The sequence below is a fragment of the Lycium barbarum genome, chromosome 6 (assembly GCF_019175385.1).
Source record: "Lycium barbarum isolate Lr01 chromosome 6, ASM1917538v2, whole genome shotgun sequence".
NCBI classification, from domain to species: Eukaryota; Viridiplantae; Streptophyta; class Magnoliopsida; order Solanales; family Solanaceae; genus Lycium; species Lycium barbarum.
Window position 1 is genome coordinate 113,189,788 of NC_083342.1, and position 72,089 is coordinate 113,261,876.

Here is a 72,089-nt window from a genome sequence, read left to right on the forward strand (position 1 = left end):
AACTGGCGACAATCCTCGGTTCTATGGCCATGGGTTCCGTGGCATTCACACACCATGCTCCGATCCCGTTGGCCCGGATCCGACCTTAGGGGTTTCGGCCATCTTACATCCGGGACGCGGCCGATGGCCGAGACGAGGCCCGAAGTACTAACGTTGAAGTTGTACTCCGAAATCTTTGGCGGACCCGTATTACAGGCAGAACTTCCGGCATCGCTCCTGAACGAGAGCCCCCGGCTGTTTGATGGCTTGCTACCCCGACCTGAAAAACGGCTTGGGCTCTCGCTCGTCTTTTCTGACCTAAACTTCTGCCTCTCCGAATGGGAATATGGCCGAAACTTTTCTTTCGATGATTCGGCCTTTGTTTCATAACCCTTCCTTGGTTTCTCAAAACCTCTATCCATTTTTACCGGGACCGGGGGGAGCTCGAACTGATCATCCTCCACCCGAATCTTCGATTCATACCGATTATGGACATCGGCCCATGTTACAGCCTCGTATTCCAGCAAATTTTCTTTTAATTTGAACGAAGCAGTTGAACTTAGTACGTTGAGCCCCTTTGTGAAAGCTTGCGCGGCCCATTCTTCTGGAACCAAGGGGAGTTCCATCCGTTCCCTCTGGAACCGGTTGACGAACTCACGCAGTAACTCATCGTCCCTTTGGGTTATTCGGAAGATATCGGCCTTGCGGGCCTGTAGCATGAGCCTTGACGAAGGCATCAGCGAGCATTTCGAAAGAAGTGATCGAATACTCGGGCAGGTGGTCATACCACGTCAACGCTCCCTTTGACAGAGTCTCCCCAAATTTTTTCAACAACACTAACTCAATCTCATCTTCCTCCATATCATTGCCTTTTATGGCACAAGTGTATGAGGTCACGTGCTCGTGCGGGTCCGTTGTGCCGTCATATTTCTGTATATCGGGCATTTTGAACCTCTTTGGGATCAGTTTTGGGGCTGCGCTCGGAGGAAAAGGCCTTTGGATGTACCTTTTCGAATTCAGCCCCTTCAGTAAAGGCGGAGCCCCCGGGATCTAATCCACCCGAGAAATGTATGTCTCGACCCTTTTTTCGGTTGAGTCCACCCATTTTGCCAAAGTTTCGAGCATCTTTAGAACCTCGTTAGAAGATCCGGCTCCGGAGCCGTTGCTCTCAACCATTCGTGCCTCATTTCTTCCGGTTTCGGCAACACCCTTTGCCTTTTCCGCTCTGCAACCGGGCAATTGGGATTCCTTGCTCGGAAATTGCCGCTCTTTGTTCCTGTAACATTTCAAAAATTAAACGTAAGTTAACATTGTCGTTTGGTGCATCCGGCTCTCTTCGACCCTGGGTCCGAGACAATGTAACGGAATTGTGAGTATTTAGAGGATCAGTGGCCGGTAGGGCGGCATTCTCCTGGTCCATGGTATTTTACCAGTTGAGGCCCTCCCTCGAATCAACGAGGTTCGGGTCAGCGGGATTTGGCAATCCCCGTAGTCTGCTGCCTTCATTTTCCGCCACAATCTCGGTGTTGTTGACATGGCCAGATTGTTCGATATCGGCCATTTAGTCCGTTTTCGCAGAGACGGGCAGGAGATGTTTTTGATTTTGATGAATATGATAGAAATCAAGACCAAAAACCACTATTATCCTAGCCCCACGGTGGGTGCCAAACTGTTTACCCCGGTTTTGGATAATCAATTGAATTTGTAAATGAGTATAGGATATGTGTTTGAATCTCAATGTGTGTCGTTGGGAATAGGGTGTATGTAAGTTATGTGGCTATAGCAATTGATGAAGAGTATTGATACTTGTTAGATAACATGCAACACTTATTTGAAGAAGTACAATGGAAATGCAAATGAACGCTATGGACCGAATCAGATCTTAGAGAGAGAGAAATTGTATATATGTTTTGCTATTACAAATGCTTTAGGAAAAATAAAGAAGCCAACCCCCATCAAGGAGGGGGATGAGCTCTGTTTATAGTGTTGCCTCTATGGGCCTCCTACAATACAAATCATTAAAATAATAATAATAAGGACAACTCTGAACGGATTTGGTGGGATTAGGTTGGCCGTACAGTCTGACACACGCATGGTTGGTTGTTGACCATGGAAGGACGCTACTGACGCGTGGCTTGTGTGCAACGGCTGTACCGGACCAACGGCACGGATACCCGGGGTAACGACCTCGAGCAACTCGGTGATGAAGGAACCGGACCAAATGATCCCCCCGATTAGCTCCGGACAAGCGTTCCTCTGATTCAGAATGAAGGTCTTCACGTATGTTCTTGGTCCCTCCGGTTTCTCGTTTCACCGATGGTGAAAAGCGAGAGTTGTGGGTTTATACATGAAAGCACATACTCTAGCTCATAAAGAGTTAAAAAGAGTAGTCTCCCCTCGTGCCGTCTTCGTCGCTCGGCTTCGGATTTGGTCTCATTGATTGGTAATCTTTTTGGACCAAATTTACTTTTCAATCATAGTTTAATTTCCATTTCTAAAGTTATATAATAATATTTCCGCGAAAAAATTAATTTAAATTCGCAGAATATTCCCAACGGCCATTTCCTATTTTGGAAAAGGCAAATCTTTTCCGAACAGGCACCATACCTGTTCAAAACAAATATTTCCGTTCAAAATTTTGGCTATAAATTCCAGAGGCTTCGCCTCATTTTTACACACACAACGAAAAATTCTGAACACTTCTGTTATTGAAAATTCGTAACTTCTTCTCTTCACATTCAGAGCATAGTTTTCAAACAAAACCTGTAAGTGTCGTGTGATTTGCTCCAGTAATTGAGTTCGCCAGAGTTTTGTAATTTACATTGTCGCCATTGCAGAAACATTCTTCTGTTCTATCCTGGGAGAAAGTAACCCAGATCCTTGGCAACAGTGAGAGGGTTATAATCCTTAAGGACACACAAGCAACTTATGGGCTCCGAATATTTTTCTACATCTTCTACATTTCTGTTTGATTATTTTATTTCTGATTTTGATTAATAAACAGAAACTTGTTTACTAATTACTATTTCATGTTACAGAGATTAACAATCTTTCTATTATGGAAGTTTTAACTTTTATTTTTATTTTTTATTGTTGCTATTTTATGCAATTTTCACAACTTGTAAAAGTATAAATTTTGTTAAACTATTTAAGACTTAAACTTTAACGTTATATCAGGAAAATTTGTCAATCATTGACATTTACAAATTTAGTAATTAACACATGTGTTTTCGTAAGATGTCAGTAATAGTTATATCTGTTTTTGTGATTTAATTGCAATTTAGTGTACGCAATCTAAAATAATTTTATTGGAAGAAATAATTCAATTAATATTCTTGGCTAAAAAATTAAAGGCACATGAGGTAATTTAATGTACTACTCCTACTTACTAAACCAATTCAAAAGCTACTGATTCCGTTTTGTTGTGTTATATACAATTTTTTTTTTTTTGTTAATTTGAATGTAAAATGTTAGGCTAAACTTTTATAATTAAAAAAGAAGCAAAGAACGGAGAAGGTTGAAATCATTGTGTATCTGTCGAGTTAATTCCTCCAATGGTCACTCATGTTTTGGAAATTGCTTCATAAAGTCATTTTTATTTCTTTTAGGACTATAATATCATTGAAAATCACTATTTTCCGTAAAAAAATATTAAACACCACAAAAGTCTTCTCCTCTCTTAGTTGACATGTCATGACATTAAAACTCTGTTTTTTAGTAATAAACTTATTTAACTCATCAAACCCATTTAATCCAACCCAACTCATATCTAATACCCAATTTTAAATCTGATTAAAAAAAAATCCAAAGACGCGATTTTATCAAAAAATTATGCTGACTTTTCAGAGTACGCGCATTTATATAGTCTATGATGTTTCTTATTTTATTTTTATCAATTAGTTTATTATGAATTTCATCTTAATTGAAAGTATAGTGTATATTTGGAATTAAATATAAGAGAGTCTAATTCATGATTAGTATACTATACAACGCCATTTGAAAAAAAAAATTATGTAATAAACAAGAGAAAGAAACCATATTACGATATTACGAACCCAGCTTCTTCATCACTATTAACTAACAACTATTCGCTGATTGAAGAAAAAATGATATGACAACAATCAATTATAAGATCTATGGAAAAGATCTATGGAATTTAAGTTATGCATATTCAACGATTATTTAATTAGCTATATAGACAAATGGCAGAAGTCTTGTATAATTGAGAATTTAGGTGCAATAATATAAATCAAGGTCATCATCGGATTGGACGGATTGAAAAATCATCTTAGGATATAGTGAAGAAAGAGATATTCTGATTAGAGAGGGATTAAAAGGATAAAAAATAATAATTCCTAAACATTTGGTTAGTCGTATAAAGAATTCGCATAATTATAATTAGCGTTTGATTTAAGATAAGGGTAGAAAAAATATTGGGGAAACCATGCAAGACTTACAGTGTGTTTGGTACAATGGAAATGTTTTCTTGATAAATCGGTGATTTTTTTATTATATTTTTGGTGTTTGGTAATTAAATAAAAAATATCTTCTTAAGAACATTTAAATATAGAGTTTAAGTTTTATATGGCTGTTGGTGTAAATAATTTTGGATCTTTCGGGTATTAAATCACCAATATTATTTGGGTATAAAATAGCGTCTTTTCTTTTTTAACCGGATCTAAAATCGGGTATAAGACATGGGTTAGGTTGGATTAAATGAGATTGATGAGTTAAATTAGGAGTTAATTCCTTGAAGATCACCCATGTTTTGATAATTGCCTTATAATATCACTTTTGTTTCTTTTAGGACTAGAATATCACTCAAGTATCACTATTTTCCTCAAAAAATACTAATACCACAACACCCCCCCCCCCCCCCCCCCTCACCCTAATTCTCTCCTAATTGGCATGCCATGTCACATTAATTTTTTTTTAATAATAAATTTATTTAACTTATCAAACTCATTTAACCCAACTCAGCCCAAACCCATTTAACCAACCTAACCCGTATCCCACAACTTGAATACTCTCAACCAGCAGAAGCAAATTTGAAATGTTGCTTACCATATTGGACATTACTATTTTTTCTAAACCAGAGCAACAATAATTAAAATTATTACTGTCACAAATTATTGTATCCAACTTTGTTCAATGTTCAATTTATACTAAGGAATATTAAGGGATAAGGCACTATTACCCCTGAAGTTGCTACGACACACTTTACCTTTTCCTATGTCCTATTATCCCCGTAAACTTATTTAAAATGGAATACTTACCCCCTAAACTTATTTAAAACGAAATAATTACCTTGCTAAACGCTGACGTGACAAGGAGAGTGTGTTTCACTCTCTTTGAGAGAGTGAGAAATATAAAAAGCGGGAAAACTATTTTTTTTTTCTTAAAAATCTGCATTTTCTTAAAATATGAAAATAAATCTAGTTTTTCAAATTTAGTTTTAAAAACGGGGTTTTCCACATTTTAAAAAAATAACTAATTTTTCCAAAATTTTATAAAAATTCAGTTTTTTCACATTTTGACAAGAAAAACACTTTTTACGGATTTTATTTGAAAAATAAAAGTGTCCTAAGAAAATGAAATCACGAAAATCAAGATTTTTTAAAAAAATAATCAAGTTTTCATATTTTTAACAAATTCATTTTTCCATATTAAAAAAAAATCATGTTTTCAGTTTTGTTTTTTAAAAAAAAAACAAAAGGGTTTTTAAAAAAATCAAATTTCAATTTCTTTTTTTTTTTTAAAACGGGTTTTAAAAATCATTTTTTTAAATAAAATTCAATTTTTAATCCATGTTTACAGTTTTTTTTTTCTTTTTTAAAGAAAACAAATAAATACCCATGTGGCAAGGAGAATGTATGTCACTCTCCCATATGAGAGTGGCATCAGCGTTTAGGGGTAATAGGACCCCAGAAAAGATAAAGTGCATCGTAGTAACTTCGGGTATAGTTCGGGGTAATAGTGTCTTATCTCGAATATTAATATCTTCGTTCGTGATAATCATGGTGAAATATTAAAAAACATTTGGTTTCCATATTCAGGGAATTGCTTAGGAATTATATTGTCCCTACTCTGTCCCGGAAGGAATATAACATGCATACACGAAAAGTGATCCTTGTAACTACCAGAAACTTTAGTAAATTGACGAGGGAGAACAAGTTATATTTCTTGATTGGAAACATTAAAGAAAATTTGATTTGCATAGTACAAGTCAACCGTTACAGCTTGCTGTCCATACTTTTCGATTATTTAAGGTTGAATTGCTTTTGCGTGTCTAAGGCAAAAGTAATGATTGTTTAGTTTTTTAATAGACATATAAATGCTTTATATATATATATATATATAATTAATAGACATATAAATGCTTTATATATATATATATATATATATATATATATATATATAGGACATGAGTGGGGTTGGGTTGGCTAAATGAGTTTAGATTGGATTGAGTTAAATGAATTTGATGACTTAAATTAAAAAAAACAGAATATTAGTATGATATGATATTATTAAAAAAACAGAATATTAGTATGACATGACATGTTAACTAGGAAAGAAGGGGGGTTTGCGGTGTTAGTATTTTTTTAGAAAAATAGTGATACTTGAGTGATATTCTGATCCTAAAAGAAATAAAAGTGATATTAAGAAGCAATTATCAAAACATGGGTGACCTTTCAGAGAATTAACTCATTAAATTAGTTTATTATTTAAAAAAAATAGAGTTTTGATGTGACATGTCATGCCAATTAGGAGAGAAGAAAGTTTTTTTGGTGTTTTGTATTTTTCGAGGAAAATAGTAATAGTTGAGTGATATTATATTCCTAAAGAAAATAAAAATGATTTTGTGAGGTGATTCTCAAAGTTGAATGATTAATCAAGAAATTAAGAGCTTGTTTGGAAAGCCACCTGGTAATTGGAATTGGTGTAATTACACAGCCTAGTAATTACACAGTATTATAATTATAACGATCTGTTTGTTTGTCATAATGTAATTACAGTGTAATTACAAGCGTGATGCTTGGTTACACAAGTGTAATTACACAGTTAGTTTAATTTAAAACTAAAATTTAATTATAAAAAATTTAAAATAATATTTAAAAAACATGTGCCTTTATAAATGATATTAGATTAATTATTTAATAATACATTATTTCTTGAAAATATGTTAATTAATAATCATATATTTGTAATTAATTGTAAAAAATAATTGATATATAATTTCAAATTAATAATATTTTAATTTTAATTGATTATAAAAATTAAAAGCATACCTTTTTCGTGAGAACGTCATGGGATTGGATGTTCGACAAAAAAATAATATTTATAAATATAATGCCATAACACTATTCAAACGTTTGACAATAATGCTTCAACTATAAGTGAAAAATAAACAACATGTAATGTGAAATAACAAGTCAATAGTGCTAAAGCAAATGTTTTTAAAATCGAAAATATAACCTAAATTCAAAATCCGAAAGAATATTTTTAACATAATACTCTTATGTCAAATTCTAACGTTACATAAGTAAGTTTCAAAGTAACATTCTTTTTAATATTAAGAGATGTAGTTTAAAAAATTAGAATATTAAAATGGTTATGCTAAATGAATAAAATAAAAAATTTAAAAAAATATGAGCAATTACATGCTACAAGAAGTAAAGATTGGGAATGAGAAGAAAGAAAATGAAATATAAATTCTATAAAAATAAAAATATATTTTAAAAAATACAAATGATTAAAAAGTAAAAATAAAAAAGAAATTAAATAATAGAAATAAAAAAATAATTAGAAAAGAAAAGACATTAAAATAAAATAATAAATAAATAAAAAAGAAAAGAAATTAAAATAAAATTAACAAGAAATAAACTAAAAAGTAATTCAGTAATTACAGGGTATAATTACACCCAATTCTCAGCCCCCCTTGAGAAATGAAGAGTATAATTATACCCTCTCAATTACACCTAATTTTTACCTAACTGTATAATTATCTGATCAAATAAATATGTCAAATTATGTAATTACACCCAATTCTAATTACCTGGGTGACTTTCCAAACAGGCCCTAATTCTGTACGTGTGTGTGATTATCAGAGAGGGAAAAAGTGAAAGAAATACATAGTCAGTGAAAGGTGTAATATCAGGAGAGAGAGAGAAGAGGCAAAGTACAAAGGAAAAGGCCTTCCAATTTCATGCCACGTAGCAGAAAAGGACAGAGATGGTTGATGAGTGATGACACAAGTAAAAGGACAATTAAGTCAAAAATAATTTAAATTTTGCGCAACAGCTACAATAAGATTCTTTTTCACCCAACCATGTTATTTCATTTTATCTGAAATGACGGAAATGCCCCTAAAAAGCCAAGCAGCCATGTTGACCTGATGTGTGCTTATTCCCTCTTAGTTGTTTGGTACGAACACAACTAATGCTGGGATTAATAATAGAGGTATTAATAATGCTGGGATTATTTTTTATTAAGCATTTGGTTCATTGTATTAAAAATTAGATATGCAATGTATTAAAAATTAGATATACAATGTATAATCTAAGCTTGTGTTCGATTTAAAACTGTACAAAATATTGTTTACAATTATACCGTTGAATATTTGTGGGATTTTCTATTTCATGTACTTGGGAAAAGGGTTTGAGGGGTAGTTTAGTCATTTTAGGGATCTTATTCAGGTATAGTTAAACCTGATATAAGTATTTCCTTAGTTTTCTCGGTATTAGATAAGTCCCCTTATGATGTATAAGTAATTCACGTATTAGGTATGATTAAATTGAATTGTGTAACTAAACATTGTAATGGATGAACTAAATTTTAATATAAAAACTATTCTGATTAGTACAGTCTACCAAACAACCCCTTATAGTATAGTAGAAAATATACTCGAACAAAAGACAGAAAAATCTTTATTTAATTGGATCCGAACGTCTTTTTATGATTATTATAAAAAATTCTAAGGGAATCCAATTTTTCCCCTTTCATTTGATAGTTCTATTAATAGCCTGTTTGACCAAGCTTATTTTTTTCTAAAAAATACTTATTTTTTCAATAAGTGCTTATTTGAAAAAAAGTGAAGTGTTTAGCCAAACTTTTGGAAGAAAATAAGTACTTCTAGAGAGTAACAGAGACAGTTTTTCAGAAGCTAAAAAAATAGTTTTTGCCCAAAAGCACTTTTTTAAAAAGTACTTTTGAGAAAAATACACATAGAAACACTTTTTAAAAGCTTGGCCAAACACTAATTGCTGCTCAAAAGTGCTTTTTAAATTAATTGGTTAAACACAAACTGTTTTTCGCCAAAGATATTTTTTTGAAAAGTACTTTTAAAAAAAAAATATTTTTAAAATAAGCTGATTTTAAAAGCTTGACCAAACAGGCTATAAGAAACTGTGTACTTCTTTCTTACAACATGAGAAATATATTTATCTTTTTTTATTGGTACCTTTGTGTTTATCCTCTTTAATCATATCGCTAAGAAAATCTTATAAGAACATCATCATAAGTTTCTGTGTCCAAACCAAACCCTGATCAATAACGACGTGTTACATATCCATTTATTTTCAGAATGTGTAGTTGTCACTAAACTAATCAATTGAAAATTTTAAATGAGTGGTTCGTAAAATGTGACTTTGATTGTTTGTAGCTTATTTTCCTAGCAAAATATCTCTATTTTAATTAAATGGAAAAATAATATAGTTTCGCGACAGGTAAATTAAATAAAAAAGAAAAATTCTTTTTGTATGATGATTTAGAAACAACTGAATGGAGGGTAATAATTGATAAAAAAGAGTTACAGAGGAACCCTTTCTCTCCTTGTTTAGTAGAGTATTTATTTTCTACATTTTTCTTATTTATCTTAATATAGATAATTTATTCCAGATACAATATAATATTGATATGATATAACTAGAATTTGGACACATGTACATGTCCAGTTGGGGGATAGGGACCAACTAGTATTAGCTACGTATCCACATGGATAAATTAGTGAGATAAATCAATAGGTGCTGATAGAAGTAGTTGGTGGGGCTCGGTATTTAAATGCACAATTGCAGACTGACACCATACCTTATGAACCACGTTTGGGTAAAATTAGGATTTATTGAACATTATGTGCATGTGTTCGATCGTGCCACACTTTTCTTTTCTTGGATCTCTTATAGCTTAATATATAGATAGCCCCTTAGACATTTGAACTCATCTAAAATTTAATTCATTTTAATCTCCCTGCATATAATTAATTCAACCACATATTTTTTTACCCCGATAATATCATCGTTATTTTTTACACATGAATTTTTTTTTGTTGCAAAACTTCACATTTGGTTCTTCTGCATCACAGGAGTAATGACCACTGAGAGTTGTGACCCAATAGAAAGTCAAAAAGACTACTCGCTCAAAGCCCAATTAATTCGTAATGTAGATTACAGTTGTACTCGTTTTTTATATAGAACTGTAGAAGAAAGTCTGTCACTACTAACTGATATCTACATTTGATCAATGATGATAGATGGATTCGTCATAGGATTAGCATTATGGCGAAACTTGTCGAATATATAGTTAATTTGCGCGCTCTAAAATCCTAATATATTAGTTATTGCCGTACTACAATCAAGGAGCTTAATTTGCATATCATTTTCAGTTGAAACAAAAAGAAAAATTAATCTAAATACTCGTTCACCATACCGCTTAAACTAACAACAGTTGGCGGATGTATAATATATGCATAATCCATATGTAATATATGTATAATCATGTATACTCTTTACATAATATATATACACCGGCTAGAAAAAGTAAACAGTAAAACCGACATCCGGTTATTTGGGTAGAGATTCCAAACAAACTCCAGTTATAAGCCTTGCTGGGACATAAGTTGATCTGTGAATGCTTTTGCAGTTTTGGACTTTGAAGTGTACATGGACATGGGCCGTATTTGAAGCAGAGTTTTCATTTTATTAGCCATATATATTTGACAGTACAATTAAAGCAGCGTATTATTGTTGCATATGTTTGTGTAGTTTAAATTGTATAGTTGTTATCATCGGACAACCTTTTTGGTTTTCTTGTCAACGTTTGTGCCTTGTTCTGAAAGACTCATCTCACAATGAATTTTTTACAGTTAATGCGTCATCCATGTGAAAGTATGTTGTAATCGTGATGTTGCTTAATGACAAACTTTGCACAGTGTCACTTTATGAAAGTCAGATTCTTAGTTAATCTCTAATTGAGGCGTAATCACTTGTTTATAGTTTACTTCTACCCTAATTGAATTGCTTAGTTCTCACTAAAAGTTACTTAACCAGGCTAATCTGCTTTAAAATTACTTCAGAGAAATCCGTCCAAATTCTAAATGGGCTCTTTAAGTAACTTCTTAGCACATTGACCAAGTCCTTCTCTAGTTGCAATAAAATTGACCAAGTCCTTCTCTAGTTGCAATAAAAGATACCACACTAGCATAAAGGGCGGAGCCAGAAATTTTAGGGGATTCAAATTATAAAAAAGTAACATTCGAAGAATAGAAATGATTCAATATCTACTATAGATATAAAAAAAAATACTGTTAATCATATATATTCAGTAAAAAAAATTTCACAATTAAAATGCCACGTTCACAATATTCTATACTGCATGAAACTTACATTTAGTTCACAATTATTTCGTTTGTTCGGAAAGAGGGGGTATATTCTGCATTTTCATTCAATTATCTAGTTTGAAGTCATGCTTATACTCACCTTCACTACAAACATGAGTTAAAACATGACGTTAATCCCACAAGATATTCATGAACATCAAATAGTTATAGATCTTTTGAATATTGAGATAGGATAATCTTTCAAGATAATGCTTAGTTTGAGGTTTTGTAACTATAATTTGTGGCAGCGTTGTTTATAAATGTCATGGCTAAGCTGCAATCTAATTCAGATTACTCTGCCTGAGTTGGATATTGGTTACTTGAATAAGGTCCATTTTCCTAAGTTGGATATTAGGTATTGGTGTTTACACCAAACTATATTAATTTATCAGGGTTAACAAAGGTTGGGTGATAACAATACAGGTGAGGACATTGTGCTACGTATTCATTGAATTTGTGTAAACACTGGATGACGAATAAGTTATACGCAAACCCCACAAAGAAAAGCAAAAAGAAAAAAAGAACACTGTTTGTATAATAATCATATGGGATTTGATGGAATTGTATCTAGGACTTCTAAATGTATGGCACTAATAAAAGAACTAAAACACCTAAATTTGTCACATTAGTTACTCCCTATGACTGTTGCTATCGTACTTTAGGCCCCATAATAAGGGGTCATTTGCACGATTTCCCTTCAAAGGCACTGGTCTTTAATTTTTGCCCCTCAAATTGGTGGTCTTTAATTTTTGGGAAAACATCACTAATTGCCCCTAAAATACAAAATATTTATCTGTTCATGCTCCCTCCCAAACTATTTTCGCTTCTACCCACACCAATTAAAAGTATTTATCCCGCATACCCCTCGGCCAAACCCCTTCCTCTTCGTGATACTATCGCAGTATATTTATATATCACGATGGTATCATCGAGGACTAAGAGAAGGACTGAAACAGTCCTCCATGATACCATCTCAGTATATTTATATACCATGATGGTATCATGATCTTGAGGAGTGTCTCATTGAAAGACTGAAGCAGTCCTTCATGATATCATCACCGTATATGTATATAAGACGATGGTATCATAGAGGAGTGTTTCATTGAAGGAATGAAGCAGTTCTTCATGATACCATCACGGTATACGAACATGATCATCCATAATACCGTCTCAGTATATTTATATACCATGATGGTATCACGGAGGACCAAGATAAGGACTGAAGCATCTTCCATGATACCATCTTAATATATTTATATACCATTTTGGAATCATAACTAGGGGTAACTTGGGGGCATCTCAGGTAAATATTTTTAATTTTTTCTGCGGGTACATAAGTAATGAGGGTATAGACGGGTAATTTTTTTGTTTGAGGGGGCATCTGTGATCTTTCCCCTTAATTTTTATCCTTCGCCTAATATAGTCAGGTCCTGGGTTCAAACCCCGGCTCAATAAAAAAAAAAAAGAATTTTGCAAGGCAGAGTTTCGCAGCAAAATTAGGTCTATTAGGGAAAAAGCTAGGTCTTAAGGAAAAGTTTTACAAAATTTCAACTGAATAAAAAAAAATGCCTTAACGCAAACCTCTACTTAAAGGTAGAGTTTTGCCATGCCTGAAGGCAAAACTCTATCTGAAGGCAGAGTTTGCCTCAAAATCTACCTGATCAGGCAGAGTTTCAAACTGTGCCTTAAGGCAGAGTTTGAGACGAATCAAAACTCTACCTTGTGATTTTTTTATTTTTTTTAACTAAATGGGGGTTCGAACTCGGAACCATTTTTTTTTTAGCAAAAACCAAAAAATTAAAGACCACCAATTTAAGGGATAAAAATTAAAGACCACTAATTTGAGGGATAAAAATTAAAGACCACCCATTTGAGGGACAAAAATTAAAGACCAATGTCTTTGAAGAACATTCCCCACAAAAAAAAAAAAGGTAATAATAGGGGGTAGGTAAGGCGGGGCCTAACACGGATTGAATCTTGCATCGGCGAGAAGTGGGTTAAAAACTATGGGACATTAATTAGTGTTCAAATCCTAGTAAAGATTAAATGAATCAATATCAATATGTTAGTATCTTTTATCTGCTTAAGTTTTAGTGGATAAAATTAACCATTACATGTGATGGAAGAAACTAGCTAATAAATAGGGAAAAGGGTTAAAAGTGTCCCTCTGCTTTGGGAAAAGGGTTAAAAATATCATCTGAACTAATTTTGGGTCAAAAATATCCTTTTCATCATTAAAGTTTTCAAATATACTCCCGTCTTAACGGAAATTCGCAACATAACCCGATTTCATTTTTAAACCCGCTTCATTTAAAACCGACCCAACTAAATAAAAAACGCATATGGGTTGCCCACTCCTGTGCCTAGTGGCTCCATATATAGGACCCATGAACAAGTTGGTCACATACGGGTTTTTTATGTAGTTGGGTCAGTTTTAAATGGAGCGGTTTAAAATTGAAATTGAGTTATGTTGCGGATTTCCATTAAGACAGAGATATATTTGAAAACATTAATGACAGGAGAAGTATTTTTGACCCTTTTCCCTAATAAATATTCCAAAAATAGTCGAGTCGCACTTAAACCCGTCAACCGGTTCCGTTTAACCGGTTCAAACCGGTAACCGGACCGGTAAAACCGGTTAACCGTCTAATATTACCGGTTCCGGTTTCGATTTTTTTGAAACCGGAACCGGTTAAACCGGTAAAACTGGAACCGGACCGGTAAAACCGGTTAAACAGGTGAAATAATTTTTTTTTAAAATTATAGCCGTTGCTGGCTGAACTTTGTCCGTTAATGGACCGTTGGCAACGGTCCATTTGCAAAAATGGCCGTTGCCAAACGGTCATAAACTTAATTTTTGGCCCCCTTAACCCCCCAAACTTTTTTTTAACACTTTAACCCATCCCCCACCCCTATATAAACCCTTCTTCATTTTCATTTTAATCCACACCAATACTATAATATATGTATAGTATACTATAAGTATAACTTAAACATATATATATATATATATGTAAGTTATACATATATATAAGTTATATATAACTTAAACATATATATATATATATATATATTAAGTTATATAACCTAAGTATATTGATACATATATTGATATATATAAGTATATTCTTACTATTTTTTAGATATATATATATATATATATATATATGTATACGTATATACGAATTTATAAACTTAGAAAAAAATTAAGCTATAAATAACATAAGTTATAATATATAAGTTATAAGTATACTATGTATACTTATAACTTATATATATATATATATATATATATATATATATATATATATATATATATATATATATATATATATATAAGTTATATAACCTAAGTATATTGATATATATACGTATATTCTTACTATAATACATGATACATATATTGATATATATATGTATATTTTTACTATTTTTTAGGTATATATATATGTATACGTATATACGAATTTATAAACTTAGAAAAAAATTAAGCTATAAATAACATAAGTTATAAGTATATATAGTATACTTAAACATATATATATATATATATATATATATATATATATATATATATATATATATATATATATATATATATAAGTTATATAACCTAAGTATATTGATATATATATATATATATATATGTATATTCTTACTATATTTTAGGTATATGTAGTATAACACTATAACTTAAGCATATAGCTTAATATATATATGTATACACGTATATTCTGTATTGCTGACTTGCTGTTAGCCTGTTAGTCAGTAAATATTTAAACTTTACTTATAAACTTGTATAACATATGTAAATATACCTACAATATACTAATAAATATTATAATAATATATATATATAATACAAAAAAAAAGGGGTTTTGGACACTTTGAACCGGACCGGTTCCGGTTTGGGGTTTCAAACCGGTAAACCGGAACCGGTGGCCGGTTCCAGTTTTTTAACCGGAAACCGGCCGGTTCCGTAACCGGTTACCGGTCCGGTTCAGGTTAAACCGGTTGACGGGTCTAGTCGCACTGAAGGTAATTCACAAGAATTTTTTAACATAACTTAGTCCAATTTTTTGTTTTTTTGTGAAAAGTCCACTGCCGACTAAACTTGCCTGAGGTTGCATCATTTTCCTTTAGAATGATAGGTCCATAGCATCAACTTGGGCTGAGTCATACTTCAATCGTATACTCATCAATCAAGACTTAATTCTGCGTACCCTATAGCTAGCAGGCACATATTTCTTTGAAGTTTGGTGAGGAAGTTTATTTTCAAATTAAAGACTAACTTACATAAACGGCAAACAAAGCATAAACTTGCGGGTCTTAATTGTGTGTTACTATTATATTCTTCAACACTCGAATAAGAAACTCGAGGCTTCTCCATTTTGTCAGTTTCAACTCAGAAATTAACCCCATGACACATGTGAGGACTAATACTTTATTCTCATTAATTATTTCTCTTGATTCCTTCTTAAAGCCATTAATTTGGTAAGTTAATTACTTATATATTAATACATACTCAGTTCTTGTGAAAACACCAGCTCTTTTCCCCTCACAGACACAGCATCCTTCACCCAAACACACACACAAAAGAAAAAGAGAACTTTCTATGTGATGGGTTGTGAAAACTGATATTTTCTTGAATTTTTTGAAGGAAAGGAAGCACAAAAAAATCTTCTAAAGTTTTGTTTAAAGTCAATTTTGATAACTATAAGTTGTACAGGTAATCATGAAAGAGAAGAAAGAGAAGTTGATGAATGAATTCTGGCTAAGGCCAGCTTTCAAAAAGAACTCAGTGGTGACAGCAAAATGGAAATATGTGAGGAAGAAAACTACAGCAACCATAACCACATCATTGCTGCTTTTCTTCTTTCTTCTCCTAGTTTCTGTCTTGTCCTTGACCGGATGGTTTGATCTTGTAAGTCAATATAGCATAGTCCATTCTCCTTTACATATCAATATGAATTACCTTTTTACAAAAAAATAACGACGGCACTTGAATTAACTTATTGATGTGTACCTTGAGTCCTTGATCATTGTTCAGCCCCCCCCCCCCCCCCCCCCCCCCCAAAAAAAAACAGAGTCCTCGATCATTTTACTGATCGTACCAACTCTTGTATATCATTTTAATGTAGACATGTAAATTACGTTAAATAGCTATTCTATATATCAGTCAAGTATGCTTGTACCACTGCACCCCAGATCAGTTTTATTTATGGAAATAAATGCATATGCCTCTTTAAGTACTGCAAAAGTAAAAGCTTATTTAAAATTTCCAATGAGTTTGTGTAATTTAATTTCTTTAAATTTATGCAGACAAAATACACTGGTGATTCATATAAAAAAGTAGCAATTACCCCAACAATCCAACCCCAGCAAATTCTTGAATTCCCTTTGGATTGTGCTGCATGGAATCAGTCCAATACATGCCCAAGAAACTACCCTACTTCCTACAAACCCTTTAACCCTAATAACTCAACATGTCCCGAGTATTTTAGATGGATTCATGAAGATTTAAAGCCATGGAAGGAGACGGGAATCACTAGGGAAATGTTGGAGAAAGGCAAAGGGCATGCACATTTCAGATTAATTATATTGGATGGAAAAATTTATGTTGAGAAATATAACAACAAGAACTTTATTCAGACTAGACATTTGTACACTATGTATGGAATTGTACAACTCTTAAGGTGGTATCCTGGGAAATTACCTAATTTGGAGATCATGTTTTCTACGGATGACCGACCGGTCGTCCGATCGAAGGATTATCGAAAACATAACTCCGGTCCACCACCGTTATTCCGCTACTGTTCAGATTGGCATAGTTTGGATATTGTCTTCCCAGATTGGTCATTTTGGGGCTGGTAACCTTCCTTTACCCTCAACTATTTTGCAACTGATTTTTATCTGTCGTTTAAGGTTTTGACACACCTAGGTATAAGTTGTATTTGACTAAATTGCCATTACTTTTTACTTAAATGAGTAACTAATTACTGAATATATGACTTCTTAGAGTAGTAAGGGCGGAATTCATAAAAAGGAACTAATGCATTTTGGATAAAAATTCTGACTAAAGTGGCAGATTCAACAGAACCAAAGGGAGTATCTTTTAAAATTCCCTAACTGCTTTGTTACCAACGTACAGTTATTTCATAAAACTTTACAGACTGCTGATAATTTTCACATCTTAAAATTTTACTCTTTAATTTTCTTTAAGCTAATCCAGTGTGATTATGGTGTTCAAGATTTTACACAAGTAACCTCTTAAAAGTTGTGTAAAATGTTTCTTCTTCTTTTTTCTTAAACAATTAATTATGTCTTCCCTTTTGTCTTAAAGTCGCGTAATCTCTTAAAGATATTACATCTTTCAGAGGAAATTTTGTCCCTTGGCTTTTTTCTTTTGAAAACTCAATTATACAGATCTTGTCACGGAAAAAGACAATTTCACATAACCCAACACCCTGATTTCATAAAATCATGTTCTTGCTTGAGAAACGAGACATGGTAGAGTGTTTGACGTAAACGACTGAGTTTTGGTTAAAGTCTTCCAAAGTTCCAATTATTTATCAGATATGACTTTGATCATGTGTCAGAATTTATTTTTGCCCTAACCTTGCTGGCAAAATTTATGAATACAAAATTCATACTGTACAAGAAAATGTCGACTTCTATATTTGCGTTGCGTGTGTTCCTATCAAGGAAAAAATGACTTCTGAGGCTGCTTAAAAATCGGACATAGACTAATTAGAACATGATTAATTTTTTGTAGGGCCGAGACAAATATAAAGCCATGGAGAAGTGTGATTAAGGATATAAAAGAAGGTAATAAAATATCAAAATGGAAGGATAGGGTGCCCCTTGCTTATTGGAAGGGAAATCCCCATGTTTCTCCAATCAGAAAAGATCTCATGAAGTGCAATATTACCGACAAACAGAACTTCGATACTCTCTTGTACGTCCAGGTTTGTACCTACTGCCATTGTTTTCTCCAAATTTACATTATGATCTATCTAGTCCATCCAAATTAATTTGGACGATTCATTTACCCGTACATTTGTTAACTCAATGCATATTTTGACCCATTTAGATTCATATATCTAAAAGGGAATTTACACTATACAATCGCCCACTAAAATTATAGGCAGGAAATATATATGTTTACATATTAATTATAATATTAAGAAAATATACATATTTTATACATAACAATTTTTTTTTTTTATATTGGCTAGCGCTAAAATTATTTTTGACTGGTGGTCAAATGTGTAAAAAGTCGTATGTAAAAGTTGAGCTGATTTGGGCTAAATATGTAGCTCAAGCCGACCAATGAGAAACCTTGTCAAAATATTTTATTGAAAATCTTTTTTTTTTTTATATTTATACATAGCTATAATAAAGAAGAATTTTTTTAATTATTTTTTTGTAATTAAATCAATTATGAGAAAACAAACAAATAAATAGAAACTCGATAAGAGTTGGGCGAACTAGAATTTAGGCCATTTTAATTCAACCATCTCTGCTCGACTAAGTTGTGGGCAGGATTGAGCAATGACTCATTTATTGATTCAACACATTTTGAGATGTTCAAATTCAAGCCTAACCGTCCATTTGTCAATGATAACTTTTTATTTTCCCTCTTTCATTTTGTTTATTATATGATTTTTTTTAGATAAAGTCTTATCTTAAATCAGTTTAATTACTTTCTATTCATAATCTATAAAATGGTTTTGCTTCTTAATTTTATGCCAAGAAACTGTATTTTCATTAATTGACTGCTGATTACAAAGTGCTAACACAGTTCATTGTTTAATGATAAATCCTCAGGACTGGATTGATCAATCCAAAAAGGGATACAAGGAATCAGATCTTGCAAAGCAATGCACCCATAGGTATGGCCATAGCTAGTCTCCTTCAAAAAAAAAAAAAAAAAAAAAAAGGAACATGAAACTAAAGAGGAAAATAGCTGTTCTTTTGGGGTGTGTAGATTGGAGGTTGAAAATTTTGTTGGGTTAATTGCAGATATAAAATATATGTGGAAGGATGGGCATGGTCAGTGAGTGAAAAATACATTTTGGCCTGCGATTCACCAACATTATACATGAGACCTCGTTTCCATGATTTCTTCATGAGAGGGATGATTCCACAGCAGCATTATTGGCCCATTCGAGACAATGATAAATGTAGGTCCCTCAAGTTTGCTGTTCAATGGGGCAACAATCACACCGATAAGGTATTTTTACACTTCCAAATTAAACCTATACAAACTAACAGTATAAAAAATTCTGTATTACACTATTAAGTTTAATTTAACTAGTAGGTTATCTGTCTCATATTTCAGGCTAATGAACCACTTATTATTGCAGGACGTCCTATCATATGCTTTAATCTGAGCATTAGTATGGTTTTCTTATGTCCTAATATTCCCTCCGGTCCTTCGTAGTTGTCATGTTTGCCCTTCCATTATTCTTATTTTTTGACTAATTTTTCCTTATTTGTATTTTTAATCTTTCTCCTCATTAATTTCTCTTTAATAAATGTTCATTTTTATTTATGTGTCTTCTCCATCAATTCACATATTTGGCTCTTCAAATTTAGATTTTCTATGTTATGTAATTAATATTTTTTGCTTTCAAGAACAACTAATATTACTAAGGGCAAAATGTAAAAAAAAAAATTATATTTTAATTTTCTAAAACGACAAATATTTTGAGTTAATTTGTTTTAGTAACTATGACAATTTCAAAAATGGAACCAGGGAAGTATCTTTTATGCTGGCAGTCAATAAAACTTAAACTCATTTAATAATGACTCATTCTTTTAACTATGTTTTTTAACATCATGACAGGCAGAGGCCATAGGGAAGGCAGGAAGCCATTTCATTCATGAAGATATGAAGATGGAATATATATTTGATTACATATTCCATTTACTGAATGAATATGCAAAGTTGCTCAAGTTTGAACCAAAAGTTCCAGCAGAGGCAGTTGAAATATGTTCAGAATCATTGGCATGCCCTTCAGAAGGTATTTGGAGAAAGTTCATGGAAGAAGGCTTAGAGAAATCTCCAAGCTATACAAATCCATGCAGACTACCTCCACCTTATGATCCTCAAGAACTCAAATCATTTGTTGAACAAAAGACAAAAGCCACACAGCAAGTGGAGGCATGGGAGAATGAGTATTATTGGAGCAACCCAAACAAGAAGCAATAGGGACCTTTTATATATGCAACTTAGATAATGTATATTGTACTTGTATTTTAGAAATTAACTTTATGTATTGTTATGTACACCTTCTTCAACCTCTCATCTTAATAAAGTAATTAACTTCCAATTAGAGTTTTGTAACTTTTGATACAACTCAAACGCAAGTTCAATGTGTGTGTGTGTGTGTGCTTCTTTATTAGACTACCTTTACATCACTGTTTTTCTACTTTCTTTTCTTTTCCTATTACTACAACTTTAGAAAATGGAAAACAAAATTGTTGGTTATGACTTGGAAATAGAAAGACCAGAACTTGAGACTGACAAAGATGGGAAACTATTGAACTAATTTAAGAAGAAATATTACTGAGATACAAAAGGGATTCTTTCTTCCTTTCAATTTTAGGAGGTGAGTGAAAAGATACTAAGGTGTTTAGTCACCTAAAGTCACTTTCTTTTAAAGTTTAATTCATATAATTTTTATCATTCTTGTTATCATCCTAAAGTGTTGAAATACACGTTTACCAAGTTTAAGGGGATTAATAAAGGTCAAATTAAATAGTAGTGTTAGTGTTACTAGGATTTGAGTATGTATTGCAGTTCGAATTTTGACCTCTAATATATTTCAAATAGATTATAAATAGATATAGAGAAATGGAATCCAACCTTTATATCAGAAAATAAAGTGTGGCTATTTATTCTTAACCTTGCATCAAGAGGTAATGAAAGACATTCCAAAGGAATTCCCCATTTTTATGAAATTCGAACAACCAGAATTAAGAGAATCCTTACTTTGTATTACTACTCTAGACTCTAGAGCCATTTATTTTCCACTAAATGTTGCTCTTCTTATGGAGCACAAACAATACCCTCAGTTCTAAAAGAAATCAAGATTCAGCACCTGGCTTGAAATGCCAAAAATTCGCAAGAGGCTACAAGTTTAAAAAACAGAAAAGGGCCAAAATTACCCCTGAACTTTGGGAAATAGTTCATTCATACCCTTCGTTATACTTTAGGGACAATTATACCCTTACTGTTATACTATGGGGTCAATTATACCTTTATGTCTAATGGCTGCCACATGACATCATCCAACCCTTCAAAATTATTTTACCCTCAAATAATTTTTTACCCACTAAAATAACCCAATCCGTCCAGATTTTTTTTCCAACCAAACTAATACGGATTTTTTTTTTTTGCTGGAAAAATTATCCGTATTAGTTTTGCTGGAAAAAAAAATAATTCGGGTCGGGTTGAGTTATTTTAGTGGGTAAAAAATTATTTGAGGATAAAATAATTTTGAAGGGCTGGGATGATGCCACGTGGCAGCCACTAGACATAAGGGTATAATTGACCCTAAAGTATAACGAAGGGTATGAATGAACTATTTTTCAAAGTTCGGGGGTAATTTTGACCCTTTTCCGTTTAAAAAATCTCAACCAACCATTAAATTCTTCTTTGTCGATCCAGATTTATCAGGAAAAGTAACAAACAAATTAAGAAGGGGCATGAAGTCGACACCACTAATGCATCTTTCAGTGTCTTTCACTAGTGAAAATTATTAAGCTATTTTTTGTTAGGTAAATATGAGATTAAGGCTTGAAATATCATATGGTATTTCTAGCCTGAAATAAAGAATACATAGCTTATAAAATTCTGTAATTTCCATCCAGATTTCAGCTTTGCATAAAAAACCATTTGGAATGACTGGAAGGCAGCGTAAGACTCCTTGGATCAAAAGCACTATTGCATTCTTTCTCATTCTTCTATCCATTTTAGCACTAACAATTCAATGGATGGACATAGTAAGTACCTGCTCTAACAATCTCTTCTTTTTAAAAAAATTCTAACGTATCATAACTCGACCTGAATTTTGATATTCTGGTGATTTGTGTTTTTCTTAATAATTCACACATAGTTCAACCACTTTAATGTGACAAAGACAGTAATTCAGTGATCCAGAAATTAATCCTTTTCTCATGTATAGTGACCTTTTTTTTTTTTTTTTTTTTTTCCAGTCTGTCGATACAGGATCCTTGCAGAATAGTAATAAAGTTGATCTTTTCCCTGAAGTTTCTTGCTCGATAAAGTGTACGCAAACATTACCAAACGAGCCTAAATTCATTTCATCATCTGAGTCCTGCCCCAAATACTTTCAATGGATTCACGAAGATTTAAGGCCATGGCAGGACACGGGGATAACACGAGAAATGGTAGAAAGAGCTCGAGAAGTAGCCCATTTTAGAATAGTCATAGTAAATGGAAGAGTGTATTTTGAGAAGTACAAACCAACTTTCCAAAAAAGGGACATAGTTACATTGTGGGGGATATTGCAACTTCTTAAATTTTACCCTGGCATGCTACCAGATTTAGATTTTGTTTTCGAATGTGGTGATCAACCAGTAACACAAAAAAGTGATTATGGAAAATCAAAGGATTCAATTCCACCACCATTGTTTCACTACTGTGGAAACGATTCGAGTTTCGACATTGTTTTCCCTGATTGGTCCTTTTGGGGTTGGTAAACATTCTTATCTTTTCAATTTCAAAGCCAATACTAAGTTGAATTAATATCTGTTGATTTGTATTTAAAATGGTTTGTTTTGGTACTAGTGCAGGCCAGAACTCAACATAACTCCATGGGAGAACTTGAGAAAAGATTTGCAGCAAAGCAATGAGATGATTAAGTGGACAGAAAGGGAGCCTTATGCTTATTGGAAAGGGAACTCATTATTGGGCGAAGCACGACGTGACCTTGTGAAGTGCAATGTCTCTAAGAAGCAGGACTGGAATGCTCGAATTTATGGCTTGGTAAGTGTCAACCTCTGCCTCAGTTTTTCAACAGTTAAGGAGCTTTGAAATGCCTTAATAGATGCAAACTCAATGTTCACAATAAAAGGGTTGCCACCTGCCTGGTGCACAAAACTCTCAATAAGTGTGAGATCCGCGGAAGAGCCAGACTACTTTGGGTTTACTGTACGAAGTCTTACCTTACATTTCAGCAAGAAGTTGTTTTCACAGCTTGAAACCGTGACTTTAGGTCTTACCTTGCAAACTTTAAGTTCACAATGCTGAAATTTCAAACATTATTTCATAATAAGCTATTTTTACTAAGCTGATATTGACCCTTTTCAGCAATGGGCTCTTGAACGTAGACAAGGCTATAAAACTTCAGATTTAGCCAGTCAATGCACTCACAGGTATGCAGGCAACCTCAGAATGCCTTTAAACTAGACCCCTTTTTTTTTTCCTGAATATTTCGTATCTTCAAGCCTCTGAATTGTCCTTTACTCATTTCTGTTGAACCAATTTCCTCCCGGAATTGACATGATGGGACAGATACAAGATTTATGTTGAAGGGCTTGCATGGTCAGTGAGTCAAAAGTACATTTTAGCCTGTGATTCTGTGGCTCTACTCATAAATCCCCACTACTATGATTTCTTCACAAGGAGTTTGCTGCCAACAATCCATTACTGGCCAATAAATGAGAATGACAAATGCAAATCCATCAAGTTTGCAGTAGACTGGGGCAATAAGAATGCAGAAAAGGTGACATTCTATATATACGACAATGCTAATCCTCTGTTACATTAATTAGTTTATAATCTAATGTTCAAGCATGCTGAGTTTCAATAGGCACAAGAAATTGGAAAAGCAGGGAGTAAATTTGTACATGAGGAGCTACAAATGAAGTATATTTACGACTACATGTTTCATCTCTTGTCTGAATATGCCAAGCTTTTGAAGTATCAACCCACTGTGCCTAGAGAAGCTGTTGAAGTATGCTCCGATACATTGATTTGCTCATCAAAAGGAATAAGAAAGAAGTTTAGGGTACATTCTATGGTTAATAATGTTTCATCTTCAAAGCCATGCACCATGCCCCCTCCCCTGAGCCCAGCAGACCTCCAAGATTTTGTCGAGAGAAAAGAGAATCTAAGGAGGCAAGTTGAACTGTGGGAAGAAACTCAAAGTATTTGAAACTTCCCACATGAGGGACATAGTATTTGCTTAAGCTATTTTTCTATCAATGTTGAACATTTTGCCTAAATTCAGAAGTGAGGAAAGAAGACACTTTTGAAGCACTTCAAATCAGTTTCATCAAGATATATATGACAGAAAATTATTGTTCTTTATTTCTCCGATGTCAATCTATATAGAGAAATGCTCATTTGTTCCATAGATATTGTGCAATCAACTTTCATGGACTTGAAGGATTAAACTGAAAATTCGACACATTTCCATAATGGAGTGTCTGGAAATATACTAATCCTTCTATGAGGTATACCCTAGTTCGATAAGAAATAGAAAATTCTGGAGAGACAGATGTGGGTGGCATAGGAAAAGAAACATCCCTTGGTGCATCAGCACTCATAATTATAAAATTTTCCCTCCTAATCCAAGATTTAACTGAAGTTGAGAAAACTTCCAGTATGAAGCTTTCTTGGTTATATCCTCAAATTAACAATCTAGCTTAAATTTTGAGATAACAATCATATCTTTTGATTCTTGGTCTGTATATCAATGTTCTACCTTCTTTTGCAATACAGAGCAGATAAAAAGTAGAGTGGAATTTTCAAAATAAAATAACACTCTCCAAAATCTTGACATAATTAAAGAAGAAACTTTCTGTGATTAGGATCAACCTTAAATAAGCTGAACTTCGTTTAGTGAAATGAATCTAGATTACTGAAATCCTGGATTTTACACCATTTTCTTGAAAATGTAAAATAACTTTTGATCTTTAATCCCAGCTACTTCAGAACTTCCAAAACAGTATCTATGTGAATACTGGATTTCATTTACAGAATACCAAATATTTGACAGTTCACAGAATCTACAAAAAAAAAAAAAAAAAAAATGAACAGGGAAAAGGAAAGACAACAATATGAACAAGAATTGAACTGAATATATAATTGAAGTTAGGATTCCATCACATTGTCACACATGATCATATCTATAGTGTACAAACAAAATTTTAAAAGACATATAAACTGAACGTCTTAGACAAGAAAGCGTAAATGAACAAAAATTCCTCAAAACCCCATTAGAAAAGGGCCTATAACATGTGCTTTTACTAGTGACTGAATAAAAGGCCCCAACAGTGTCCACACAATTCAGAGAGCTCTGCCTATGAAGGTATCCAAGCTCATTTCACTTGGATCAGTTGCCTGCAACTCAACCTGAACGCCATCGAATTCTCTCCTGAATCTGTCTTTGGAGCTTGCGTACAGCATCTTACTTCTTACTCTTGCTGTTTCTGGTGACCTACATCCCCAATAATTTTGTCAAATCACATCAAATGTGGCTCAAAATTGATATAACTTTCATACTTTGATACCTAATGGCAATAACCTTCTAGGAATAAAAGCTAGTACTATCAGAAATGGATTAGATCATCAAAACTAGAGACAGCAAAAAGATTCGTGAAATGCAGCAATCTATGTGAAATTACAAGCATACTTTGAACATAAGATGTTGGTGATTCATCATGACATGAATTAGTAAGAAAAAATTGTAGGAAGCGTGCACGTACCAAGCAACGAAGAAGATCTTGCTCTTCTGGACATTTTCATTAGTAGTGAAATCATAGTCAAAAACTGCATAGCGACATTCATTGGCAGGCAAGCTGTTAGCGAAATCTTCATGAGTCTCTTGATTACCACCAACCTTCTCAACAACAACTTGCTGACCATCAATCTTGAACACTATGTATCTGTGGTTCCTTTTTGCTTTCAACTCCATGAATTTCAGCTTGCACTCATCACTCACTGCTATCCCTGATGCCGAATTCGCCTATCCACATATAAAGGAACTCACAATTGCATGCCAACAAAAAACAATAGACAAATTAAAGCTTCATTAATCTAACCATGTACATACTTTAATTTCGAGCGATTTGGTTTGAGAATTTCAAGACAAATATTAGGCATAAGCTTCTCTTAAAGGTTGCAGTTTATATGTTGCAAAGAATTTAATGTAACGGGACCTGTAGCAACTAACCTTCTCCACTTTTTTATTACAAATTACCTACCTTTTGATTATGTGAGGTCGTGAGAGTTAATTATACTAAGAGGAGTATGAACGCATAATTCATATTCCCTGTCAAGCATCTTTAACAGTTACTACCGGATTGTTGAAAAGTCCCAATAACAGCATGACTCACTACATTCAATATTTGATCATAGTATTCAGAGGCGGATCTAGGATTTGAAGGTGTCCGCTGCCATAATTTTCTTCCATGTACATTTTGTTAGGAACGTGTTGGGTCGGGTCCATCTCTTTTTAGTTTATTCGAGTCAACTTAATCGGCTTTTTTTTTTTTAATTTACAAATATGAAAATTACATCTCAAAAATCAAGAAACGAACATAATTAACATCTTAAACAAGGAATCACACCCATTAACAACAAGGAAAAATTAACATTTCCACCAAGGGGCTTGCATCTTTTATGTATATTAAAAAATGAGCTTGCACAAGTAAAATAACAACTTCAATAAGGGAATTACACCAATCAAAATAAGAAAAATAATAGAAAAACTCATAATTATACCCCATAAGTAAATGTAGAATTAGATAAACTATAAGTTCTCAAAAATAAATCATAAATGTCATATTTTTTCTAAGCAATGCTTACGAAATTTCCATCACAATTTAAGTAGTTAGGTGATTTAAATTGAATTTAACAATTATAGAATAACATAATTTTTTATAATACATTCCCTCTGTCCATTTTTATTTATCCACTATACTAAAAATATATGTCCACTTTTACTTGTAAGTTGTATAATTTAAAAAACCAAGACATAATTTACCATTTTATACCTATTTTACCCTTATTATTAAGTACTCCAATTCATTTCTCATTTTATTTATTGCTTATTAAGAGTGTCCCAAGTCAAATATAGGCAAGTAAACATGGACGGAGGGAGTAATAAACAAAAGAAATTATAAAAAATAACAATAAATTGAATTTTGATCTCAATCCAAAATTCTCATTGAAACCCAAGTTTTTTTGATTTAAATACTCACAGATTTGAGATTAAGAAAAACACTTAATTTAAGGGATTTTGAAGTTTCTATTTGTGTGTTCTCGCTAGAGATCATAGATAAAATAATAGAATAGAGAAAAGACAATATAAATAATAAAAAGCTAAATAGAAAATTGGGAGAGCCGAAAAGGGAATTACTGGTACAAAGGAACTAAAAAGCACAAAGAAAAATGGGAGTCGGAAATGTTCAAGATAGATTCAAACTTGTGTCTATCAGCCATGACACCTTTGTCTAATTTGCGACTGGGAGTGGCAGGATCAAATATTTAACCTAGTTTAAGCAAATTGCAACATAGGCATATTAAAAAATTATCAATCTAGGGGGTGCCATGCCACCCCCACCCTAAAGGGTGTATCCACCCCTAATAGTATTGGATATATATATATCTAAATAAAAATGAGAATACTAATCATGTCATTTATGTTAGAGAATTCGACGTAAATTTTGAAGATATTTCCCTATTTATGTTCAAAAAATGCGAGACAAACTGTCCATGCATACAACAATAACATATCCAGTGAAATCTCATAAGGTGGGGTTTGAGAAACTGTCCATGCATGACATATTAAAAGAAAGAACATAAAATTTAAGAAACAGAACAAGAGATATATAGTTCTGCAATAAATTAACATACCATTTTGGATAACTGGCGAACAATGAAGCTTCAGAAACAAATGAAAAAAGGAAGCAAACTTTGGAAAAAATGCAAGAGAAACAGAGAGATGTGTGTGGAGATAGATAGATCTTTGAATTGGGTGAATGCACTGTGGTTGCAAATGTGTGTGTGTGTTGTAGAAATGTTCAAAGGGCTGAGAGTTCTTCTAGGGCCTCTTTTTGGACAATTACACAAGTGTTCGTTTCTTCCTACATATATATCTCCTTCATTCATCCTATAATGTTGGATTGTAACAAAAGATATACAAGTGGCTCAAGACTAGTGGCGGAGCCAGAAATTTGGTAAGTGGATTAAAAAATAATGTTAAAATGCCACATTTTAGATTTAATTTATCTTCGTTAATTCAAGTGTTATATTGCCCACATAGAGACTGGAATCTACAAAACAAGCTGCCATTGTAGATCTCTTCCATTAAAAACTTGATAAGTTTTAATTTTAAATTAGGTTTAAAATATGTAAACGCTTTAAAGAATTTAATTTTTATAGGTACGGTACGACGTGTAATTATGAGTTTATTAATAATGTATTAAATTGTTTTATTAATGGAATATGAATATTTTTTTGGGATTCTAAATTTAAATATTCTGTCTTCCTTTGTAACATAAAAGGTTTGGAACAAATGACTTTTTGTGCAGTTTTGTTTAACAACCAAATGAGATCTAAATGTCAAATGTTATAATAAGTATAGAACAATCATTCTTTATAACAGTCAAAAAACATCCGGACAAACAATGCAATTATAGAGAGGTCTGACTGTATCAAGATGCACTCTAAACTTTAGTCACTTATCACGTGCCGTGTGTCCTTCCTCTTGAATTTTTTTATAGTTTCATTTTTAGACTTAACTTGATAAAACTAAAATAAAACATGTTTCTAAGAATATCTCTTTGTAGCAACTGTAAAGAATCATTTATTTATTAATTTATTGTTAGTAGTAGATCATGGAAGAAATTTGGAATAACAAGACATTTAAGCGAGGCTAGGGCAATTAGTGATGTAATTGTTGAGAAAATTATATGATGAAGTCACTAGAGAAGGAGGTCGGGAATCGGCTGAGTAATATATAGAGTTGATGTTTGGCGATCATTTGACTTATAGTATTTAGACTAAAATGTCTTCGAAAAATAGGCTTGCCACAATTAATACGTCATAGTCTAATAATGCAATAACCTCAGAATTCTGGGGTAAAAAGTGCAATTATGTCACATCCTTTCAACGACTTTTAACTGAATATACCTTAGTACTTAAACAATATTCGACGTTCAATTGTCATTTAGTCAAATGGACCACCCATGGGGTTGGATGAAAACTAACAATGCTAAAACAATATAGTAACAAGTCAAACAGCTTCTTAGCTAGTACAGCATGATCTCTAATTATTTGAAAAGTACTTTTTACGGTTAAAAAAAAAAATGTAACTTAAGTACTTTGCATTCCGCTGCTAGCCTGTCATTAAGTGTTAAACATGTAAATTTTATCTTAAATTTTTTGAGAATTTCTGAATTACCATCAAGAATTAATTATGTGCAATGCACTTCAAACTCGAGCATTCTTTTATGATACTAAAAAGAAGTGGAGGTGGCCCTGCCATATGAGTAACTAGTGTATTTGACGGTAGCAGAACACATTGGTTGTCTAGATAATTTTTTTATAATAGAATTTTGATATAGAAGAGAAAAAATTTCATGTATATATACACAAAATTAATTCGAGAAAGAATAAAAATGAGAGAGCGCGCATGATGACTTGCTTAACACCTCCTAAACTCACACGTTTAGGATATATAAAAGAATTCGACACATGTTTTAGTACTAAGAAAGTTCAACAGAAGTTTTTTTTTTTTTTTTTTTTTAGTGTATATAGTTTTATATATTTTGTCTTTTGAAACCGAGATCTGCACACAATTTTAGACTTTAAAATAAGATAAATAAATTAAATAGGAATAAGACAAAAAATTAGGAAAAGATAAATGTCTTTCCTAAGACCAGGACACACACATACACATTCCATTAATTTTTATTGAGTCGCTCTTTTTTCTAAATTAAAAAAAAAAAATCATTTGCAAACCAATTCTGATAGATCTTGCGAAAACACTCAATCTAAGAGCACTTCATGATTGAAGCACCATAAGGCAATCTATATGCTCCCAATTTATTAGTATGCACTATGTCTATATAATAGATAAATGAAATTCAATAAAATGAGCAGGCAAAGTAAGAAAATTGTAACTTCTTCAAGCACAGTAAAATTTCCTCATTTGTATCAGAAGACGACACACATAATTGCAAATGTGTAATGCCTATAAGATATCACGAGCAAAAATACTGCATCAAATTGTTGGAGCCACACAATTGCAAATGCCAAAAGAAGAAGAAGGATTTATATATGCCATAAAAGTGTTTATGGCTTCCACTACCATCAGCTTATTTCCCTTCCATAGAAGGCAAAACCTTATACTCCATTAAGCTAGAACACAATCCTTGTTGTATGTTACTCTTCAAATTCCAATCTTAAATTCTAGAGCTAGAGCATAAACCTTAAATTCTATTCTTGATAGGCTCATCTTCAAGCAAGGTGCAAGGCAAAATTACGTAGATTCATAGGTGTTTTTTCTTTGTGCATGTTAGCCATAAGTTTTCCCCTTTGTGATTCACAATGACTCAACACTCTTTGGCACAATTTATATGCAGGTAAGACCACACTTTTTGTTCATTAATTATAGAAAATGAAAAGGCATGAGTTATAAGAAAACTTACAATTTTGGAAACTGAAGTTTTTCATTTAATTGAGTAATTATCTAGGCAGTTTTAAATTTGTTTTTAAAATAAGCTAAACAAAAACCATAAAAAAAAAATAAAAAAAAAGAAGAAGAAGAAGAAGAATTCAAAAAAGGAGAAAAAATATAAATATCTAGCTCATAGAGAGGCGCCACATTAACTTATCTATGCCTAACTTTATATTATATATAGATGGAGAAGTTACATAAATACTAGTTAGTGAATATAATATTTCATAATATATAACTATTAACTAAATTACATGTTTTACAATATATATTCTATATATATAGGGTATATATGATTTTATACCATAAATAAAGAATGTTGCTATGAATAAGAGGCTAAAATTTTTACTTTTCTAAAAATCTCCAACATACTCAGCTAGCATTCTAATCCATAAACAATTATATTACTGCTTATATGACATGTATCATATAATCCTATGAACAAGTATATATATTACTATACTTATATATTACGTATATTTCACTATTATATACTATATATAATATTATTTGTTATGTATATTAACTATAGTACTATATATTATATATAATATTATTTCTTATGTATATTACACAGAAAATATTATTTTTTACTTATATATATTACTTATATTTCACTATTATATACTGTATATAATAGTATTTGTTATGTATATTAACTATCACATATACTATGTATAATATTATTTCATATGTATATAATATTATTTATTATGTATATTAACTATTATTATATAGTATGTATAATATTATTTGTTATGTATAATAACTATTACTATATACTGTATATAATATTATTTCATATGTATATTACACAAAAGTATTAAGTATCTGTTACAGATATATGTATATTCATATTGGAGCACAATACAATATTCATCTATTAGGTATATATTGTTACTATATTAGATATATACAAATTTAAATTTAGTTGAATTAATTTTTATATCTCATGGAAGAGAGAGAGAAAAATTGATAATAAATATGTGATGGCAAAAAGAAAGTCAAGTTTTATGGGGGGTGTGAATTATTAATTAAGATCCTATTTTTAGGGGTAATTCACACATAATTAGAATTTTAGGAAAGAAAAGTTTTTCATTTTAATGCATTTCATAGAGATATTTAAGGGATATATATATAAAGTTGTATACAATGTAATTACAAGGTTAAAAATTAGAATAAATTGTATTTATGTAATTTTCTGGAAGTAGTTGTAACTTTTTTAAATAATTTTTTAAAAAGTTGTATTCGTATAACTTTCCCTATATAGGTTAGTTGCTAATACATTTCAAAGCAAATGTTGATTAATTATATATCAATGAGTTCGTTTGGCGTCATTGATTAAAACTAACTTATCAACATCAAGTAATTTTAAGTACTGAAACAAGCCAACTTAAATAAGTTATTATGTGTTTGCATAGAATTTATTTGGACGGTGTTTGGCTAAGCTTATAAGCTGGTTTGACCAGCTTATAAGCACTTTTCGGCTTATCTACGCGTTTGGTAAAAAATAAAAATGTTTATAAATTAAGTGCTTATGAGCCAAAGTCAGCAAAAATCATAAGTTGGTCATCCCTAACTTATTGTTTTTCAGCTTATAAGCACTATAGTTTGACTAAATTTTTTACTATTCTATCCCTAATATTATTTTGCAATCTCTCAAATATCCTTGCTGAAATAAAACCCCTAACCAATTTCGTGATTTGATTGCGGAGAGTGTTTATTATAGTTGAATGTTTTAATAAATTAGCAACAACCAAAATTTCTTTAGGCATTTGTTCATTCTATACAAATATTTTTGTATATTTTAAGTGTGTTTTGCACGATTCAAATTATTATTTGTTATATCATAGATTTTGATTATGTTTTAAATTATCATAAAAATGATATATATAAAAAAGATAACCTAAATTTTATATTAAAGATAATGAGACATAAATGATTTTATATTTGAATTAACCTGAAATTGAAAATTACGTGAAAATCACTTTTATTAGTGTAAACAACTTTAAGGACAGTTAAGTCATTTTAACAGAAATCCTACTTATCAGCACTTTTTCTGTCAAAAACTTTAACTGTCATTATAAGTTTCAGCACTTTTATCCAAACACGTAACTGATTATTTATTAAATCAGCTTCAGCACTTAAAATTGCTTATCAGCTATTTTAAATCAGCTAAGCCAAACGGGCTCTTAAGGTAGTAATTAACAGTCAATGTTTTGATTTTTTTGTAAAAATGATTATAAATATCTTTAAAGCTATTCGGGGAAAATATAAGTTAGAAAATATCACTACAAGGAGAAGGACAATCAAAGAAAATGGAATTGGCGATTGGAGTTGGAGTTAGGCGTTTGATTTTGGAATATTTTTGAAGGAGTTACAAAAGATATTATGAATAAAATTATAAAAATCTTGGTCACACCACGAGCGTTCATATAAACTGAAAAACTGTAATTTGGTCGCCATAAGCTCTAAGTGATCAATTTATGTCTTTAGATTGATATCACTCATAAACACTTACTATAATTTACCAAATATACAAATTGTTGGGATCGAAATAAACATGCCGTCGTGCAGAAACTAATAATTGCAAACTTTGAACACGATAAATCAGACGATAAATAAAATTATACTAAAGACGCATAATACTTTAATATGATTTAGTCATTGACCAACATATAAAAACCAATAAAACAAAACATACGAACTATTGAGAGAAAAATCTCCCCCAAACAAACTCTTTAAACGACTACATTGTGGATACTATTGTGTTGTGTATGAGAAGAAAGGTCCTCTATTTATAGAATTTCAAAACTTCTCCTCCAAGAAGATGATAAATATGGTAGAGTCTTTTTCCACAAAGAAAACTTTTTCTATCAAGAAATCATTATTGAAGTAAAACACAATTATAGAGAAATCAATAAGGTAGGAAATTCAAGACAAATCCTAACAAATCTCCCCTTGGCCTGAATTTTCTGGCAAAAAAAAAATGTTGATTCTCCATCTTCATATAATCTTCGTCACTACTTCTTGCCATGGTTAAAATAAAGTTAAAAATATTGTGGTTTAAAAATATATATTCTTATTTTTAAAGATAAAACATTAGGGAAGTTGAAAATATGGCTGAAAAATCATCCCCACATGTAGTAGTAGTCCGGACAAAATCTTCATTATCGTGAAACTGTTTGTAGCTTGATTTGAACCCGCCTTAAACCTGTTTTGAATCTCGTCGAATCATTAGCTCTGATACCCCTTGGTATGATTATTTTGAGAGAGATGCAAACAATAAGGTAGAAAATATGAATGAAAATTGTCTCATATAAATTTTATTAAATCATAAAGGCACATAAATAGAATAGTAGACTCCTCTTACAGCAAACGTATTAGATTCTTATTAAAACTAAAAAAAAAACGCAATGTTATATTAAATCAACTATTAGACTTCTCCAACAACTAAACAACTAATTATATATAAAATTGTAGCAATGACAGATGCAAAATCCAACACTCCTCCTTACTTCTGTTGCTGCAGTCTAAAAAAATTGTTCTTCCTTAATTTCGACCATCGCAATTTGTGCTTGTGAATTTCTTTTTTGAGTATTTTTGAACTTGCACACATCAATGATATGAGTCTTTCTTCTTTTTCTTCTTGAGCTCATTTTTTTTTGCATTTTTTCATCTCATGCTTCAACTATTTTTAAGTGACAATTTTTCTATTCCGTCGATTGAAAGTAATTGCGTAACTTTTATTTTCGAACGGAAGAGAATTATTCTTACACGTTGTAAAATTGTTTAACTTCATCTTCACTGACCAAATGTGATAGTTTTCACCAGTGAAGGTTTGTGAGACATTCGAAGAGAGACTATTGTTTGTCATGGTTGAAAACAAGGTTAAAGGTAGTATGGATTAAAAAATTGGTTTAAATTGATATTGATTGAAGCGTTAAAAATAAGCACATATTAAAATAAGTTGAAAATAGCTCTGAGCATTAAAAATAAGTATGGGTTAAAATGAGTTGAAAATAGGTATGAGTTAAAAGTGGTCGAATGTATTTCTTCTTCAATGAACGCACAGATCCATTAAGATCAATGAAGGCGCCGATACCACTTGTTGGGATCTAAATAATCAGGCGTCATGCGGAAGCTCAAAATTGCAAACCTTGAACTCAATAAATCGGACGACAAATAAAATTATACTAAAACCCACAAGGGTGGCTCAGTTGGTTGAGCATGGGACTTTCATAATGGAGGTCTCAGGTTCGAAACCCCCTGCTTACGACAGCAGGGAATTTGCCTTCTGGGTCAAGCTTGTCGCACGGGGCTTGCCTAGTGCGAGTTATCTCTTTTGTGTGGTTTGCGAGCTATTGCACAGGAGCTAGGTTTATCTTGTGCGCACCCGAAGGGTAGCGGCTGCGGGTTCCTATGTCATCAAAAAAAAAAAAATTATACTAAAGACACATAATACTTTAATATGATTTGGTCAATTGGCCTACATATAAAAATTAATAAAAGAAAGCATAGAAACTATTGAGACAAAAATCTCCCCCTAAACAAAACTCTCTAAATGACAACATTGTGGATGCTATTGTGTTGTGTATGAGAAGAAATATCCTCTAGTTATATAAATCCAAAACTTCTCCTTCAAGAAAATAATAGATATGATAGAGTACTTTTCCAAAGAGAAAACTTTTTTATCAAGAAATCCTCATTGAAGTAAAACACAATTATGATAGAATCCAAATAAGATAGGAAATTCAGGACAAATCCTAACATTAGTAAATAAATAAAAATATAAATAAATACATAAATAAATGTACCAGCTATAAGTTTATCCAAGCCACTTCAATGTAGAATATAAATGTGATTCTACTTTACTACCTATATAGAAGGGACAGTTGAACTCCCATTTTAACTTTAGTCAGGGGACATCACTTTAATGATTGCATCATCAGCTTGTACAACTGGACTTTGGGTGTTGTACTTTTCCATTGATAGTCAGAAACAAATCTTTTTCATTATTACAACATCTGCCCTTATAGTTAACCAGCTGCTATGAGGGTATTTCAGATATTTAACTCTTTTTGTATGTTGCAGCCTATTGTACATCACGAATGAAAGATAGAAGACATTGATTTAATTACATAAAGAGGCTCATTTTTTGCAACTATTTCTCTTGGCCATTGGGTTGAGCAGTTAAAGCTCTCTGGGCCCACAACTCCCATGCCAGCCGTGATTGTCAAAAGATATTTCACTTTTACTTCTCCATTTTTTACTTTGCACTCCCCTTAGGATTTAATAAATGAAGTATGTATTTACTATATTGGTGTATGGTCTCATTAGATTTGAAGAATAATTTGGAAATGAGTAATTAATGTTAAGGATAAAGCAAGAAAAAAAAAGTTTGGTATTCTTTGATATATTAAAGTGGACAAGAGAAAGTGAAAATTTATTTTTAATATAATAGACAAGTAAAAGTGAACGGAGAGAGTACAAACATGAGCCCCACACAAACTTGCTTTTTCTTGTTTTGTTTTTGCTAAAGGCAACACTTTCTGTTCCATAATATACTCCCTCCGTCATTTTTATTTGTCGTTTATTTAAAAAAGAAGTATTTGATAGCATTAGTCATGCAAAATATTTTATTACACTTTTTTCTTTTTCTTGAATGAGCTATTAATAACTGTATATCTTAATTATTGGATAATAAAGATGAAATTAAAAAAAAAATTATCTTTTAAAATTATAAAGATTTTAAATTGGACTAAAATAACGGATAAAAATGATAAAAAGCTGCACAACACACACAGAGATATATATATATATATATATATATATATATATATATATATATATATATATGAACCATAGCATGCAAAGTGGTACAATGGTTGTTTTAAGAAAATGACTTCTTGAGTCTCAAAACTCTAAGTCGTTTTCTTTTGAATGTTATTTTTTTTCCGCAATTCATTTGGCTGCCTACTTTCGTTTGTGACGGAGAAGTGCAGCTGACGAGTGAAGAAGATAAAGTAGTAGTTAGGGGTGTACAAAGTAAACCGACAAACCGCACCAAATCGATAAATCGAGAAAAAATTCGACTAATGGTTTGGTTTGACTTGGTTTGGTGTTGGAAAAAAAAAACCCGACCATAATTGGTTTGGTTTGGTTTTAACTAAGAAAAGTTAAACCGAACCAAACCGACCCGACATTATATGTATTCAATTTTTAAAACATTTTATACATAAAAAATATTTATTTGTAAAGTAATTTATAAATATTTCTTAAATTTTTTCGTAATTTTTTATCTATTATCATATTATTCAAGCTTGAACTTATAATTTTGAATGTCAATAAGTTTTATATCCTATGGATGTTAGTAACTCAAATAAAGTCCAAACCAAAACCAACTCAATACTAATCCTAACAAAAGAAATTCAATTTACCACTAGGAATGACAATAATGTTGGATATCTATTCTTTAGCTTTGCATAATTGATTTACAGAGTAAAAATACATAACTTAAGTTTTTTTCTTTGTCATGTAAGTAATACTTATTTTAGCATGACTTAGTATTTTTAGATTATGGTCATTTTCTTTTATAGCTTGTTAATTAGCAATATTTATTTTAACCGATTATATTAGCTTTTGTTGAATATTTTAATACAATGTCATCACTCTTCTCACATTTTGTGTTATTTTCTTAAGAAACACCTTAATTATATAATTGTATCTTACTAGGATTAAAGAAATATTTGAAGTAAAAGTTATATGTTTTGTATCAAGACTATTCCGAAAAAAACCCTGAAAAACCTGAGAAAACCAAACAACCCGAGAAAACCGAACAACTCGAGAAAACCCGAGATTGAAAAATCCGAATTTTATTGGTTTGGTTTGGTGTATAAATTTTAAAACCCGACGCAATTGGTTTGGTTTGGTGTTTAAAAAATCCGAACTAACCCGGTCCATGTACACCCCTAACTAGTAGTATACTTTTGGAACGTATATACACTTTCTTTTATTTTTGTCTAAGCATTAATAATTAACTTATTAAATAAAAAACAAACAATTAAATAAATGATGTCCATAATAATTACTAAATGAAAGTGTATATTGGTAAGGGCAAATTAGGGAAAAAGTGATTTTTCTTACATTAATAAAATGATAAATATTTTAAATAAGTTGTTACAAAGTCAAAATAAGAAAATTGGGTGTAATATTATAAACCGTAAGGGAGATTAGTGTTACAAAGCGGCGGTCCCTGAAATTATCCCTTATTTTCTTTTATAATCAATTTCTTATAATTTTTTTTTTCCGATTAACAATATAACCAATTTACGCTCTACCCTTCTCAGATCCTACTTTGTGGTCTAACCTCTGTTGTTGAACATTTGGATAGACGTGAAAAGGGTCAATATTGACAACATGTATCCTGTGTGCTCCATTTATCTCATTGCTTCCTAAGAATAGTATATAACTTTTTTTATTTTTATTTTATTTTATTTTTTTAAGCATAGTCTATAACTTGACCTTCACTAAACAAGTGGTCAATCTCGAAACACTTGAAGACATTTTCTAGCAGTCGCATATCTGTGCATATTTCTATGATAAAAACTTAAGAGAAGACACTACTGACTTTTCTCCTTATCACGATACGGAGAAGACATTATAATAAATTATGCTAATATCAGTAATTATTTGGTCATTGTAATCCAAAATAAAATCAACTACGACTTGATAACGGTTTTATTAACTATCCTGCAGTATATTTTTTTTATTACACAATAGACGAAATATTCTGTCATCCAAATGTTACTCCATCCATTTCAATTTGTTAGTCTGGTTGTGACTTGACAGAGTTTAAGAAGGTAAAGAAGACTTTTGAATCTTGTGGCCTTAAATTAAGTATATATAGAATGTACCAAAATATCCTTTAGTCTTGTAATTTTAAACATGTCATATGAAAAGTTAGAATTTAAAAGCTGTCAAAAAACGGAAAGAGACATTCTTTTCGAAACGGACTAAGAAGAAAAGTAAGACAACCAAATTGAAATTGATGAAGTATGTGTATTCATAAAGATTAGAAAAGAAAGATCAATCTACTTTCAATGAAAGATTGTTAATACGGGAGAGTTGAGAAGTTGCAAGCAGCAGAAAAATCACTGCAACAAATTAATACTATGAGAAAATTAGAACATAAAGAACACAAATATGAGTATCTGATCCCGCAATAACATAAAGAACTGTCTACATCACAACACTAGAAATCAAAATATTGTACCCATAAGTAAAAGTGGAAATTGGGAATTGGGATCCAGCTGTTCCTCACAAACTTTCACTTATTAATACTTACCTCAATTATGTCACTGTTATACCCCATTTTAACCGGGTTAGAGCGGAGTACAACATATTGGAGATTCCTTTATTGCTTTGTTTTAGGGAGCCGCCACCTAATTGATTTTTTTACGGTGAATTAGGACACCTAATTATTAACTAAGGTAAAACTGATTAAACCTCCGTTAATAGTCTGTTTAATCGGTGTGATTCTAGGTAAGGGTTCTATATTATCCTAAAGGGAAGGGGTTAGGCATCCTTTAGAATCCGTTAACTTACGGTTATCCGACCAAACTTAGATTAATTAATTAAAGCTAAAGAAGCAAATGTAGGGTTTAAATTTTAAGAAAAACGGCTAAGAGATATGGTTAAAATTTCTGAAGGAAAATGTAATAATATTGTTTGGAAATAAGATTTACAGAAAATAATGACTTGTGCAAAAATATGATTTTTAATGCTAAAAATAATGCTTATAAATGTCATTAAGATTTAAACATTTCTATATGATAATGCTATATATAAAATAGGGCTTGTGATTACTTGTATATAAAAAGAGGAAGCTTTAAAATGTTATTAAAATAAAGCTTATGTGTTACTATGGCTTTAAATGAGAGTGTAATAACCTTATTCAAAAAATAAGATTTATGAGATATGATAATGTGCATAGAAGCAAAAGAAAAAATGCGAATTTATGTCGTATTTTGATAAATATTTAAAATGACTAAATGAGGAGGTACTAATTGACTTTGCATTTTTAGAATAAACAAAATTATGTTTTATTAACTACATTCGACTAAAAAGTATGCATAATTGATTCAACCCCGAAGAGTTATTTATAAAAAAAGTGTACTTGGATTTAGATTTGTATATTAGTGAAATCCTAAAATTTCTAAAAAAAGTGGTAAGACACAAAGATGATTTTTAAACCCAAAATATATAGGTATGTTATTTTGCAAATCGATTATTCCAATAACATGAACATTATGTATGTTTATAAATAGCTCAAACGTGGAAAGAAGCCTACGAGACTAACGGCGAGTTTCTTTTTACATTCTACCCATTGTATTAAGGCTAACTCACTAAATTTTACTAGAATTCATCTAAGTTAGGAAAATAAAAACAAAGTAAAGGTTAGTCGAATAATACAAATTAAATGCATAAATAAAAATAAAGGCTGAAGTAAAATAAAATGGGTTCAGCCCATTTTAAGGCCTGCTACTGCTGCTGTTCTGTTTTGCTATATGGGCTTTGACTCGGAATTTCATTTTTTGACGCGGATATGGGCTGGCGGGGAATGACTCGAGATGATCACGTTGGGCTTTTAGCCCAACACCGAATGCGGAACAAGATGAGTCCCTCGGACTCATATTCGATGGTTATGCATAAAATAGAAGGAAAGAATTAGTATATAATCAACAAATGAGGTTAAACACATAAAAGTAAACATCGAAAGCTGATCAGTAGACTGTATATATCGGGTATATTCGGGTTTACTTCGTGTATATACACGGTCCAGCCGCTATGTATTTAGGACATAAAAGAAAAAACAGGGCAACATCCAAACATAGATAATAATAGCAATAGGATATTCGTTGTACACAAAACAACTGGAAAAGTTCGGATAGATACACTAGCATACAATGCTCGGGGTATACCTGGTATACTTGGAAGTATACTGTAACACAGAAAATCAGATAGGGAAGAGACAAAACAAGGCTGGGAATTTTAACTTACACAGAGAAAAGGAAAGATTTTTTGACCAAAATTTCAAAGGATTAACTTCACGACTTTAGTTTGGAGAATATTTGAGTTTACATATTTTGTACTAATTGGGATCAAATCAAATGCTGGAATTTAACATGACCCAGGAAAAACTTTTGCTCTTTTAGAAGCAAGCACTCTTTGGGAGGGAAAGATACACATTGGACTAACTAGTTTCAAAAAAAAAAAAAAAAACAGAACTTCAACATATAAACTGGTGAATTCATATGACTCTTAACCAAACATGTTGGCCTATTGGTACAGATATCAAATCAAACGAAGCATACTGACAGCATACAAAACCAATACTGATCTGAGGCAGGCTATAGTTGTTCGTATATGGGTAAGCACACAGCCAGCATAGGCTCTTATGAACTCACAGAAAAAAATAAAAAGTGGAAGGAAAGTGAAGCAAAATACAGCCCAGTTGAAAAAAAAAATAAGCTGGTTTAAATGACTGACCATTTGGAAAGGGAAGAATTGTTTGACACTGACATGAGCAAAATCACAATCAACTATTATCTCAAACTATTCTTTTTTTTTAGAAAACAGGGGTATGTCAAACTTCAAAGTTGTTGCTTAACAATAGAAAATCCAAAACAGGTTTATTTCTTTTTGTCCTCTGGTCCATTTCACTCAAATGGGCAAACAACATGGAGGCTAGCTGATTGCACTAGCATGCTTAAACAAAAAGAATTAAAATGCTTGAGCTTCATATACAACAATCTACCAACTAATATCATTATGGTAATACATCAATACAGGATATATCTAATCTGTATAGATCGTATTCCGGCAATGTTTGGAGCATGCTTAATTTAAACAGACCAGGCTAAGACCTAATCGTGTTAAACCAAACTAAAACTCTAACTCTACTGAACAACAAATGACACCAAGCCATCAACTGCCAATCTAACAAAAATAATCAAACCACATTGAGCATGAATATCTAAAACCAATTAATCACCATGTTTGACTAGTTCGACCTAACATGAACATATTTGCCCAAAACCAACATTCAAATAGCAAAAGAAAAAAAAAACTTAGGAGCATGACTAAATCCTGCCAACACAATCAGAGGAAAAAAAATAATAAGACGTGCGCATCATTAAAAACTACGACGAAATTAAACAGAATCACGAGTTTTTGAAGGGGAAGGAGGGGAGATTGCTGACCTTCTTCGGGTGCAGCGAACTAGGGCGCGAATTTTGATGTCCGCTTGAACACTTGGAATCTACCTCGACACAAACTTGAATCCACTAGATTCCAAAGGGGGTAAAATAAACGAAAGAACGATTTTTGGTTTGACTCGATATCAAGCCACTGGTGCTATTGTTGAACACTAGATTTTAGGGGATTTTAGGCTACTAAACTCGTATTTTAAGATGGTATTCTCCGATTCAAAAACAGGATCCGTGTTTGAAAAACCTCTATAACCCAGATTTCTCCTCCCCCAAAAACAAAAGCCCCCGTTTTCTACTCCTTCACTCCCCTTTTATAGGGTTTTCGGATCCCGCATCAAAACGGTGCTGAAGGGTACAGAGGGAAAGGGGAGCGGGTAACATACTGTGGTGGGGTGACAGAGTATAGTGGTGGATGGCAGAAGGAAACATGGCGGGAGGAAATAGACGCGTGGGGGACAAGCGAGGATGGGGGTGACAGAGTGAGTGGAGTGGCAGTTACAGAGGTATGGGAGATGAGGAAGGAGGCAGAGGAATTGAAGAGGATAGGAAAGGAGGAAAGCGGCGGGGGGAACGAAAGAATGAGGGGAAACCCTTAGGGTTTTCCCCTTATTTTTGAATGGAAAATGGGCCGGACCCGGTCCATTTGTGGACCGGGTCGATTTTTAGACTGAGTATTTAGAGAATGGGCTAGCGAATTAGAAAAATGACTGATCTAAAATTTTGGGACAAAATATGAGTTAGTCCAAAAAATATTAGGAGTTAATCAGACTTTTTATTTGGGGTCCGGTAAGTCAAAATATGGACTGAGTGCAAGAAATAGTTTGGCTTCTAAATCTGTATAAGAGACCCATTTTGATTAATGATGTACTGAGGGTGCCAGAATATCACCTAATACGGAAATATGTAATTATAAAAGATCCAGATAATAAAATTACATGATGTTGCAATGACCGTGCAATAATATTTTAACAATAAATAGACGCTATCATTTTAAATGTGCGAAATAAATGCGATGTGTATGCGGAAGTTGGTAAAACGCTGAAAAAAATGCAAATTTCAATAATACCAAATAATAGCAGCAAATAAATAGCGGTAGTAATACTGCTAATAATAATGACAATAATGATACTGGTAAAAAATGATAATGCTGATGATAATGGTGATAAAAATAAATATAATAATAATAATAATAGATGACAAATACTGATAATTAATAGCAAAATAACAATAAGAATATATGATAATAATAATAAAGATGATAATAATTAATAAAAAATAATAATAATAATAATAATAATAAATAACAATTATTGATAATAATAAATTAATAATATTAACAAATAGTGATAATAATAAAATGATAATGATAATAACAATAAAAAATAATAATTATAATAATAATAATAATAATAATAATAATAAATAACAATTATTGATAAAAATAATGATAATAATTAATAATAAAAATAACGATGATAATGATGATTAATAATTAATAACAAAATAACGCTGATGATAATGATTAGTAATTAATAATAATAATAATAATAATAATAATAATAATAATAATGATAATGGAAATAACAAGAATAATAATAATTGATGACAATCAGTAATAAATGATAATTTAAGAATAATAATAATAATAATAATAATAATAATAATAATAACTGCAGTAGAATAATAAAACGTGGGTGTTAATAAAAGACTAATAATTATAGTAAAACTTAAATGCATATTTTTTTAGTTTTTCTCAAAATACTAGAAGTATAAATAGGTATTTCGGAGGAGAGGCGGGACAAAATTGGGTGTCAACAACTTGTCCCTCTTTGCCTGGTAATGATGAAAAGAGTTGTCGGGCAAAGACGTTGACTTAGTAGCCTATTTTGTCTCGGCTAGAGGATTATGGGGGACTAAGGGTAAAGAAAATTACGGCCGAACTCTGGTCTTTGAATCGCCTACATATCTCGGGTTGCACGAGAATCAGGCCGCGTGTAGTTCTGGGAAGACTACGACACCTGTGACTGGCAGCTCACAATTTGATGCGAATCTTCGCAAAAGAATATTGTCCCAGTGTCGAATTATGATGACACTGGGTATTGTGATAGAACCCTGAGAATTGATTGTGCTGGAACGTGAACGAGAAATTTGAATTTAGAGCCGAGTGTTCGAGGTAGATTTTTGACCCTTGTCGAGAAGTCTGCTTGTCCTTCCCGACGTAATGCCCCAGTTCGCTGCCGAAGAAATAGTTCCACGTTGCGCTAAAGCTCCTGCGAAACTAAAAACTAGATAAAAATAGTCAGTAAGAATAAATATTGAAATACAGCGATGCAAGTGTGGTGCAATGCGGCTGCGAGCATATGCAGGGTATTAACAAAATAATAATAGAACAAGGCAGGTGCGGTACAATGTCTTTACGCGGAAATTTAAAAGGGCGGTGCATGGCCCATGTAATATATGAAAGGCGAGGCAAAGGGCGGTGCGCAGCCCATGCAGAAATTTAAAAGGGCGGTGCATGACCCATGTAGTATATGAAAGGCGGTGCTCAGCCTTATGCAGAAATTTAAAAGGGCGGTGCATGACCCAGACAATATATGAAAGCGATGCGAAGGGCGGTGCGCAGCCCATGTATCATATGAAAGGCGGTGCATGGCCTTATGCAGAAATTTAAAAGGGCGGTGCATGGCCCAGGCAATATATGAAAGCGATGCGAAGGGCGGTGCGCAGCCCATGCATCATATGAAAGGCGGTGCATGGCCTTATGCAGAAATTTAAAAGGGCGGTGCATGGCCCAGACAATATATGAAAGCGATGCGAAGGGCGGTGCGCAGCCCATGCATTATATGAAAGGCGGTGCATGGCCTTGTGCAGAAATTTAAAAGGGCGGTGCAAGGCCCAGGCAATATATGAAAGCGATGCGAAAGGCGGTGCGCAGCCCATGCATCATATGAAAGGCGGTGCACAGCCTTATGCAGAAATTTAAAAGGGCGGTGCATGACCCAGGCAATATGAAAGCGATGCAAAGGGCGGTGCGCAGCCCATGCATCATATGAAAGGCGGTGCACAGCCTTATGCAGAAATTTAAAAGGGCGGTGCATGGCCCAGTAAATATATGAAAGCGATGCAAAGGGCGGTGCGCAGCCCATGCATCATATGAAAGGCGGTGCATGGCCTTGTGCAGAAATTTAAAAGGGCGGTGCATGGCCCAATAAATATATGAAAGCGATGCAAAGGGCGGTGCGCAGCCCATGCATCATATGAAAGGCGGTGCATGGCCTTGTGCAGAAATTTAAAAGGGCGGTGCATGGCCCAGGCAATATATGAAAGCGATGCGAAGGGCGGTGCGCAGCCCATGCATCATATGAAAGGCGGTGCACAGCCTTATGCAGAAATTTAAAAGGGCGGTGCATGACCCAGTAAATATATGAAAGCGATGCAAAGGGCGGTGCGCAGCCTATGCATCATATGAAAGGCGGTGCATGGCCTTGTGCAGAAATTTAAAGGGGCGGTGCATGGCCCAATAAATATATGAAAGCGATGCAAAGGGCAGTGCGCAGCCCATGCATCATATGAAAGGCGGTGCATGGCCCAGGCAATATATGAAAGCGATGCGAAGGGCGGTGCGCAGCCCATGCATCATATGAAAGGCGGTGCACAGCCTTATGCAGAAATTTAAAATGGCGGTGCATGGCCCAGTAAATATATGAAAGCGATGCAAAGGGCGGTGCGCAGCCCATGCATCATATGAAAGGCGGTGCACAGCCTTATGCAGAAATCTAAAAGGGCGGTGCATGGCCCATGCAATATATGAAAACGGTGAGCAATGCAGGTGCCGTGCAATGCGGCCGCGAGCATACGCAAGGGTATTTAAAAATAAATAAAGCGAGGTATTCGAATGCAATAGAAAATATTTGTGAGTTGATATATATTTGAAAAAATAATTTGCAAGATTAGCTTATTGTGATTGCCGAAAGTTATTGATATTTGAAGGCATAATTGATAGGAGAACTCTCAAACCGTTCGACGCGCCATCCTTACAAGGCTGTACATGTTTTAGCTTCTGCAACTTGGAAACCTGCATCCAAAGAAAATTTTGTAAGTTTGGGGAGGGGGTTGATTCGCATTGACTTTGAGAATCTGGCTCTTTGCGCTTTATGCCTCCAACTTCGTATGAACTTGTAACCCCCGCTCATTTTAAGTCTTGGCCAACTAGTAAACAGTCTGATTACAATCATATTATTTCAAAGTAAATAAAAAATATAAATAAATAAATATATATATATATATATATATATATATATATATATATATATATATATATATATAATAAAATATGTGTGTAGTGATAAAATGATTTCTGCTGAACTTGGAACCGTGACACATTGTGAAACAAAGCGAACCGCTTTTCGAAGTTTTCCTCTGCCCGATGACTCTGTTGAAACAATATTCTTCCAAGTCTCTTAATGTCATCTGGCGGCGATGCCTTTAAAAAATTGTCCCAGTTTCTAGCACAGGGGATGTTGGGCTTTAACAATGACGAGACCGAGACTATATAGGCTGCCTGTGTATCCCCCATGGGAATCAGGCCAAGCGTAGTTCATATTACAAGCGAAAATAAAATTGGAATTTTCTAATAATGTGACCGAGGCCTATGCAGGCCGCCTACGTATCTCACCGCGAGAATCAAGTCAGGCGTAGTTCATATTACAAGCGGAAAAGGAATTCCTATCTTAAAAGACCCAACCCGATATAGGTTTGTTACGCATCCCGCCACGGGAGAGTAGTGCCATTACATGGAAAAGTATTGCAGAATATTACATACAAATAAAAGAAGGCTCCTAAATATAGTATCTCTTGACGGCATCCGCGTTGATAGCTTTCGGCCAAATTTCGCCATCCATTTCTGCTAGGACTAACACTCCTCCTGTTAATACTCGATGAACCATATAAGGTCCTTGCCAATTAGGTGCAAATTTTCCTTTAGCTTCATCTTGGCATGGGAATATGCGTTTCAATACCAATTGCCCCGGTTTGAATTGTCTCGGTCTTACTTTCTTGTTGAAAGCTTTGGCCATTCTGTTCTGATAAAGCTGCCCATGACAAACTGCATTCATTCTCTTTCCATCAATAAGCATCAATTGTTCGTATCGATTCTGTATCCATTTAGCGTCACTTAACTCAGCTTCTTGGATGATTCTCAAAGATGGTATTTCTACCTCAGCAGGTAACACCGCCTCTGTCCCATAGACCAAAGGATAAGGTGTTGCTCCAGTTGAAGTCCTCACAGTAGTGCGATAACCGAGAAGAGCTAACGGCAATTTCTCGTGCCAATGTCTGTAATTATCGATCATCTTCCTCAATATTCTCTTGATGTTTTTATTGGCTGCTTCAACTGCTCCATTCATCTGAGGGCGATATGGAGTGGAATTGCGATGAGTGATCTTGAATGTTTCGCAAATCTCCCGCATTAGATCACTGTTAAGATTAGCTCCATTATCTGTTATAATTGATTCTGGGACTCCGAATCGGCAGATAATGTTGCTCCGAACAAAATCTACTACCACTTTCTTTGTTACCGACTTGTGCGAAGATGCTTCCACCCACTTTGTGAAATAATCAATGGCTACCAAAATGAACCTGTGTCCATTCGATGCGGCTGGCTCGATAGGACCAATGACATCTATACCCCAAGCTGCGAAAGGCCACGGAGAGCTCGTCACATTCAATTCATTTGGCGGAACTCGAATCAAATCACCATGAATCTGACATCGGTGACATTTCTGCACAAAACGGATACAATCTGATTCCATAGTCATCCAGAAATAGCCTGCGCGAAGGATTTTCTTGGCCAGTGTAAAGCCATTCATATAAGGCCCACACGTACCGCCGTGCACTTCTTCAATCAAACGGGCCGCTTCTTTAGCATCAACACATCTTAATAGCCCTAAATCTGGAGTCCTCCTATACAGGATTTCTCCACTTAGGAAGAAATGGTTTGCTAATCTCCGAAGTGTTTTCTTCTGAACACTGGTTATGCCTTCCGGATAGTCTCCTGTCTTAAGATATTTCTTAATGTCGTGGTACCAAGGTTCTCCATCAGGTTCCTCATCCACATAGAAACAATAAGCATGTTGATCGTGCACATTTACCTTGATAGGATCTATGCGATTCTTGTCTGGGTGCTGAATCATAGAAGACAAAGTGGCCAACGCATCAGCGAACTCGTTCTGTGTCCTTGGAACGTGTTTGAATTCTACCTTGATAAATCTCTTACATAAATCCTTCACGCAATGCAAGTATGGAAGTATCTTCACATTCTTAGTGGTCCATTCACCTCGCACTTGATGAACCAGTAAGTCTGAATCGCCTATAACCAAAAGTTCCTGTATATTCATATCGACGGCCATTCTGAGGCCAAGAATACAAGCCTCATATTCCGCCATATTGTTGGTGCACAGAAACTTGAGCTTTGCTGAAATGGGGTAATGCTGACCTGACTCTGAAATCAAAACTGCTCCAACGCCGACTCCTTTAGAATTTGCCGCCCCATCGAAGAACAGTCTCCACCCTGGGTACTCTTCTGCGATATCTTCCCCGATAAAAAACACTTCTTCATCTGGGAAATAGGTTTTAAGGGGTATATACTCCTCGCCCACAGGATTTTCTGCAAGATGATCGGCTATCGCCTGCCCTTTGACAGCCTTTTGAGTAACATACACAATGTCAAACTCGCTCAGCAACATTTGCCACTTAGCTAGCTTCACAGTAGGCATAGGCTTCTGGAAAATATACTTGAGTGGGTCCATCCTTGAGATGAGGTAAGTAGTATACGCATACAAATAATGTCTCAATTTCTGTGCAACCCAAGTCAAAGCACAACAGGTGCGTTCCAATAACGTATATCGTGCCTCGTAAGGCGTGAACTTTTTGCTCAAGTAATATATCGCTCGCTCCTTCCTTCCTGTTTCGTCATGTTGTCCTAATACACATCCAAAAGCGTTCTCCGATACGGACAAATACAATAACAAAGGTCTTCCAGCTTCTGGAGGCACCAAAACAGACGGGCTAGACAAATATTCTTTGATTTTGTCAAAGGCTCTTTGGCAATCTTCAGTCCATTTGGTAGGAGCGTCCTTCCTCAATAACTTAATTATTGGTTCGCATATCACCGTTGATTGCGCTATAAATCGACTGATGTAGTTGAGACGCCCGAGGAAACTCATCACATCTTTCCGACTTTTTGGGGCAGGCAATTCCTGAATAGCTTTTATCTTCGAGGGGTCCAGCTCTATGCCTCTCCTGCTCACAATAAAACCCAACAACTTCCCTGCAGGAACTCCGAATGCACACTTTGCGGGGTTCAACTTCAGATTGTATCGCCTCAACCTGTCGAAGAACTTTCTCAAATCCGTCAGATGGTCTGAGCTCTTTCGCGACTTGATGATGATGTCATCCACATAGACTTCAATCTCTTTATGGATCATATCATGGAAAATGGTGGTCATGGCTCTCATGTAAGTAGCCCCTGCGTTTTTTAGCCCAAAAGGCATCACCCGATAGTAGTACACCCCCCAAGGTGTGATGAATGCTGTTTTCTCTGCATCTTCCTCGTCCATTAGGATTTGGTGATATCCTGCGTAGCAGTCAACGAAAGACTGCAACTCATGCTTTGCACAATTATCAATGAGCATATGGATATTCGGAAGGGGAAAGTCATCTTTCGGACTGGCTCTGTTGAGATCCCGATAATCCACGCATACCCTAACCTTGCCATCCTTCTTTGGCACGGGAACAATATTGGCTAGCCAAGTGGGGTACATCGTAGTTCGGATGACCTTTGCATCGAACTGTTTAGAGATCTCTTCCTTGATTTTCAAGCTCAAGTCCGATTTAATGTTTCTTTTCTTTTGCTTTATCGGAGGACAGGATGGATCAAGAGACAACTTATGCGAAACAATGTCAGTGCTTAATCCGGGCATATCATCATAAGACCAAGCGAACACATCTATGTATTCTTTCAAAAGTCTGATCAATTCTTCTCTCTGCGGCGGGGTTAAGTGGACACTGATTCTCACTTCCATCATGATTTTTGAATTACCCAAATTTATAATTTCCGTTTCATCCAAATTTGGTTTGGGCTTATTTTCAAAATACTCAAAGTCCTTAGTTAATCCCTCAGATTGCATATCTCCTTCATACTCTTCAGAATCTCGCTCGGCATTTCCTACGGGCTTGCTTGTTTCATTATGTGTCACATTTACAGTATCGGCAGATTTATTAATTTGATTGCTGAAAAGAAAGCAAAAGAAAAATTAATTAAACAAAACGAGAATATAAATAAATGCATGGCTTGAAAATTGCATTTGAACTTCAAAGTTTGGAGGCAAAAATAACAAAAGCATAGGCACGATTCAGGCCTCAATTTCGAATCGTGTCTGTTTCATTAAAGTACTGAATACAATTCGTCTACCAAGACTCCCGGAGAAACGGGGGCGGGGTACAAGTCCAGTTGTTCAAACGGCATCCCGGCTCTGCATCCCGGATAGTTGGGTCTTCAGAACACTCATCAGAAACCATGTTGCATTCAGCTTCTTCTTCAACGATGAATAAGTTCTTAAAACTTTCCAGAAGGTTGTCTTCAAATATTCCCTCTGATGCTTGGGCAGCAGAAGCCTTAAGAAATGAATGATTCAGGCAAGGAACAGGCTTCGGCAAGGGAACGTCACTTCTTCTTTTGAGACTAGCTGAAGCGATCTCTTCGGGGGTGGGCTCATATCCGAGACCGAAAGTATATTTGTGCCCGGGCAGTTGAATTGGTTCCACAATTCCATCAGAGTTCAGACCAAGGCCTTGACCGGGTCGGAAGCCATTCTTCAGCATCTCCCACGCCACCGTCATAAGTACATGTGGCAATTCAATCTTCCTCGCTTGAGCAGCGCATACGTTCTCCTTGATATGAAAAACTGATCCGTCTAGCCTTTCCACACTTTGAATAGGAGGAATTGAACATTCCGGGTATAGAGAATTGTTGCCTTCTCCATGGATCACTATTTCTTGATGATTCCACACAAACTTTAGGCTCTGATGCAAAGTGGAATGAACCGCGCCAGCCATGTGGATCCATGGTCTCCCGATCAGCAAGTTATAACAAGTAGATATGTCCATCACTTGGAACTTCACCATGAACTCTACGGGCCCAATCTCCAGAAACAAATCGATCTCTCCAACAACATCTCTTTGCGCTCCGTCAAATCCTTTGACACTGACTTGACTGTCACGGAGTTTCCCGACGTCTATCCCTAATGCTCGTAGAGTGGCAACAGGACATATATTCACAACAGAGCCTCCGTCGACCAATACTTTGGAGATGAACTTATCCCTGCATTTGATGGTGATGTTCAATGCTTTGTTATGCCCCAAACCTTCAGGTGGCAACTCGTCGTTATGAAAAGAGACCCGGTGGGCCTCAAGGATTTCCCCTACCATGGCTGACAGTTTCTCACTAGAAGTCTCGGCCGGAACATAGGCTTCGTTCAGTATTTTCACTAGAGCACTCCTATGAGCTTCAGAACTCATCAATAATGCGAATAAGGAAATCTGAGCTGGCGTTTTCTTCAATTGTTCTACAACAGAATATTCCTTTGTAGGCATTTTTCTCCAGAATTCTTCAACTTCAGCTTCTGTAACAGCCTTCTTCGAACCATTCTCCTTGCTTGACGCCCCTTGTGTTATCTTTTCGGGGGCATAGCACCGTCCAGACCTAGTCATTCCGGTGGCAACGGTTTCCACGACCACTCTTCCTTTCCCTTTGTCTCTTTCACCAGATTGATAATCCCAGGGGGCCGCTTTGGTGTTGCGAAAAGGTGTTGGGGCAACGAAAGTTGTGATCCTGGGCCTTGGAGTGAGCACTTCGAATGGGGCCCTCTTTTGAACCGTGATTATTGGAGCAACACAAGACGACGATTCAACCTCCTCCCTTTCTTTAACTGGCACGATGGTCCCCTCCAGATTGCAATCTTCATCAATGGTGATCATGTGCACATTTTCATCGCCGTGATTCGGCAGTGGATTGTTGTTTATGTTCGGGGGAGCTTCCTTAAGCTGTATGACCCCTTCCTTGATTAATGCCTCAACTCTATCCTTGAGAGCAAAACAGCTTCCGGTATCATGCCCTGCAATTCCCGAATGATATGCACAATGTTTTGTCCCGTCATACCATCCCGGGATGGGATCAGGAGTTCTTCCTTGAATCGGTTGGAGTATCCCTGCCATTTTCAGCCTCTCGTACAGTTGGGCTAAAGGTTCGGCTAATGGTGTGTGAGTTTTGGTTGGTCTACTTTCGACATTTGGGCGTGGTCTAGGGGTGTTTTGTGGGCGGTTTGGTGAATGGTACTGGGGTTGCGTTGCGTAGGTTGGACGGTGTTGTGGTGGGTTTTGGTAGGAAGGTGACCGGGGTGAGTAGTATGTTGGTTGAGTATGATAGACCGGAAAGGGGGTAGGTGGGGGTTGGTAATAAGGCTGATGTATTTGGGTGTACTGGCTGTAGTGCGAGGGCTGGGGTGAAGAATATTGGCGGGTTGATTTTTGGGTGGGTCTTTGATCTTGGATGGCCATGACCGGGGATACTCCGTCTCTCTTCTTCTTAGCAGGGTCCGCCTGAATGGCCTTACTTGTGGCCTGCAAGGCCGCAAGATTTGTAACTCTTCCTGTTTTTATCCCTTCTTCTATGAAGTCCCCCATCCTGATGACTTCAGCAAACTTCTGCCCAATGACACTTAACATTCTCTCATAATATGTGGGGTCCTTTAGAGATTGTACGAAAATCATCGTCATTTCACTCTCTGCCATTGGAGGTTGGACTTTTGCAGCTTCTGCTCTCCAGCGCATAGCGTATTCCCGGAAAGTTTCTGTTGATTTTCTCTCTAGCTTCATCAAATAAAACCGGTCCGGGATAGTCTCAGTGTTGAACCTGAATCTGTCCATGAATTCCTGGGCCATATCTCCCCAACTGTGCCACCTCTGCGGCTCTTGGTGTGTGTACCAATCGAGTGTCTCTCCAGTTAAGCTCCTTATAAACAGTTTCATTCTGATAGCTGATTTTTACCCACTCCGACAAGCTTATCGCAATATGATCTCAAATGAGCCCGAGGGTTTCTCTTCCCGTCGAACATGTCAAACTTCGACACCTTATATCCAGCAGGTAACTCAATGTCCGGGTGAATGCACAGATCTTCATATTCAAGTCCTTCACATCCCCTGTTGGTTTAGATGTTCCTGACTGCTTCCCTCAGACTGCGAAGCTCTTTTGCCACATCTTCGTCCGCTCTTGCCCTAGCTTCCCTTTCCAACTCTTCATAGGGGTCAACTTCTGGATGTTGCAAGGCCTGTACCTGGGTAGTGAAAGGATGAGCTTCTGCCGCATACTGTGTGTTATGGCTGGCAATATGCGCCAATGGTGTATGGTGAACTGCTTGGTAGTTTTGGGTATGTGGGTTAATTTGGGTAATTGCAGGTTGAGGAATGTAAGGAGTAGCGAAAGGTTGTGAATTGGTTTGTTGGAGGTTAATTTGCTGGAGGTTGGCTTGTTGCTGGTCATTTGGTTGTGAAGTAGTTTGTTGTATGTTGGTGTGCTGCGGGATGGTTTGCTGTTGGACAGTTGGTTGCGGGATGGTGGGTTGCGGTTGTATCTGGTGTGGAATGGCCTGTTGTGGATTCGATTGTTTTGAAGTGGATTGTTGTTGGTTAGTTTGTTGGGGGTTGGAGGTATTTGGGTGGACCGTGTAAAGTGGAGGGTTTGAGGGAGAAGGCTGTGGAGCGGGTGAATCGACAGGCGAAAAGGATGGCGGAATCGTTGTGTTGGTTCTTTGTTCAGGGTGGGGAGCGTTCAGGGTGATGGACAGGTTGGTGAGATTTCGCAGTCGCTCAATTTCGGTTTGCATGTTGGCCATTTGCTGTAACAATTGAGCAATGAGCTCATCATTTCCCTCTTCTGAAGCCTCAGGTTCCTCTCTTGGAAGAGTGACGAGTCCCAAGCCGGTTTGTTCGGATGCCCCTGAATCATTCATATTGCCGGATGTTCGTGCTTTTGATCTCGTGAAGTATGGGTGGTCTGCCAGTTCGCAGTCAACGCGAATCAACCTATGGGGGATAATAAGAAATAAAATAAACCTTCAAAAATGAAGAAAACTGTGTTAGTACAGGGCAAATGCTTGCTGCGAAATTAATGTGAAAATTTAGTAAACAACGTTGAAAGAAACACATATTGCATGTCGAAACAACATATATTGTGTAGCGAACGAAACGCATATAGCAGACAAACATATATTGAATAGCAAAACATATCAATGCGTCCTATCATGCAAGGGACCTCTTTTTGCGCCAGAGGTAAGCCTAACGCCACATATTCGGGATTATGATAGAGTGATCCAAGCCATTTAATTGTAACCATTCGAGTTTGGAGATAAAAGGCCAAATGCCATTAGATAAAATAACAACGAGTACATCCAAAGTAAACAAAATACAAAGACAATCCATAAACTAGGCTTAAATTTGATTATGTTGGCGGCTGAGCTGAAGATGATGCTCCATCACCGTTAGGCCGTGCTCCCATATTTCCGAAATATTGCATGATGTTCGTCATTTGATCCCACATCTCAGGAGTGACAACCATGGTCCCTAAGCGAGCATGTTTTATCCAGATCGTTTTTACTCTATCTTCAAAACCCGATTCGCCTGCTCGGCTAGGCTCTATGCTACCATAATCTTCTTGCAGCCATGCGCGATATTCTGGACTACTTTCTACCGGTCCAGCCCCAATGTCTGTGGGATTAATGTTAACCCATTCATCGACGATTAAGCTAGCTTTAGGGACTCTAAAATCCTGCCCAAAGGATATTTCAGAGTCGCTCATGTCAGCTTGGAGAGGGATTACTTGATCTATACCAAACTGTCGAAGTACGCGCACCGGGGCGTATGGCTGGAGGCCCCTCAGTCCAATAAGCTTAATGTAATAATTTTTCTTTCCTCTTATGTAAGCCGTGGCACGGGATAACAAGGGATATTTCCATTGAATTTGACTGCCAGTGCGGGAAGCTAAGAGCCCATACCAATCACAAGTGCCAACTGGAGATACGAACGCTTTCATCCTTTCATAAAAACTAGTAATCATGTTTGACTCACCTAAGCATATATCCGCCATATTCGGACGCTGATAAAAGTGTTCCATTGCCCACATCCGAAGGAGAATATTGCAACCCTCAAAGAAACTCGATTTCCCTCGTCTACATTTCCCTAAAGCCCGAAATATTTCTGCCAAAATCATTGGAACTAAAGCGAGTTGCGCACCATCAACCCCTTCAAAAAGTGCTCGAGCTACAGAGCAAATGCAGGTGCTGATCTGGCCGTATTCACGTGGGAATACCAAAATCCCAAGTAAGGCTACAACGAACACGACGGGTCGTCTAACTTGCCAATGAGCAGGAGTGCATGAAAATTCTTTTTTGAACAATTTATACCCATCTTGGCGCCCATACCTCTGATACAAATAATCCAGAGATACCCAATTACTTTCGAAACACCGAAGTTCCTTTGTGTGGTTCAAACCCAAATAGCGGAGAAATTTCTTTCCCGATTGACTGTGCGGGATAATCTGACCCCTCCCTTGGTATTTTAAGTTTGTAAAGTAGCTTATCTCTTCTAGTGTGGGCGTTAGCTCGAAGTCTTTAAATTTGAACACCACTCGGTCATGATCCCAAAATTGGAGTAAGGCCCTAATTATATGCTTGTCTGGAGTGATCTGAAACAACAAAGGGAGGAACTTTATCATCCTTGTGACTGCCAGCCTACTGCCCAAATCTAAATCTTCCCACCATACTCTCAACTTGTTTGGGACGCCACTAACCATCTTGATTTTAGGGATCTGCGGGGTGAAATCCATCCTATAAAGAAAAGAGAAAAAATAAAGATTTTATCCAAACTCGAAAAGTCATGTTTAGGCTTGGACCCTTCTATCATTATCACGTTACACACAATATGCTTATGGTTGTTGGGTTATGAAACCCGTCAACATTTTGGTAGGTTTCCTAACTGCGGAGTCGATACCAAGGACCGATCCACCTAAGGCTTATGCATGCATGACTTAAGTAGATTGGTGGCAAAGCTCTATCTTAAGGTTTTCTGAGATTTGGCTTACTAGACACAAGGTTCCCGAGCGGACTACTCGAGTGAGAAGGCTACGCGGTCCCTGTTACTCGGGCACCCCGCGCATACGCCAACTCTCCTAAAATTTGGATTCTACGAAAAAAATTTGCGGGTGCGCAAAACACACCTCGCGTGTACGTGTGATAGTGTGAGTTTTCCGAAAGTGGAGGAAATATGAACGGAATGTCAATTTAAAGAAAGCGATAACATATTATTACATAGAAAATTTCTCATAATAAAGCAAATACTTAAAAGGACATAAAAGAAACAAACAAGGCAACAATAAAAGCAAGCATAAAGAAAACAACCAAACATCCAACAATTTAATTATTAACCTAAGTTTGTTATGGTTAGAACCTAGAATTCCCCAGCGGAGTCGCCAAGCTGTTTACCCCATTTTAACCGGGTTAGAGCGGAGTACAACATATTGGAGATTCCTTTATTGCTTTGTTTTAGGGAGTCGCCACCTAATTAATTTTTTTACGGTGAATTAGGACACCTAATTATTAACTAAGGTAAAACTGATTAAACCTCCGTTAATAGTCTGTTTAATCGGTGTGATTCTAGGTAAGGGTTCTATATTATCCTAAAGGGAAGGGGTTAGGCATCCTTTAGAATCCGTTAACTTACGGTTATCCGACCAAACTTAGATTAATTAATTAAAGCTAAAGAAGCAAATGTAGGGTTTAAACTTTAAGAAAAACGGCTAAGAGATATGGTTAAAATTTCTGAAGGAAAATGTAATAATATTGTTTGGAAATAAGATTTACATAAAATAATGACTTGTGCAAAAATATGATTTTTAATGCTAAAAATAATGCTTATAAATGTCATTAAGATTTAAACATTTCTATATGATAATGCTATATATAAAATAGGGCTTGTGATTACTTGTATATAAAAAGAGGAAGCTTTAAAATGTTATTAAAATAAAGCTTATGTGTTACTATGGCTTTAAATGAGAGTGTAATAACCTTATTCAAAAAATAAGATTTATGAGATATGATAATGTGCATAGAAGCAAAAGAAAAAATGCGAATTTATGTCGTATTTTGATAAATATTTAAAATGACTAAATGAGGAGGTACTAATTGACTTTGCATTTTTAGAATAAACAAAATTATGTTTTATTAACTACATTCGACTAAAAAGTATGCATAATTGATTCAACCCCGAAGAGTTATTTATAAAAAAAGTGTACTTGGATTTAGATTTGTATATTAGTGAAATCCTAAAATTTCTAAAAAACATGGTAAGACACAAAGATGATTTTTAAACCCAAAATATATAGGTATGTTATTTTGCAAATCGATTATTCCAATAACATGAACATTATGTATGTTTATAAATAGCTCAAACGTGGAAAGAAGCCTACGGGACTAACGGCGAGTTTCTTTTTACATTCTACCCATTGTATTAAGGCTAACTCACTAAATTTTACTAGAATTCATCTAAGTTAGGAAAATAAAAACAAAGTAAAGGTTAGTCGAATAATACAAATTAAATGCATAAATAAAAATAAAGGCTGAAGTAAAATAAAATGGGTTCAGCCCATTTTAAGGCCTGCTACTGCTGCTGTTCTGTTTTGCTATATGGGCTTTGACTCGGAATTTCATTTTTTGACGCGGATATGGGCTGGCGGGGAATGACTCGAGATGATCACGTTGGGCTTTTAGCCCAACACCGAATGCGGAACAAGATGAGTCCCTCGGACTCATATTCGATGGTCATGCATAAAATAGAAGGAAAGAATTAGTATATAATCAACAAATGAGGTTAAACACATAAAAGTAAACATCGAAAGCTGATCAGTAGACTGTATATATCGGGTATATTCGGGTTTACTTCGTGTATATACACGGTCCAGCCGCTATGTATTTAGGACATAAAAGAAAAAACAGGGCAACATCCAAACATAGATAATAATAGCAATAGGATATTCGTTGTACACAAAACAACTGGAAAAGTTCGGATAGATACACTAGCATACAATGCTCGGGGTATACCTGGTATACTTGGAAGTATACTGTAACACAGAAAATCAGATAGGGAAGAGACAAAACAAGGCTGGGAATTTTAACTTACACAGAGAAAAGGAAAGATTTTTTGACCAAAATTTCAAAGGATTAACTTCACGACTTTAGTTTGGAGAATATTTGAGTTTACATATTTTGTACTAATTGGGATCAAATCAAATGCTGGAATTTAACATGACCCAGGAAAAACTTTTGCTCTTTTAGAAGCAAGCAATCTTTGGGAGGGAAAGATACACATTGGACTAACTAGTTTCAAAAAAAAAAAAAAAAACAGAACTTCAACATATAAACTGGTGAATTCATATGACTCTTAACCAAACATGTTGGCCTATTGGTACAGATATCAAATCAAACGAAGCATACTGACAGCATACAAAACCAATACTGATCTGAGGCAGGCTATAGTTGTTCGTATATGGGTAAGCACACAGCCAGCATAGGCTCTTATGAACTCACAGAAAAAAATAAAAAGTGGAAGGAAAGTGAAGCAAAATACAGCCCAGTTGAAAAAAAAAATAAGCTGGTTTAAATGACTGACCATTTGGAAAGGGAAGAATTGTTTGACACTGACATGAGCAAAATCACAATCAACTATTATCTCAAACTATTCTTTTTTTTTAGAAAACAGGGGTATGTCAAACTTCAAAGTTGTTGCTTAACAATAGAAAATCCAAAACAGGTTTATTTCTTTTTGTCCTCTGGTCCATTTCACTCAAATGGGCAAACAAAATGGAGGCTAGCTGATTGCACTAGCATGCTTAAACAAACAGAATTAAAATGCTTGAGCTTCATATACAACAATCTACCAACTAATATCATTATGGTAATACATCAATACAGGATATATCTAATCTGTATAGATCGTATTCCGGCAATGTTTGGAGCATGCTTAATTTAAACAGACCAGGCTAAGACCTAATCGTGTTAAACCAAACTAAAACTCTAACTCTACTGAACAACAAATGACACCAAGCCATCAACTGCCAATCTAACAAAAACAATCAAACCACATTGAGCATGAATATCTAAAACTAATTAATCACCATGTTTGACTAGTTCGACCTAACATGAACATATTTGCCCAAAACCAACATTCAAATAGCAAAAGAAAAAAAAAACTTAGGAGCATGACTAAATCCTGCCAACACAATCAGAGGAAAAAAAATAATAAGACGTGCGCATCATTAAAAACTACGACGAAATTAAACAGAATCACGAGTTTTTGAAGGGGAAGGAAGGGAGATTGCTGACCTTCTTCGGGTGCAGCGAACTAGGGCGCGAATTTTGATGTCCGCTTGAACACTTGGAATCTACCTCGACGCAAACTTGAATCCACTAGATTCCAAAGGGGGTAAAATAAACGAAAGAACGATTTGTGGTTTGACTCGATATCAAGCCACTGGTGCTATTGTTGAACACTAGATTTTAGGGGATTTTAGGCTACTAAACTCGTATTTTAAGATGGTATTCTCCGATTCAAAAACAGGATCCGTGTTTGAAAAACCTCTATAACCCAGATTTCTCCTCCCCCAAAAACAAAAGCCCCCGTTTTCTACTCCTTCACTCCCCTTTTATAGGGTTTTCGGATCCCGCATCAAAACGGTGCTGAAGGGTACAGAGGGAAAGGGGAGCGGGTAACATACTGTGGTGGGGTGACAGAGTATAGTGGTGGATGGCAGAAGGAAACATGGCGGGAGGAAATAGACGCGTGGGGGACAAGCGAGGATGGGGGTGACAGAGTGAGTGGAGTGGCAGTTACAGAGGTATGGGAGATGAGGAAGGAGGCAGGGGAATTGAAGAGGATAGGAAAGGAGGAAAGCGGCAGGGGGAACGAAAGAATGAGGGGAAACCCTTAGGGTTTTCCCCTTATTTTTGAATGGAAAATGGGCCGGACCCGGTCCATTTGTGGACCGGGTCCATTTTTAGACTGAGTATTTTGAGAATGGGCTAGCGAATTAGAAAAATGACTGATCTAAAATTTTGGGACAAAATATGGGTTAGTCCAAAAAATATTAGGAGTTAATCGGACTTTTTATTTGGGGTCCGGTAAGTCAAAATATGGACTGAGTGCAAGAAATAGTTTGGCTTCTAAATCTGTATAAGAGACCCATTTTGATTAACGATGTACTGAGGGTGCCAGAATATCACCTAATACGGAAATATGTAATTATAAAAGATCCAGATAATAAAATTACATGATGTTGCAATGACCGTGCAATAATATTTTAACAATAAATAGACGCTATCATTTTAAATGTGCGAAATAAATGCGATGTGTATGCGGAAGTTGGTAAAACGCTGAAAAAAATGCAAATTTCAATAATACCAAATAATAGCAGCAAATAAATAGCGGTAGTAATACTGCTAATAATAATGACAATAATGATACTGGTAAAAAATGATAATGCTGATGATAATGGTGATAAAAATAAATATAATAATAATAATAGATGACAAATACTGATAATTAATAGCAAAATAACAATAAGAATATATGATAATAATAATAAAGATGATAATAATTAATAAATAATAATAATAATAATAATAATAATAATAATAAATAATAATTATTGATAATAATAAATTAATAATAATAACAAATAGTGATAATAATAAAATGATAATGATAATAACAATAAAAAATAATAATAATAATAAATAACAATTATTGATAAAAACAATGATAATAATTAATAATAAAAATAACGATGATAATGATGATTAATAATTAATAACAAAATAACGCTGATGATAATGATTAGTAATTAATAATAATAATAATAATAATGATAATGGAAATAACAAGAATAATAATAATTGATGACAATCAGTAATAAATGATAATTTAAGAATAATAATAATAATAATAATAATAATAATAATAATAATAATAATAACTGCAGTAGAATAATAAAACGTGGGTGTTAATAAAAGACTAATAATTATAGTAAAACTTAAATGCATATTTTTTTAGTTTTTCTCAAAATACTAGAAGTATAAATAGGTATTTCGGAGGAGAGGCGGGACAAAATTGGGTGTCAACAACTTGTCCCTCTTTGCCTGGTAATGATGAAAAGAGTTGTCGGGCAAAGACGTTGACTTAATAGCCTATTTTGTCTCGGCTAGAGGATTATGGGGGACTAAGGGTAAAGAAAATTACGGCCGAACTCTGGTCTTTGAATCGCCTACATATCTCGGGTTGCACGAGAATCAGGCCGCGTGTAGTTCTGGGAAGACTACGACACCTATGACTGGCAGCTCACAATTTGATGTGAATCTTCGCAAAAGAATATTGTCCCAGTGTCGAATTATGATGACACTGGGTATTGTGATAGAACCCTGAGAATTGATTGTGCTGGAACGTGAACGAGAAATTTGAATTTAGAGCCGAGTGTTCGAGGTAGATTTTTGACCCTTGTCGAGAAGTCTGCTTGTCCTTCCCGACGTATTGCCCCAGTTCGCTGCCGAAGAAATAGTTCCACATTGCACTAAAGCTCCTGCGAAACTAAAAACTAGATAAAAATAGTCAGTAAGAATAAATATTGAAATACAGCGATGCAAGTGTGGTGCAATGCGGCTGCGAGCATATGCAGGGTATTAGCAAAATAATAATAGAACAAGGCAGGTGCGGTGCAATGTCTTTACGCGGAAATTTAAAAGGGCGGTGCATGGCCCATGTAATATATGAAAGGCGAGGCAAAGGGCGGTGCGCAGCCCATGCAGAAATTTAAAAGGGCGGTGCATGACCCATGTAGTATATGAAAGGCGGTGCTCAGCCTTATGCAGAAATTTAAAAGGGCGGTGCATGACCCAGACAATATATGAAAGCGATGCGAAGGGCGGTGCGCAGCCCATGCATCATATGAAAGGCGGTGCATGGCCTTATGCAGAAATTTAAAAGGGCGGTTCATGGCCCAGGCAATATATGAAAGCGATGCGAAGGGCGGTGCGCAGCCCATGCATCATATGAAAGGCGGTGCATGGCCTTATGAAGAACTTTAAAAGGGCGGTGCATGGCCCAGACAATATATGAAAGCGATGCGAAGGGCGGTGCGCAGCCCATGCATTATATGAAAGGCGGTGCATGGCCTTGTGCAGAAATTTAAAAGGGCGGTGCAAGGCCCAGGCAATATATGAAAGCGATGCGAAGGGCGGTGCGCAGCCCATGCATCATATGAAAGGCGGTGCACAGCCTTATGCAGAAATTTAAAAGGGCGGTGCATGGCCCAGTAAATATATGAAAGCGATGCAAAGGGCGGTGCGCAACCCATGCATCATATGAAAGGCGGTGCATAGCCTTGTGCAGAAATTTAAAAGGGCGGTGCATGGCCCAATAAATATATGAAAGCGATGCAAAGGGCGGTGCGCAGCCCATGCATCATATGAAAGGCGGTGCATGGCCTTGTGCAGAAATTTAAAAGGGCGGTGCATGGCCCAGGCAATATATGAAAGCGATGCGAAGGGCGGTGCGCAGCCCATGCATCATATGAAAGGCGGTGCACAGCCTTATGCAGAAATTTAAAAAGGCGGTGCATGGCCCAGTAAATATATGAAAGCAATGCAAAGGGCGGTGCGCAGCCCATGCATCATATGAAAGGCGGTGCATGGCCTTGTGCAGAAATTTAAAAGGGCGGTGCATGGCCCAATAAATATATGAAAGCGATGCAAAGGGCGGTGCGCAGCCCATGCATCATATGAAAGGCGGTGCATGGCCTTGTGCAGAAATTTAAAAGGGCGGTGCATGGCCCAGGCAATATATGAAAGCGATGCGAAGGGCGGTGCGTAGCCCATGCATCATATGAAAGGCGGTGCACAGCCTTATGCAGAAATTTAAAAGGGCGGTACATGGCCCAGTAAATATATGAAAGCGATGCAAAGGGCGGTGCGCAGCCCATGCATCATATGAAAGGCGGTGCACAGCCTTATGCAGAAATCTAAAAGGGCGGTGCATGGCCCATGCAATATATGAAAACGGTGAGCAATGCAGGTGCCGTGCAATGCGGCCGCGAGCATACGCAAGGGTATTTAAAAATAAATAAAGCGAGGTATTCGAAAGCAATAGAAAATATTTGTGCGTTGATATATATTTGAAAAAATAATTTGCAAGATTAGCTTATTGTGATTGCCGAAAGTTATTGATATTTGAAGGCATAATTGATAGGAGAACTCTCAAACCGTTCGACGCGCCATCCTTACAAGGCTGTACATGTTTTAGCTTCTGCAACTTGGAAACCTGCATCCAAAGAAAATTTTGTAAGTTTGGGGAGGGGGTTGATTCGCATTGACTTTGAGAATCTGGCTCTTTGCGCTTTATGCCTCCAACTTCGTATGAACTTGTAACCCCCGCTCATTTTAAGTCTTGGCCAACTAGTAAACAGTCTGATTACAATCATATTATTTCAAAGTAAATAAATAAATAAAAATATATATATATATATATATATATAATAAAATATGTGTGTAGTGATAAAATGATTTCTGCTGAACTTGGAACCGTGACACATTGTGAAACAAAGCGAACCGCTTTTCGAAGTTTTCCTCTGCCCGATGACTCTGTTGAAACAATATTCTTCCAAGTCTCTTGATGTCATCTGGCGGCGATGCCTTTAAAAAATTGTCCCAGTTTCTAGCACAGGGGATGTTGGGCTTTAACAATGACGAGACCGAGACTATATAGGCTGCCTGTGTATCCCCCATGGGAATCAGGCCAAGCGTAGTTCATATTACAAGCGGAAATAAAATTGGAATTTTCTAATAATGTGACCGAGGCCTATGCAGGCCGCCTACGTATCTCACCGTGAGAATCAGGTCTGGCGTAGTTCATATTACAAGCGGAAAAGGAATTCCTATCTTAAAAGACCCAACCCGATATAGGTTTGTTACGCATCCCGCCACGGGAGAGTAGTGCCATTACATGGAAAAGTATTGCAGAATATTACATACAAATAAAAGAAGGCTCCTAAATATAGTATCTCTTGACGGCATCCACGTTGATAGCTTTCGGCCAAATTTCGCCATCCATTTCTGCTAGGACTAACACTCCTCCTGTTAATACTCGATGAACCATATAAGGTCCTTGCCAATTAGGTGCAAATTTTCCTTTAGCTTCATCTTGGCATGGGAATATGCGTTTCAATACCAATTGCCCCGGTTTGAATTGTCTCGGTCTTACTTTCTTGTTGAAAGCTTTGGCCATTCTGTTCTGATAAAGCTGCCCATGACAAACTGCATTCATTCTCTTTCCATCAATAAGCATCATTTGTTCGTATCGATTCTGTATCCATTTAGCGTCACTTAACTCAGCTTCTTGGATGATTCTCAAAGATGGTATTTCTACCTCAGCAGGTAACACCGCCTCTGTCCCATAGACCAAAAGATAAGGTGTTGCTCCAGTTGAAGTCCTCACAGTAGTGCGATAACCGAGAAGAGCTAACGACAATTTCTCGTGCCAATGTCTGTAATTATCGATCATCTTCCTCAATATTCTCTTGATGTTTTTATTGGCTGATTCATCTGCTCCATTCATCTGAGGGCGATATGGAGTGGAATAGCGATGAGTGATCTTGAATGTTTTGCAAATCTCCCGCATTAGATCACTGTTAAGATTAGCTCCATTATCTGTTATAATTGATTCTGGGACTCCGAATCGGCAGATAATGTTGCTCCGAACAAAATCTACTACCACTTTCTTTGTTACCGACTTGTGCGAAGATGCTTCCACCCACTTTGTGAAATAATCAATGGCTACCAAAATGAACCTGTGTCCATTCGATGCGGCTGGTTCGATAGGACCAATGACATCTATACCCCAAGCTGCGAAAGGCCACGGAGAGCTCGTCACATTCAATTCATTTGGCGGAACTCGAATCAAATCACCATGAATCTGACATCGGTGACATTTCTGCACAAAACGGATACAATCTGATTCCATAGTCATCCAGAAATAGCCTGCGCGAAGGATTTTCTTGGCCAGTGTAAAGCCATTCATATAAGGCCCACACGTACCGCCGTGCACTTCTTCAATCAAACGGGCCGCTTCTTTAGCATCAACACATCTTAATAGCCCTAAATCTGGAGTCCTCCTATACAGGATTTCTCCACTTAGGAAGAAATGGTTTGCTAATCTCCGAAGTGTTTTCTTCTGAACACTGGTTATGCCTTCCGGATAGTCTCCTGTCTTAAGATATTTCTTAATGTCGTGGTACCAAGGTTCTCCATCAGGTTCCTCATCCACATAGAAACAATAAGCATGTTGATCGTACACATTTACCTTGATAGGATCTATGCGATTCTTGTCTGGGTGCTGAATCATAGAAGACAAAGTGGCCAACGCATCAGCGAACTCGTTCTGTGTCCTTGGAACGTGTTTGAATTCTACCTTGATAAATCTCTTACATAAATCCTTCACGCAATGCAAGTATGGAAGTATCTTCACATTCTTAGTGGTCCATTCACCTCGCACTTGATGAACCAGTAAGTCTGAATCGCCTATAACCAAAAGTTCCTGTATATTCATATCGACGGCCATTCTGAGGCCAAGAATACAAGCCTCATATTCCGCCATATTGTTGGTGCACAGAAACTTGAGCTTTGCTGAAATGGGGTAATGCTGACCTGACTCTGAAATCAAAACTGCTCCAACGCCGACTCCTTTAGAATTTGCCGCCCCATCGAAGAACAGTCTCCACCCTGGGTACTCTTCTGCGATATCTTCCCCGATAAACAACACTTCTTCATCCGGGAAATAGGTTTTAAGGGGTATATACTCCTCGCCCACAGGATTTTCTGCAAGATGATCGGCTATCGCCTGCCCTTTGACAGCCTTTTGAGTAACATACACAATGTCAAACTCGCTCAGCAACATTTGCCACTTAGCTAGCTTCACAGTAGGCATAGGCTTCTGGAAAATATACTTGAGTGGGTCCATCCTTGAGATGAGGTAAGTAGTATACGCAGACAAATAATGTCTCAATTTCTGTGCAACCCAAGTCAAAGCACAACAGGTGCGTTCCAATAACGTATATCGTGCCTCGTAAGGCGTGAACTTTTTGCTCAAGTAATATATCGCTCGCTCCTTCCTTCCTGTTTCGTCATGTTGTCCTAATACACATCCAAAAGCGTTCTCCGATACGGACAAATACAATAACAAAGGTCTTCCAGCTTCTGGAGGCACCAAAACAGACGGGCTAGACAAATATTCTTTGATTTTGTCAAAGGCTCTTTGGCAATCTTCAGTCCATTTGGTAGGAGCGTCCTTCCTCAATAACTTAATTATTGGTTCGCATATCACCGTTGATTGCGCTATAAATCGACTGATGTAGTTGAGACGCCCGAGGAAACTCATCACATCTTTCCGACTTTTTGGGGCAGGCAATTCCTGAATAGCTTTTATCTTCGAGGGGTCCAGCTCTATGCCTCTCCTGCTCACAATAAAACCCAACAACTTCCCTGCAGGAACTCCGAATGCACACTTTGCGGGGTTCAACTTCAGATTGTATCGCCTCAACCTGTCGAAGAACTTTCTCAAATCCGTCAGATGGTCTGAGCTCTTTCGCGACTTGATGATGATGTCATCCACATAGACTTCAATCTCTTTATGGATCATATCATGGAAAATGGTGGTCATGGCTCTCATGTAAGTAGCCCCTGCGTTTTTTAGCCCAAAAGGCATCACCCGATAGTAGTACACCCCCCAAGGTGTGATGAATGCTGTTTTCTCTGCATCTTCCTCGTCCATTAGGATTTGGTGATATCCTGCGTAGCAGTCAACGAAAGACTGCAACTCATGCTTTGCACAATTATCAATGAGCATATGGATATTCGGAAGGGGAAAGTCATCTTTCGGACTGGCTCTGTTGAGATCCCGATAATCCACGCATACCCTAACCTTGCCATCCTTCTTTGGCACGGGAACAATATTGGCTAGCCAAGTGGGGTACATCGTAGTTCGGATGACCTTTGCATCGAACTGTTTAGAGATCTCTTCCTTGATTTTCAAGCTCAAGTCCGATTTAATGTTTCTTTTCTTTTGCTTTATCGGAGGACAGGATGGATCAAGAGACAACTTATGCGAAACAATGTCAGTGCTTAATCCGGGCATATCATCATAAGACCAAGCGAACACATCTATGTATTCTTTCAAAAGTCTGATCAATTCTTCTCTCTGCGGCGGGGTTAAGTGGACACTGATTCTCACTTCCATCATGATTTTTGAATTACCCAAATTTATAATTTCCGTTTCATCCAAATTTGGTTTGGGCTTATTTTCAAAATACTCAAAGTCCTTAGTTAATCCCTCAGATTGCATATCTCCTTCATACTCTTCAGAATCTCGCTCGGCATTTCCTACGGGCTTGCTTGTTTCATTATGTGTCACATTTACAGTATCGGCAGATTTATTAATTTGATTGCTGAAAAGAAAGCAAAAGAAAAATTAATTAAACAAAACGAGAATATAAATAAATGCATGGCTTGAAAATTGCATTTGAACTTCAAAGTTTGGAGGCAAAAATAACAAAAGCATAGGCACGATTCAGGCCTCAATTTCGAATCGTGTCTGTTTCATTAAAGTACTGAATACAATTCGTCTACCAAGACTCCCGGAGAAACGGGGGCGGGGTACAAGTCCAGTTGTTCAAACGGCATCCCGGCTCTGCATCCCGGATAGTTGGGTCTTCAGAACACTCATCAGAAACCATGTTGCATTCAGCTTCTTCTTCAACGATGAATAAGTTCTTAAAACTTTCCAGAAGGTTGTCTTCAAATATTCCCTCTGATGCTTGGGCAGCAGAAGCCTTAAGAAATGAATGATTCAGGCAAGGAACAGGCTTCGGCAAGGGAACGTCACTTCTTCTTTTGAGACTAGCTGAAGCGATCTCTTCGGGGGTGGGCTCATATCCGAGACCGAAAGTATATTTGTGCCCGGGCAGTTGAATTGGTTCCACAATTCCATCAGAGTTCAGACCAAGGCCTTGACCGGGTCGGAAGCCATTCTTCAGCATCTCCCACGCCACCGTCATAAGTACATGTGGCAATTCAATCTTCCTCGCTTGAGCAGCGCATACGTTCTCCTTGATATGAAAAACTGATCCGTCTAGCCTTTCCACACTTTGAATAGGAGGAATTGAACATTCCGGGTATAGAGAATTGTTGCCTTCTCCATGGATCACTATTTCTTGATGATTCCACACAAACTTTAGGCTCTGATGCAAAGTGGAATGAACCGCGCCAGCCATGTGGATCCATGGTCTCCCGATCAGCAAGTTATAACAAGTAGATATGTCCATCACTTGGAACTTCACCATGAACTCTACGGGCCCAATCTCCAGAAACAAATCGATCTCTCCAACAACATCTCTTTGCGCTCCGTCAAATCCTTTGACACTGACTTGACTGTCACGGAGTTTCCCGACGTCTATCCCTAATGCTCGTAGAGTGGCAACAGGACATATATTCACAACAGAGCCTCCGTCGACCAATACTTTGGAGATGAACTTATCCCTGCATTTGATGGTGATGTTCAATGCTTTGTTATGCCCCAAACCTTCAGGTGGCAACTCGTCGTTATGAAAAGAGACCCGGTGGGCCTCAAGGATTTCCCCTACCATGGCTGACAGTTTCTCACTAGAAGTCTCGGCCGGAACATAGGCTTCGTTCAGTATTTTCACTAGAGCACTCCTATGAGCTTCAGAACTCATCAATAATGCGAATAAGGAAATCTGAGCTGGCGTTTTCTTCAATTGTTCTACAACAGAATATTCCTTTGTAGGCATTTTTCTCCAGAATTCTTCAACTTCAGCTTCTGTAACAGCCTTCTTCGAACCATTCTCCTTGCTTGACGCCCCTCGTGTTATCTCTTCGGGGGCATAGCACCGTCCAGACCTAGTCATTCCGGTGGCAACGGTTTCCACGACCACTCTTCCTTTCCCTTTGTCTCTTTCACCAGATTGATAATCCCAGTGGACCGCTTTGGTGTTGCGAAAAGGTGTTGGGGCAACGAAAGCTGTGATCTTGGGCCTTGGAGTGAGCACTTCGAATGGGGCCCTCTTTTGAACCGTGATTATTGGAGCAACACAAGCCGACGATTCAACCTCCTCCCTTTCTTTAACTGGCACGATGGTCCCCTCCAGATTGCAATCTTCATCAATGGTGATCATGTGCACATTTTCATCGCCGTGATTCGACAGTGGATTGTTGTTTATGTTCGGGGGAGCTTCCTTAAGCTGTATGACCCCTTCCTTGATTAATGCCTCAACTCTATCCTTGAGAGCAAAACAGCTTCCGGTATCATGCCCTGCAATTCCCGAATGATATGCACAATGTTTTGTCCCGTACCATCCCGGGATGGGATCAGGAGTTCTTCCTTGAATCGATTGGAGTATCCCTGCCATTTTCAGCCTCTCGTACAGTTGGGCTAAAGGTTCGGCTAATGGTGTATGAGTTTTGGTTGGTCTTCTTTCGACATTTGGGCGTGGTCTAGGGGTGTTTTGTGGGCGGTTTGGTGAATGGTACTGGGGTTGCGTTGCGTAGGTTGGACGGTGTTGTGGTGGGTTTTGGTAGGAAGGTGACCGGGGTGAGTAGTATGTTGGTTGAGTATGATAGACCGGAAGGGGGGTAAGTGGGGGTTGGTAATAAGGCTGAGGTATTTGGGTATACTGGCTGTAGTGCGAGGGCTGGGGTGAAGAATATTGGCGGGTTGATTTTGGGGTGGGTCTTTGATCTTGGATGGCCATGACCGGGGATACTCCGTCTCTCTTCTTCTTAGCAGGGTCCGCCTGAATGGCCTTACTTGTGGCCTGCAAGGCCGCAAGATTTGTAACTCTTCCTGTTTTTATCCCTTCTTCTATGAAGTCCCCCATCCTGATGACTTCAGCAAACTTCTGCCCAATGACACTTAACATTCTCTCATAATATGTGGGGTCCTTTAGAGATTGTACGAAAATCATCGTCATTTCACTCTCTGCCATTGGAGGCTGGACTTTTGCAGCTTCTGCTCTCCAGCGCATAGCGTATTCCCGGAAAGTTTCTGTTGATTTTCTCTCCATTTTCATCAAATAAAACCGGTCCGGGATAGTCTCAGTGTTGAACCTGAATCTGTCCATGAATTCCTGGGCCATATCTCCCCAACTGTGCCACCTCTGCGGGTCTTGGTATGTGTACCAATCGAGTGTCTCTCCAGTTAAGCTCCTTATAAACAGTTTCATTCTGATAGCTGATTTTTACCCACTCCGACAAACTTATCGCAATATGATCTCAAATGAGCCCGAGGGTTTCTCTTCCCGTCGAACATGTCAAACTTCGGCACCTTATATCCAGCAGGTAACTCAATGTCCGGGTGAATGCACAGATCTTCATATTCAAGTCCTTCACATCCCCTGTTGGTTTGGATGTTCCTGACTGCTTCCCTCAAACTGCGAAGCTCTTTTGCCACATCTTTGTCCGCTCTTGCCCTAGCTTCCCTTTCCAACTCTTCATAGGGGTCAACTTTTGGATGTTGCAAGGCCTGTACCTGGGTAGTGAAAGGATGAGCTTCTGCCGCATACTGTGTGTTATGGCTGGCAATATGCGCCAATGGTGTATGGTGAACTGCTTGGTATTTTTGGGTATGTGGGTTAATTTGGGTAATTGCAGGTTGAGGAATGTAAGGAGTAGCGAAAGGTTGTGAATTGGTTTGTTGGAGGTTAATTTGCTGGAGGTTGGCTTGTTGCTGGTCATTTGGTTGTGAAGTAGTTTGTTGTATGTTGGTGTGCTGCGGGATGGTTTGCTGTTGGACAGTTGGTTGCGGGATGGTGGGTTGCGGTTAGATCTGGTGTGGAATGGCCTGTTGTGGATTCGATTGTTGTGAAGTGGATTGTTGTTGGTTAGTTTGTTGGGGGTTGGAGGTATTTGGGTGGACCGTGTAAAGTGGAGGGTTTGAGGCAGAAGGCTGTGGAGCGGGTGAATCGACAGGCGAAAAGGATGGCGGAATCGTTGTGTTGGTTCTTTGTTCAGGGTGGGGAGCGTTCAGGGTGATGGACAGGTTGGTGAGATTTCGCAGTCGCTCAATTTCGGTTTGCATGTTGGCCATTTGCTGTAACAATTGAGCAATGAGCTCATCATTTCCCCCTCCTGAAGCCTCAGGTTCCTCTCTTGGAAGAGTGACGAGTCCCAAGCCGGTTTGTTCGGATGCCCCTGAATCATTCATATTGCCGGATGTTCGTGCTTTTGATCTCGTGAAGTATGG

General features: G+C 36.0%; 5 protein-coding genes across 6 annotated transcripts; 2 read left to right on the forward strand and 3 right to left on the reverse strand.

Moving 5' to 3' along the window:
• The first annotated feature begins 15,917 nt into the window (after nucleotides 1–15,917).
• Nucleotides 15,918–21,018, forward strand: LOC132645597 (uncharacterized). Of its 2 annotated transcripts, none has more exons than XM_060362667.1 (7): nucleotides 15,918–16,061; nucleotides 16,362–16,556; nucleotides 16,955–17,502; nucleotides 18,408–18,600; nucleotides 19,463–19,527; nucleotides 19,658–19,868; nucleotides 20,484–21,018. In XM_060362667.1, the coding sequence occupies exons 1-7, from the start codon at nucleotides 16,053–16,055 to the stop codon at nucleotides 20,847–20,849; spliced, it is 1,587 nt and encodes a 528-aa protein (XP_060218650.1). In that variant the 5' UTR covers nucleotides 15,918–16,052; the 3' UTR covers nucleotides 20,850–21,018. The 2 variants fall into 2 exon arrangements, with proteins under 2 accessions (XP_060218650.1, XP_060218651.1); XM_060362668.1 differs by having other exon boundaries at nucleotides 15,962–16,126.
• Nucleotides 21,019–22,349: 1,331 nt separating this feature from the next.
• On the forward strand, nucleotides 22,350–24,977 carry LOC132599995 (uncharacterized). Its single transcript, XM_060313134.1, has 6 exons — nucleotides 22,350–22,645; nucleotides 22,859–23,361; nucleotides 23,459–23,651; nucleotides 23,976–24,040; nucleotides 24,180–24,390; nucleotides 24,478–24,977. Exons 1-6 carry the CDS (start codon nucleotides 22,544–22,546, stop codon nucleotides 24,820–24,822), a joined length of 1,419 nt encoding a protein of 472 aa, XP_060169117.1. The 5' UTR covers nucleotides 22,350–22,543; the 3' UTR covers nucleotides 24,823–24,977.
• Nucleotides 24,978–25,732: 755 nt separating this feature from the next.
• LOC132599996 (actin-depolymerizing factor 12-like) lies at nucleotides 25,733–28,689 on the reverse strand. Its single transcript, XM_060313135.1, has 3 exons — nucleotides 28,530–28,689; nucleotides 26,378–26,637; nucleotides 25,733–26,109 (listed from the first exon to the last, which is right to left on the reverse strand). The coding sequence occupies exons 1-3, from the start codon at nucleotides 28,530–28,532 to the stop codon at nucleotides 25,959–25,961; spliced, it is 414 nt and encodes a 137-aa protein (XP_060169118.1). The 5' UTR covers nucleotides 28,533–28,689; the 3' UTR covers nucleotides 25,733–25,958.
• Nucleotides 28,690–47,467: 18,778 nt separating this feature from the next.
• LOC132599997 (uncharacterized) lies at nucleotides 47,468–50,383 on the reverse strand (the record flags this gene model as incomplete). The annotated part of the gene is made up of 1 exon (XM_060313136.1): nucleotides 47,468–50,383. A coding segment is annotated over one exon (2,916 nt), but the record flags the coding sequence as incomplete, so codon positions are not given.
• Nucleotides 50,384–64,826: 14,443 nt separating this feature from the next.
• On the reverse strand, nucleotides 64,827–67,742 carry LOC132599998 (uncharacterized; the record flags this gene model as incomplete). The annotated part of the gene is made up of 1 exon (XM_060313138.1): nucleotides 64,827–67,742. A coding segment is annotated over one exon (2,916 nt), but the record flags the coding sequence as incomplete, so codon positions are not given.
• Between the last annotated feature and the right edge of the window lie 4,347 nt (nucleotides 67,743–72,089).

Coding starts and splice junctions, on each gene's coding strand:
- LOC132599996 (XM_060313135.1), bottom strand. Junction 26,110..26,377: donor AAGATCTTCTTCGTTGCTTG/GTACGTGCACGC, acceptor TTGGGGATGTAG/GTCACCAGAAACAGCAAGAG.
- LOC132645597 (XM_060362667.1), top strand. Junction 17,503..18,407: donor GATTGGTCATTTTGGGGCTG/GTAACCTTCCTT, acceptor AATTTTTTGTAG/GGCCGAGACAAATATAAAGC. Junction 19,528..19,657: donor GCAAAGCAATGCACCCATAG/GTATGGCCATAG, acceptor GGTTAATTGCAG/ATATAAAATATATGTGGAAG.
- LOC132599995 (XM_060313134.1), top strand. CDS start 22,544: ATGACTGGAAGGCAGCGTAAGACTCCTTGGATCAAAAGCACTATTGCA. Junction 22,646..22,858: donor CAATTCAATGGATGGACATA/GTAAGTACCTGC, acceptor TTTTTTTTCCAG/TCTGTCGATACAGGATCCTT. Junction 23,362..23,458: donor GATTGGTCCTTTTGGGGTTG/GTAAACATTCTT, acceptor GTACTAGTGCAG/GCCAGAACTCAACATAACTC.